At 42.3% G+C, this 71,233-nt stretch overlaps 3 protein-coding genes and 1 long non-coding RNA gene across 7 annotated transcripts in view; 3 read left to right on the forward strand and 1 right to left on the reverse strand.

The window, feature by feature from the left end:
- The window catches only part of ATP5MC1 (ATP synthase membrane subunit c locus 1), a 3,168-nt gene extending 515 nt beyond the window's left edge, over positions 1-2,653 (forward strand). For both annotated transcript variants that reach the window (XM_069064359.1, XM_069064358.1), the window contains exons 2-5: positions 574-625; positions 1,408-1,485; positions 1,834-2,012; positions 2,433-2,653. In XM_069064359.1, the coding sequence (XP_068920460.1) occupies positions 587-625; positions 1,408-1,485; positions 1,834-2,012; positions 2,433-2,547 (411 nt within the window). In that variant the 5' untranslated portion in view covers positions 574-586 and the 3' untranslated portion in view covers positions 2,548-2,653. The remainder of the gene's footprint in view (positions 1-573; positions 626-1,407; positions 1,486-1,833; positions 2,013-2,432) is intronic.
- Positions 2,654-28,671: 26,018 nt separating this feature from the next.
- Positions 28,672-43,187, forward strand: UBE2Z (ubiquitin conjugating enzyme E2 Z). The gene is made up of 7 exons (XM_069064341.1): positions 28,672-29,000; positions 30,661-30,733; positions 32,113-32,300; positions 34,423-34,534; positions 36,237-36,349; positions 38,050-38,140; positions 41,058-43,187. The coding sequence occupies exons 1-7, from the start codon at positions 28,687-28,689 to the stop codon at positions 41,226-41,228; spliced, it is 1,062 nt and encodes a 353-aa protein (XP_068920442.1). The 5' UTR covers positions 28,672-28,686; the 3' UTR covers positions 41,229-43,187.
- Positions 43,188-44,284: 1,097 nt separating this feature from the next.
- SNF8 (SNF8 subunit of ESCRT-II) lies at positions 44,285-52,482 on the reverse strand. Of its 3 annotated transcripts, none has more exons than XM_069064343.1 (8): positions 52,304-52,481; positions 52,006-52,056; positions 50,515-50,653; positions 49,818-49,922; positions 48,581-48,653; positions 47,512-47,653; positions 46,582-46,653; positions 44,285-44,506 (listed from the first exon to the last, which is right to left on the reverse strand). In XM_069064343.1, the coding sequence occupies exons 1-8, from the start codon at positions 52,355-52,357 to the stop codon at positions 44,369-44,371; spliced, it is 774 nt and encodes a 257-aa protein (XP_068920444.1). In that variant the 5' UTR covers positions 52,358-52,481; the 3' UTR covers positions 44,285-44,368. The 3 variants fall into 3 exon arrangements, with proteins under 3 accessions (XP_068920444.1, XP_068920443.1, XP_068920445.1); XM_069064342.1 differs by having other exon boundaries at positions 46,582-46,656; positions 52,304-52,480; XM_069064344.1 differs by lacking the exon at positions 48,581-48,653 and having other exon boundaries at positions 46,582-46,656; positions 47,512-47,684; positions 52,304-52,482.
- Positions 52,483-54,366: 1,884 nt separating this feature from the next.
- On the forward strand, positions 54,367-57,540 carry LOC138143084 (uncharacterized). The gene is made up of 3 exons (XR_011163599.1): positions 54,367-54,510; positions 55,758-55,909; positions 56,987-57,540. It is a non-coding gene; the product is annotated as an uncharacterized lncRNA (long non-coding RNA).
- Positions 57,541-71,233: the final 13,693 nt, after the last annotated feature.

Raw genomic sequence — 71,233 nt, forward strand, 5'->3', positions numbered from 1 at the left:
TGTGTGACCTTGGGCTCGACACAACCTCTCTGGTCTTCTCCAAAATGAGCAAATTGGATTAGTAGCCTAGGTGACCTCTAAGGCCCCCTCCGGCCAGGTCTAGATCCCAGGACTTAGGTTTTATTTTAATCTTGCTCCGCCGAGTGGGGGAGCAGTCCTCCCCCTACTCTGGGCCTCACTTTTCTCTTCTTTAAAGTGAGGGTCTTCCATTAGGTGGGCCTATGAAGCTTTTGGTCCTGTGAACAGCTCTAGCTCCATGGGACCTCCCAGTCTCTGGCTCAAGTCCCCTTGGGGTGGGGGTGGGGGGGTTGGTTTTCTTGCCACCCTCATTGACCTTCTTATCATGACTGTAGTAGGTGGGGAGGAGGGATGCGAGTTTGCCCCTCTGACCTCCAGTTCCCTGTCCTTTACCTTTCATATGGTGGAGGAAGGGCGAAAGGGCACTGGATAGAGGGCAGTGATACGGCAGTTTAGGGGACATGGGTGAAGGGAAAGAAGAAGCCTGCTTCTGAAGCTGGTGTATTGAAGACCAGTGTTCTTAAGTTTTGTGTTTTTTTTTCCCTTCCGCATTAGTATATAGAGCAGAATGCAGACCACGGGGACTCTCCTCATTTCTCCAGCCCTGGTAAGCATGGTCTCCTGGGAGTTTTGTACTAGCAAGGTGGCAGTGCCATTCATATAAAACTGACGAATTGAAGGGAGTGGATACCAGTGATCTGTATGAGATGCCCAGAAAGTACAGGTGGAGCATAGAAAAGCCAACCCTTGTGAATATTTGGGCAAGTGGAGGCAAGCAGTAGCTTGGGTGATTCAAAAAAACGGTTAATTTAAAGTAGATTTCTCTTTGGTCTTGGATGTGGTCAGAAGGTCTGTGACTTGGTATTCTTATTGGGAGCTTGGGGACCCTCCCCAGTGAATGAACAGAAGGAACCATGAAGTAGAGGTCACTCTCCTTAGACTCCTGTTTAAGGCCTCACTGGGTTGATGAGCCCCCCAGAATGACTATCCTCTGTTTTGGAAGTGGGACACTGAATCTTAGCAAGACTGGGTTCCTCCATTATTGGGACCTTTGAGATGACCTGAGTATTAATATCTTCTGTAACTTACTGGTCACTGGTATGGACTCTTTTTTCCACCTCAGAACACCAGACAAGTCTGTATCCATTAACCTGAGTGGCAAAGGGCATTATTGATATATAGGTTAAGGTCCCTAGGGTACAATGTGTCTTTCTAAGCTGGTTTTTAAGATAAAGTATTAGCTAGTGGGCAAGAGGATGAGCTAGTTGACTTTGTAGGCATTCTATGAATTGTACACACGTGAAAATCTCAACCTTGATTTAAGGGTTCTGTGATTGGCAAGTTTATTAATTGATTTTTTTTAACCATATATTTTTATGAATTTTGCAGATCCGCTGTTGTACCAGGGGTCTGGTCAGGCCTGTATCTGCATCTGTCCTGAATAGGTCAGAGATCCATTTTGAACAGGTAAGAACATAAGGGTCTTTGTCAGAACTGGAAATCAGTTGTTGAATTGATATTTCTGGTTTTGAGGGGGATAACAAGTCTAGTAGGAAAGGATCACTTGGACTCCATCCTACCTTTGTAACCCCAAGTTTTTCACATGACCTGGTACGACCTATGTATGTGAGCTATTGTTAAGAAAGGAGATGTCCTGTGTCCTGTAGTTCCCAGGATACTTTTTAAACTCTGAACATACCTTCCTGTGGGCCTTTAGAACAAATTCCCAACTAGGGCCCAGCTTTACACTCAGGTTGGGGGTATTTGCTGCCAAGCTTTATGTCTCACCAATTTATTGGTCTGTTCTCTTTTCAGCCCACTTCTAGCAGTACCCCACTCCAGCTAGCCCGTCGGGAGTTCCAGACTAGTGCTATTTCCCGGGACATTGACACAGCTGCCAAGTTCATTGGGGCTGGGGCTGCCACGGTTGGTGTGGCTGGCTCAGGAGCAGGTATCGGGACAGTGTTTGGCAGTTTAATCATCGGCTATGCCAGGTGGGTAGAATAGAAGTGGCACTGAAAATCTTAGTCTATAAAGTCTACACCATAATTCTGCTAGTCTTTCTTTAAGAAGGAAGACAGAAAAGATGGGTGCTCTCAGTAGCCTTCCTGTTAATTCCCAGTTTTCCCAATTATTTTTGATTGAGAATTTGTGGGAGAATTTCTAACCCATGCCACACAGCATCCTGCATTACTCAGCCTTGTTGAGTTAATATGCACTTGCTCTAATGAAATAGTCATGAAAGAAGTCATAAAATGACTTCTGATGGCTTGCTCTTCTCCCATCAGGATAAACTTGTCCAGGAAAGCTCCCTCTCACTTCCACACCTGACAGGAATCCATATTCCCCTAGTCTACAACCCTAGCTTTATTACCTGGGTGGCAACTGTTTTCTCTTTTCTCTGTTTCTTGCAGGAACCCGTCCCTCAAGCAGCAGCTCTTCTCCTATGCCATCCTTGGCTTTGCCCTGTCTGAAGCTATGGGGCTCTTCTGTTTGATGGTAGCCTTCCTGATCCTCTTCGCCATGTGAGGCTCTGTGGAGGGTTCCCTTCCTCCATCCTGCTGCTTTGACTCCAGCTCCAAGCCCCTTGCTGGAGTGTGCCGAGCTTTAACATTAAACACCACGTTTCTCTAAACTCACATGGCTAAGCCCCAATGCTTTGGGGAGCCTTGGTGGAAGAAAGAAAGGGAGGATGGGTGGAAATTTTGTTACGTTTCAATCGTGTCTGACTTCATGACCCCTTTTTGGGACATTCTTGGCAAAGATGCTGGAGTGATTTGTCATTTCTTTCTCCAGCTCATTTTACAAATGTGGAAATCAAGGCAAATAGGGTTAAGTGACTTACTCAGGGTCACACAGCTAGTAAGTATCTGAGGTCAGATCTGAACTCAGGTCTTTCTGATTGCTGGCTGGGCACTCTATCCTTTGTGCCATCTGAGTGGAGATGGCCCTACCCAAACAAGAGTGGTAGGCAATGGCATATAATGCTTGGCACCAAAGTGCCTCCAACTAAAGACACCATATTACTGTCTTTTTTATTTTTTAAAGCAATTGGGGTTAAGTAATTTGCTCAAGGTTACACAACCAGTTATTTTTTGTGTGGGTGCCAAGTGTCTGAGGCCAGAACCGATTCCCAGTCCCCCCAGACGCTGGGGCCGGTGCTCTTACTGTGCCACCTGGCTGCCCCTATGTTACTGCCTTCTTATAGTAAAAGGAATGGAAGAGCACAATGAATGAGAGCACAGGCTCTATTGTGGGTAGGCTTGAATCCCAGCTCTGACTTTGAGCACTTCAGCTCTCTGGGCTTCAGTTTCCCCATCTGTAAAATGAGAGTGATAGCCTCTGAGTGGTTGTTCTATCCATTTACTAATTTCAACCTCATAACAACCCAGGTATTATCCCTGTATTGCCTGTGGGGAAACTGTGATCCAAAAGGTTTTTACAAGTAGATTTTCATAGTTAGAGCTGGAACCAGGTCCTGGGTCTTGCTTAGAGCAAAAACCTATCTTTTGCCCTAGTAAACATAGTATTTCCTCCTTCCAGGTTGAGGTGAAGAACCAATTTGCCCTGGTCCTTTCTAAAAGCTTAGTCCCCCTAATTAGTGTAGCTACTTTTTTTTTTTTTAAGACTGGGCCTCCTCTTGCCTAGAACCTTTGACCTGTTTGTTTCTGACCTGAGCCCGTTTGCCCCTCCTTAGGCAACCTGGTGGTCCCTACTCTTGGGGACTCCATATTAATGCTGAACTTGGTGCCAATGGGCATAGCCCACTGCAGCCCAGAACTCTCAAGCTCAGGAGATTCCCCCAACTTCACCTCCCTTGTAGCTAGAATTACAGGAGTGAGCCCTTATGTGGCACCATAGATAGCCAGATGGGGCTTCAGAGACCACTTTGTCCAATCTCCTGCTTTTTACAAATAAGGAAACTAAGGCTAAAGAGAGGTTATGACTTACCCATGGTCTCAGAGCTAGGAGATTATGGGTGGAATTTGAGCCTTCATAAATTCAGTGCAGTATTCCCTGCACCATACTGCCTATTCTGTGGGGGTATATAATGAAGAGACAACCCTTGTCTTGCACTGTGTTATAGCAGAGGCAAGGTGGTTTTCAGAGTAGGCTGAAGACTACTAAACATTTTTTTGAGGCAGTTGTGGTATACGGTTCGGTTTCTCAGAAAGAGCCATTGGATTTGTCATCAGAGGATGTGGGTTCAAATTTAGGGTCTGCCACTGTGATTTTGGATAAGTCATCTCCCTTCTCTGGGCCTATTTGCCTAACAAGATCTTAAGGTCTTTGTAAGCTCTAAAAAGCTTGGATTGAAAGCTCTCCTTGCCCCTTTCCTCCTTAGCTAAACCGGGAGAGTGATGTCATGGAAGGGTGTGGAATTGGTAACTTAATCTGATCCTCTTAGCAGCTGTTGGTCTCTAAGACTTAATAAGTAATGGAGGGGTGGAGAAAAATCATAATCAATGGAGAGACTGGAAGAGACATTGGGAGGCAGGGAAAGGGGTTGAAGTATATGAAGCATAAGGGCCTCCTTTAGAGGATGGATTGACCAAGGTGTTTCCTACTATGAGAACCTGGTTATCACATTCTGGTCTTAGGGTAAGGTATAGCAGCTTGAATCCAAATTTGGAGTAAAAAGCATAGATTTGAGTCATAGATCTGGTACTTGGACTGTTCCTCTCAGATCTCATGATCTTTTAAAGAATAATTTGTTTTTTTACCAAAGATTTCTTTTAAAACAGAATCAGAGAATTTCAGTGAGAGTGGATCTTAAACTACTCCAAGGCCTTCATTTTACTGGTGAAATCCGTGAGAAGTGACTTGTCCAAGGTCACATCAATGGCAGAAATGGAAATAGAAACCATGTCACTTAAGTTAGTCGATAAACATTAAGTGTGTACTATGTGCCAATCACTGCCCAAAAAAGGCAGACCGTTTCTGCCTTCTGGGAGCTCACAGTCTAATGGAGACAACATGCAAACAAATACATAGAAAGCAAGCGCTATACAGGATAAATAGAAAATAATTAACCAAGGGAAGTCACTGGAATTGACAAGGGTTAGGGATGGCTTCCTGTAGAAGATGGGATTCTAGTTGGGCTTTAAAGGAAGCCAGTAGTCAGAATTGAGGAGAGAGAGCATTCTAGTTATGGGTGACAGCCAAAGAAAATGCCCAGGTTGGAGAGATGGATGGAGTGTCTTGTTTGAGGAATAGCCAAGGGACCAGTGTCACTAGAGCTGGATCGAAGGGTACATGATGAAGGTGAAGATGTAGGGAACCTTGTAAGGTAGGAGGGGGCTTGGTTATGAAGGGCTTTGAACAGCAGACAGGATATATTTGATTCTGGAGGTAGTAGGGAGCCATTGGAGTTTCTTGAGGGGAGGGGGGGAGCATCCAATGGTAAGACCTGTGCTTTAGGAAAATCACTTTGGTGGCTAAATGGAGGTTGAGTTGAAATGGGGAGAGACTTAAAGCAGGCAGACTGACAGCCCCCCAATCCCCAGCAGGCTATTGTAATGGTCCAGGTGTGAGGTGATGAGGGGACTACCCCCCTAATCTTTAACCCCACTTACCTATTCCTCTAATATGTTAAAAGTATTTGTTTTAGGTCCTTAATTACTTAATCTAGAGAGAAAAGGGGGTACAAGAGAAATTTAGCTGCTTAAGTGCAGGAACCATCAAATGAAGGTATTGGGAAAGAAGGTAATTAGAATGTAAATCACTGAGGGAAGCTTTGGTTTATGTGCAATTTTTAAAGCAGCCTATACAATTTACCAGAGTGAAGGTCATCTAATCTGATCCCCTCAATAAGACAAGAGGCCCAGAGAGTAGCCTCAAGTCCCTCCCCTTTCCCATCCTTCATACAGCTGACAAATTAATCTTTTTCCAATGCACAGGTTTGGTTGTGGTGCTCCCCTGATCAATATCCTTCAACAACTCTAGTGCCTTTGTTAGCTTAGCCCTCCACAGTTGTTTGCTCCAACCTGCTTGAGTCTTACCTCACATTACTCTCCTTCGTGTTCTCTACTTGTAATCAAATTGGACTTTTCACCATCACTCAGACTTGACATTCCATTTCAGTTGTTTGTCTGACTCTTTATGACCCTATTTGGGGCTTTTCTTGGTAAAGATACTGGAGTGGTTTGCCATTCCTCCTCTAGCTCATTTTACAGATGAGAAAACTGAGGCAAATGGGGTTGTGACTTGTCCAGGGTCACACAGCTAGTAAATATTTAAGAGCAAATTTGAATTCAGATCCTTCTGACTCTGGGGCCAGTGCTGTGTGCACTAGGTGTGCCACCTAGCTGCCCTATTCCATTTCCCAACCATGCACAGTTCTGCCTCTGGAAATGAGCCTCCCTATTTCTACTTTGATAAGGATCTTCCTTTGAAGCTGAGCTCAGTGGCTGTGCCCTCCTTGAAACCTTCCTTGGTCATCCCCCTCCCCCATCCCTCCCTTGACTGTTTTTTCATCTTCCCTTCAGTAATAGAATGTAGGCTCTTCTGATTCTCAGGGCTGCATTCTCTCTTCATGATGCCTTCCACACTAGCCACTCTGGGGTATGCAAAGATGTTGAAAACATCATGCCTGCCTTCAAGGTTATAGAACTGAATCTTCAATCTAGAGGTGATCCCTTATCTTTTTTTTTTTTTGATCCCTTATCTTATAGACAGGAAACTGAGACCAGCTGTTTGGAGATACACTGAAATTACCTCCAATCCTCCAATGGTTCTGTAGTCTTATGGATACAGATATTACTTTCAGTAGTTAAGGTCTTAACATATCCATTTCTGCCTAACTTTATGCAACTCTGTCCCATGTCCTTTCATAAAATCACCACAAAGCAGGTATATCCAATATACTGGGGCCTTCCTCACCATCTCTGGCATGGAGCATATGGATTGTCTATGGTCTCACTTTCTGAAGGGCCCATTTCCGTACACACCCCCATCCCCACCCACCCCTGACAACATCCTGGGTGAGTCTTCACTGTGTTACAGGTAAACCATTTCTGAGCTGAGGAAATTGACTTGGGGTTACAGAATAAATCCTCAGTAGATCCAGTACTGGGAACCAAGCTTCCTAAGTATAGGCTAAAATAGAACTTAGGGTAGAATGGGTAGCTCCCCTATTACCAAGGGAGCACCATGTTTCATCATAAACCATGTCTCCAATAAATGTGGATGGCCTTACTCTCAGACCTTACTTTTTTACATGTTATTCCCTGCCAAATACTCTTCCATCCAGTGACACTGGCCTCCTGGTTGTTCCATGAACAAAACCCTCTCTCTAGACTCCCAGGAATCTTTTTTGGTTGTCCTCCTTGCCTGGAATGCTCTCCCTCATCTCTACTTCCTGGCTTCCTTCAAGTCTCAACTAAAATTCCATCTATGGGAGGTCTTTCCCAACCACTCTTTTTGGGATCTTTTTCAGGAGGTGATCAGTGGGTTCTTTCAACCTCTATTTTGCCCTCTGTGTCTAAAACATTAGGGCAGTTTTCCTTGAGAATTTCTTGGAGAATGATTTCTAAGTTCTTTCTTTGATCATGGCTCCAACCACTCTTAATTCTAGTACCTTCCTTGTGTCAATTATTTCCTATTTATCTGGTATATAGCTTTTCTGTACATATTTGCTTGTTGTCTTCCCATTAGATTGTGAGCTCCTTGAGGGGAAGGACTGTCTTTTACCTCTTTTTGTATCCCTAGCACCTGGCACATAGTGTTTAATAAATACTTATTGACTGATGACATGACCAGTTTGGCTTGATGCCTGCAAACTCACTTTGGGTTTGGGGTCTGGGCTGCTTTCTCCCTGTTTCACTAGAACCCCTCCTTTCTGTTCTGGACCAACATTCATAAAGGAAAGGGACAAAAAAGACCAATCAAAGTTTTCCATCTTAAGAGAGCTAAATCCGTGTTATAATTCTAGACCAAGTGGGGCTCTGGAACCTGCCACCTCGAGACCACATGTAGCCCTCTAGTTCCTCAGGTGTGGCCCTTTGACTGAATCAAATAAAAAAATCCCCTTAACAGAAAGATTTGTTCTGTAAAACTTGGACTCAGTCAAAAGGTTGCACCCAAGTATATATAGAAGACCACATGTGGCCTTCAGGCCAAAGGTTCTTCACCCTTGGATGAGGCATCTGCAGATGAATAGAAGTCATTTCCCTCCCCTTCATGTGGGAAACCAACTGAACTGGGTGAAAACTGCCATAATCCCCTGAGTACATAAGACCATCCAACTTTGGAGTCTGGACAAAATTTTCTGTGTCTCTATACAGTGCCCACCAAATCCTCTAAGGGTTATTATACCATAGATGATCCCTTTAGAGACCCAGGAAAATTTTCTCTGGGTCTTTATTCCAAAAGACATCCAAAACATTCCACAATAGATCGCTGCCACTGTAATAATCACCCAAATGAAACTGCCAGTTACCCTGCCAGGACAAGAAGGGTTAGTGGGAAAAACAGCTAAACAAAAAGGGGGAAGGGGAAGAGGAAGCTCCAAAGATGGATGGCTCCCAAGAAAAGGAAGTAAGCTATATATTGCTCACTTGGAATTTCTAAGCCCACAGACAAAGTTTACCCGGTGAACTTGCAAGGCATTAAGATTCCACAGTAAGATAAGCTGTCAAGCTCTGTTTGACATTAAAAAAAATAAGGGAACTTTTCCCACTAGCATTCTGCTGATGCACACACCATATTTCTTATATTAGCCTCAAGGATTCAGTAATACAGTATCAGTATTTAAACATTTAACAAATCTTGAGAGTCTGCAAAATCGCCTAATTGAAACTTATTTGTTAGAGACACATACTGGAAAACTGACTACAATTACAGCTATTTTTTTCAACCCAATTTCTCTAGTATCCCACAGACTGGGTATCCAAAATTAAAAGTCCATAGAATATCTCAAGAAGGGGGCGGCTAGGTGGCGCAGTGAATAAAGCACCGGTCCCGGAGTCAGAAGGACCCGAGTTCGGTTCTGGCCTCAGACACTTAACACACACACACACAAACTAGCCGTGTAACCTTGGGCAAGTTACTTAACCCCAATTGCCCTCCAAAAAAAAAAAAAGAATATCTCAAGAAATCCCCACAAGTTTAAAGGTCCTGACCTTATCTTGGACAAGCCCCAATATGTAATATATATACTCTGACACTACTTTTTCAAAGCCAGCCTTCAGGGGTCCAGTGGGGTAACTTGAGGGGTTGGGGTATTATTTTTCTCTTGCCATTAGCTTAAGGCCCCACTGGCTGTGTTACCCCCTTTGTTAGGGTCCAGTGGTTAGCACTGAAATTCCATTTAACATTTAACACTGATTAGCTTTTACCAAGTAATATTTACTTTGAAGATACAGCAAGAATAAATATACAAACATTTTCCCCCTCCTCACCTTCCCCAAACCACACACACAAAAATGCCTGAGTCATACTGTCTTAGTCTCTCTTAGTCTCTATGGGAAGAGGAGACTGAAAATTTAGCCAAGATCTTACATAGCATTGTTCCCACCAAGTTCATGACCAGATGAGGCATGACTTCTGGATGAGCCCTCATTTCAGATTCTGCTGACCTGGGGACCCAAGTCATTTTCTGCTCTTTGGTACATCAGTGTTGTACTTGCTCCATAATCTAGATGCTAAAATTTTTGAATGCTAAGGTACCCTCTAGATCTTTCAAAAGCACAAGGTCTCAGAGGCTCTACTCTCTACACACAGAAAAGAACAAAAGAAAAGGCCAAAGGCCAAAGCATGTTTCTTGGGGCCACGTGACTTTTGCTAAAAAAACCCACCAAGAAGAAATTGAAAAAAGAAACCCCAAAGTAACTACAGAGTATATAAATGATATGGGAGTCTGTCTACAAAGATGTACTCAGGACTTACATGAAAACAATTACAAAACACATTACAGAAATAACAGAAGAAAAATAAATGGAGAGATATTAGTTTCTGATGATTGGGCCATGCCAATGTCATAAAAGTGGTAATATTGCTTAAATTAGTTTATAGATTTAGCACCATACCAATCAAACTAGCAAGGGGTTATTTAAAGACCTAGAAAAAATAATAAAATTTATCTGGCGGAACAAAAGTTCAAGAACTCCAAGGGAAATGATTGGGGAAAATGTAGTAATAAAGGGAGCCTAATAGTACTAGATCTCAAACTATACTATAAAGCAGTAATTATCTAAATTACTTGGTACTGGTTAAAAACAGAAAAGCTGGTCAATGGAACAGATTAAGAAAAAAGGCACAAAAGGAAGTGAACCTGGGACTCAATAAACCTGAGGACACCAAAACTAAGGACTTCCTTTTTGACAAAAACTGCAATGAAAACTGATAAGTAGTGTGGCAGAAATCATAATTGGCCCACCTTACAAGCATAATACAATAAGCTCTAAAAGGATTTGTGGCCTAAATATAAATGGTTATGCCACTTGAAAATTAGAGAACAAAGGGAGGAGATGCCATTGACACATATAGCTTAAAGAAGAATTATTATTTCTGCAAGAGATAGAGACAGAAAAGACAAAGTGAACACTTTTAGTTACAGCCAAGTCAACAAACATAATCAATAGATGGGAAGACATTTAGGAAGCCTGGGAAAAGCTTCTCATAGCTGGTAGGATTTTAGTGGGGACTTCAAGGAAGCCAAGAGAAGAAGAGGAAGGAAAGCATTCCAGGCATGGGGAACAGCCAATGAAAATACACTGAGTAAGGAGATGGAGTGTCTTGGGTGAGGAACAAGGAGGCCAGTGTCACTGTACTGTAAAATAAACAGTAAGGGGACAGCTTGGTGGCAAAGTGAATAGAGCACTGGCCCTGAAGTCAGGAGGACCTGAGTTCAAATCCAGCCTCTGACACATAACACTTACTAGCCGTGTGACCTTGGAAAAATCACTTAACCCCAATTTCCCTGCCCTCCCCCTTCAAAAAGCAAAAAACAAAAGCAAAAACAAAGACAAATGAGGTGTTAGAAGACTGGAGAGATAGGAAACAGTCAGATTATTAAAGGTTTTAAAAGCCAAAGAAAAGACTTTATGTTGAGCCTGAATAATAGGATAATTGATCTTGGATAAGGGAAAACCACTGGATTTTATTCCTTGGGGGTGTTGGAGGTATATGTGATGTGCCTTTATTTTATTTTATTATATTTTATTTAAGTCAATTAAAGTATAAATGGTTACAGAACCAGTTTAAGTAGCTGTATTTAATGTTCAATATTAAGTTTTATGCAAAACATTTTTTTAAGAGTTCAAGATTTAGCATCAGAAGACCTGGGTTCAAATCCAGCTTTGTCATTTACTCCCTGTGTGACCCTGGACAAATTAGCTCACCTTTCTAGGCCTCAGTTTCATAATCTGTAAAATGAAAGGGTTGGATTAAAGGCTCCAAAGAGCCTTAAAAGGTCCATTCCAACTCAAAGTCTATGATCATATGAGATAAAACTTCATATAATAATTACTCCAGCCTTTAGATTGGGTGCCTCATGCTAAGAAATGAAGATCCTAGTTTGACAAATATCAGCCTATAAGATATCCACCTACAGTACAGTATAATAACAGTTGGGGATATGGACAGGTAACTGGTTGCACCAACAGAAAATTCTTCCAATATTCCCTGTCAAGAGTGTCACAGAATGAAACAAGCTGGAAACACTGGCAAGCCAACTGAACAAGGAGGTTCTTAACCTTTTTAAAGCAAGAACTCCCAAAACTTCAAAGGTCTTTGACAAATTTCCACTTAGAGCATCAATGTTGTTGTTGGCTGGTTTCTCTGGGGACACCACTCAATTTGGCAGCTTCAAATACTTGGAAACATTAGAATTTAGATTAAATGTAGTAACCAGTGTTGACTCCTGAGGACCCATGATGATCATGATTTTCCTTCAGGTAGAGAGGTGGGGAACTACAGTTATGGAATATTGTATACATTGTTAGATTGGTCTGGGGACTGTTTTGCATAACTTTTTCCTTGTTATCAAGCAAGGGTTATTTGGTATGGGGAGGTGAATGAATGGAAAAGTTAATGAGAAGTGACAATGGTATGTGAAACAAACAAAAAATAATTTTGAAAATATCTTTGTCAGAGAAAGGAGGTGGCCAACTGAGATAAATCTTTGATTTTTATTTATTTAGTTTAAATTTGTCTTTGAAAAGTGTTCATGTCATTCCTTTTAGTCTTGTCTTTGGCAAGAAAATTTTTCTTTCTTTAAAAAAAACTTTATTTTTAATTTTCAACATTCTCTTTTATAAGATTTTGAGTTCTAAAATTTTTTCCCTTTCCCTCCCCTCTCCCTTCCCCAAAATGGCATGCAATATGATTAGGCTATACATGTACAATCATATTAAACATATTTCCACATTAGTCATGCTGTGGAAAAAGAATCAGAACAAAAGGGGAAAACCATGAGAAAGAAAAACAAAACAAAAAAAGAGATAATAGTATGCTTTGATCTGCATGCAGACTGTAATTCTTTCTCTGGATGTGGATAGCATTTTTCTATCATGAGTCTTTTGGATGAGATAAATATTTGTATCTAATAGTCTCTGACAAAAGTCTGATATTCAAGATATATAGGCAACTAATAGTAATATGTAAGATCTAAAGCCATTCTCCTATAGCTAAGTCATCAAAGGACATGAACAATTACCAAAAGAAGCATTACAAACTATTAACAGCCAAATGGAAGAGAATGCTCTAAATCACTAAGGGAACAGAGAGGTAGTAGTGGATAGTCAGCCTGAAAGCCAGGAAGTTAGGTTCAAATTTTGCTTATGTCACATACTAGCTTTGTGACCTTGTGCAAATCATTTAATCTCTTATTCCTCTAAGCAGCTCTCCAAGACTGTCACAGAGAAAGCAGCATTCTGCATCAATAGTTAAAGTTTCCTCACCCAGGAGCTCCCTATGCCAATGAAATCACTGGTCCTACCTGAATCCTATGGAATAATGCTCCAAATCACTAACAGTAAGAGTTAACAATAAATTGGAATGTTTCTGGGATTTTGTTCCACATTCCTCAAATGGACAAATATGACAAAAGACAGGAATTGTCAATGTTGAAGGAGTTGTGGAAGGACAGATGTATTAACAAATTGTTGGTGGAACTATGAATTGACTTAGTTCTGGAAAGCAACTTGGAATTATGTGAAGTGACTAAAATGTCTATACTTTTTGAACCAGGAATTAAAAAAAAAAAGTCCTTCTATGCACCAAGATATTTATGGCCGTTCTTTAAAAAAAAAAAAAAACACTTCGTTTAAATTTTTTTAACTAAAAAATTTTAATTGTGAATTTGTGCTTCTTGTCAATGTCTCTTTCTGAACTTTGACCTGTTTTTGTCTGAGTATTTTAAAATATTTTATTGCTACTTTTTTCCTTCTTTTTTTGGTATCACTATCACTACCTCCCTCTACTCCACACACAAAAGGCCGACTATTGTAACAACTATAGCCAAGAAAAACAAATCAATATATTGACCACGTTAAAAAATGTAACTTTCCTTTTCTACCTCTAGCCCACCACTTCTCTGCCAATAGGTGGGAAATACAATTCCTTGCCAGTCTTTGGGAATTAAGCTATGCTTGGTCATTGTATCAATCACAGTTTTTAAATCTTTCACAGTTATTCACTTTCACAATATTGTAGCAGTACTTTTTGTAGTAGCAAAGAATGGGAAACAATGTAGATGTCTATAGAAGGATGGCTAAGTAAACAGTGGGACACAAATGTAATTTAATGTAATAATACTGGATTGTAATAAACAATGAACATGAATACAGAGGAGCATGGGAAAATGTACATGAACTGAACACTGTGTAAAAAGACAAAAGACAATCCCTGCCCTTGAGGAGCTCAAAGTCTAATGTAAGGTAACATAGAAACAACTATGTACAAACAAGCTATATACAAAGTAAATTGGAAATAATCAGTAGGAGGAAGGCACTAGAATTAAGAAGGATGGGGAATGGCTTCCTATAGAAGGTGAAATTTTAGCTGGGACCTGAAGGAAGGATATGAGGGGAGATAGCATTCCAAGCATGGGAGACAGTCAGTGAAAATGCCCTGAGTGGAGAGATGGAGTATCTTGTTTGTGGAACATCAATGAGGTCAACGTCATTAGTTTCAAGAGTACATGGGGGAGGTACAGTGTGAGTCCCAAGAAGACTAAAAAGGCAAAAAGGGGCTGTAGCAGCAAGCACCCCAAGCGTCCTCAGGGTTTGCAGCTACCACAGGTTCTTGGATCTGCTTTGCTAAAGGAAAGCAACTCAAAATGGGTTAACAAGCTTACTTTAATCAGTCAGACATATATCGTTTACCTTATTCAGGAGAAAAGGTCAGCACCCTGAATCTCAAAGTATACAGGCATAATTATCAAGACAGAAACATCAAGTAGACAGATTTCCAAACTGCCCAACCATTACATCCATACCCAGTCAACATCTGGGTTTCCACATTCTGGGTTTTTCAAAGCCGGGGGACTCTCAACAACGGCTTCCCATAATTCAGATCAAATCACAGAATACTTCTCAAAGTGAGTCCCAAAACAAAGCTACACATCAGGGCTTATATAGCCTTCTCCTGGCTCAGAGAATGTAACAACCTTATTGACCCACTGGCCAATCAAAAAGTATCTACTGAAAAACAAGCCTCCCACCCCAGGCTCCAGGTGCACGTTAGCCTAGGGGCAGGGAAGATCTTTAAATCTGCATTTCCATTACTGGGGCCAGGTTATGAAGGACTTTGAATATCAAATAGAAGATTTTATATTTGATCCTGAAGGTGATAGAAAACCATCAGAGTTTTTTGATTAGGGTGGTGATATGGTCAGACCTTTGCTTTAGGGAGATCATTTTGACAGCTGAGTGATGGACTGGGGTGGGGAGATACTTGTGGCAGGGAGACCAATCAACAGGCTATGGAAATAATCTACATATATGGAGATGAGGACCTGAATCAGGGTGGTAGCAGTGTCAGTAGGGAGAGAAGGTGGTAGCAGTGTCAGAGTCATATGGAAGAAATGTTACAAAGGTAAAATCTATAAGCCATGGCAACAGATTGGATATGGGGGGGGGAGGGAGGCGTAAGGGAGTAGGAGGAGTTGAGGGTAACACCCAGGTTTAGAGCCTGGGTGACTAGGAGGATGGTAGTTCTCTCCACAGTAATAGAGAAGTTTTGAATGGGGCAGGGTTTAGGGTTGTGATAGTAATGGCAATTAAAGATTCCCCTGTATTGGCTTGGTTTTCAAATTGATTGTGTTAAAACCCAGAGTTTGTTAATCCCACCTGTGGGATGGGCTTGTTGATGTGAAAAGAAAGTCCTGAACTGGGAGGAGCTGGTGATGTAGATTTGGAGAGACACTAGAGAGAGGCGGAAGATCTTTTTGGAAGCAGCACCTCGTGGAGAGAGAGAGACTAAGAGAATTGTTGGTGGCCGCTTTGAATTGCCCTGGACTTTTGAGACCTGCCCCCTGAGCTGCCAAGGACTGAGGAGACATGGCTGTTTTGCTGGTACTTTGTCTGTCTGTTTTGATGTTGTTTTGCCAGATTTGTCCACTGGTGAAAGACAGTCCTTTTGTTGAAGAAGTCCTGGAACCTGGCTGTTCGCTAAGAAGCCCTGAGACTGTCCTGCAGACAGAGAGTGAATACTGTCCACTGGTGAGGGACAGTGCTGTTGTTGCAGGGGTCTGGAGACTGTCCTGCAGACAGAATGAATACTGTCCACTGGTGAAGGACAGTGCTGTTGTTGCAGGGGTCTGGGAGCCTTTCTGTTGGTTCAGAAGCCCTGAAGAAGGATTTTCTTGTTGTATGTTTACAGAAATCCTGGGAGAGGGCTTTGCTAATGTGTTCAGGGGTTCTAGGACTGTTCTACAGACAGAGGATAAATTCATGAAGGGACTGGCAATGTATCTTGTGGCTTTGCTAAGCCTTGTCTCCCCAGGAACTAAGATTGCTGAGAACTTGCCTCGTGTCAAGATGAAGAAAAGACCTCCATTTGGGTATTAAGAAACTTGATGTAACTCTGGGGTAGATTCAATTGTGATCCAGGGGTGGGGAACTTTTGACCTTATGTTTGGAAACTAATCTCCATTTGAGAAGAGGGGCTTTGTGGTGGACTTAATTAAGGTATAGCCTAGGGGTGGAGAAGTATTTAGAACAGAGACTTTGTAATTGATTGAATGATTGGAAGGTCTTGGGGTGGGGTAGTACTTGGAGATTATTTAATCACGCTTAGTAAATGCTGTATTTTGAATGATGTCATGTTTTGATCTTCTCTGTTCTTGGTTTGTCACTGAATAAAATAGAGAGCACCTATGCTGGTATTTTGAACCTGGGAAGTTGCCTTCTTTTGGCATTACATTACAAGGGTCAAAGATAATAAACATCAGTTTAAGATGTTTATAAATCATTCAGTTTGAGATGTGCAATAGGCAGTTGGAAATGTAAGTGGTCAGCAGAGAGGTTGAGGCTGGATAAGTAGATCTGAAAATTGTCAACCAGAAATAATTGAATCCAAGGGAAGTAATATAGAGGAAGAAGAGAAAAAGGCCCAGGACAGTGGGATAACCACAGTGAGTGTGAGCAAAGGGGATTGAGAAGAGCAGTCAGATAGGTAGGAGGAGGACTAGGAGAGAGTAGTATCATGAAAATCTAAGGAAAAAGAGTATTCAGGAGAAAAGGGCAAACAACAGTGTCAAAGGCTACAAGGGCTGGTGGTGGACAGTAAAAGGAATAAGTAATTTATACAGTGTCTGACTATTCAGCCACTGTGCTAAGCTCACTGTCTATCCCTTTTTTTATAATTGAGGAAACTGAAACAAATGAAGACTTAGGGGACTTGGGCTGGGTCAAGTCAAATCAGTCCAATGCTGGATTTGAACTCTGGTCTTCCTGAAAGCATTGTGACACTTAACTGTCTCTCAAAAAGGATAAAGACTGAGAAAAAGCCATTAGATCTGGCAATTAAGAGATCATTGATATTTGTGGAAGTTGAGTGAACAGTGACTCTCCATTTTGTGACTCAATTCTGGATCTAGCTCAGTTCCCTCTCTATTCAAGTATGGGTCTAGTTCAATTTCTCTCTTGTGAAAAAACTTTATTCAACTATGGGAATTGGAAGAAAATGTTATTGTATTGTTTGAACCTAGCCCTGCATGGCTGGAAAGCTGGACCACCTCTACCTGTAGAGACCCTTAACTAAGGACCTAGCTTTTGTTGACCAGAAACCCAGTCAGATTTGAAGATTAATGCAAGGAATTTTTTCACAATTAACCCATATGTCTTATCTGAAGACTGGCCCCATACCAGTCAATCAATTACCGTTTCCTTGTTTCTTTGATTGAATATAGACACTTGGTAGGGGGAGTGAGACACCTCTTTTTCTGATTTCAGGGAATTGTACCTGTTAGCTCTCCCTCTTCCACCAAATACAGAAAGCCCTTAATCTTTCCTCCAAATAGAAGTAAGATTACTTAATCTTGTATCTGGTTTATATCCTATTAATTATTTTCTTTTAATGAATAAAAATTTGTTTCCCCCTGTATTTGAGATTCAGTGCCAAGCTGAGGAGGTCTGGTCCTGTTTTTTGCAATTGGCATGCATTGCTTAAGTAGTCGACATGTTCAGAAGCTTAAACTTTATTTCCTCAGTTATTTCAGATTACACCTATCACATAACTTTGGAAAGAGTTAAAGGTTGAATGATGATATTGGAAGCCAGATTGTAGAGAGTTAAGAGAGTGAGAGGAGAAGTAGAGGCCTCTATTGCAGAAGGCCTTCTCCATGAATTTAGCTACTAAAGGCAGGAGGGATATAGGGCAATAGTGGATATGGATGGATCGAGTGAAAGTTTTTGGAGGATGAGGGGATGTTTGTAGGCAGAAGGGAAGGAGCCAGTAGATAGGGAGAGTTTGAAGATAAAATGAGAGAGTGAGGATGATAAAGGGGGCAATCTATTGGAGACAGGATGGAATAGGATCTCTTATGCATATAGAAGTATAAGCCTTGGCATGGAGAAGGGTTAGTTTTTCATGTGAAACAAGGGTAAAGGAGGAAATAGTGGCAGAAGGGTATCTGAGTGGTGTGAGATAGGGAGGAAGAGGAGGAGAGAAGTAGGAGCTTTTGGTCAATGTCCTCAATTTTTTTTTTCAGTAAAATATGAGGCAAGGTTTTCAGCCGAGAAAATTTAGGGAAGAAGAGCCATGGGAGACATGAGAAGAGATGAAAAGGTTTTGAAGAGCCACTGTGGTGAGGGGGATAGGGAGTTAATAAGGGAAGAGTAAAAGGATTGCCTTGCATCATCAAGGACCCAGTTGAGGTTATATAACAAATTTGTAGTGGACCTAGTCAGTATGGCATTGAGATTTTCTCCACCTTTGTTCAGCACCATATGTTTAAGAGTGGAGGTAGCACTTGGGAGAGAGCCAAATCTGAGTTCTGGCTGAGCCAAGACTGGTCCCTTGATAGGAGGGCAAGAAAAGAGGAAAACATAGAGTTGAACTGGTCCACCAAGGGGTCAAGATGTGTTGCGGGCGTTTGCCCTCGCAACAGATCTAGACGACTAGCCCCACGGCCCTCTTACTTACCCATCCCGGGTCTTCGGTCGTCACCGGCCCCTCTCGGGGAAAAACACCAGATAGAAGGCGGAGGAGTGAAGCGGGGTGGTTTATTCTTCAGCAGTTACATGGTGGAGAGAGAGAGAGAGAGCTCCCTCTCACACAAGAAAATATATAGCGAATCCGAGCCAATCACATCGCAGTTTTACATTTATGGCCTCATATGGTGATCACCTCATGGCCTTATATGGAGATCACCCCATCAAGCTTATACATATTCATTTAAGCAACCATGGCACTGCCCATAAACCCCTCCCCCTCCCCCATCAACTCCCCCTTTTTCTTTAAAGCAAACGAAAATTCTATATGCCAAAAGAATTGGCAGTGCAGGCTGCTAAGCTTCCCGCTACAGGCGACACAGGTGACCACGCTTCTTGCCCGAAAGACCACGGAAAAATCCCATTACCACTCAGGGGTCCTGTCCCAAGGACTCTGACGTGCGGTGCGGGGGCCTCTGGCTTAGGTCACCTCCGATTCACTCAAACCTTACCCGTCCTAGGACACCGACACCCTGGGTCCTGTCTTAGGCGGCCGAGGAGGGAGGAGTTGCCCGTCATGGAGTCACCCCCGTCTTACCCCAGGTGTCACACGTCCTCCATGGCCTGGAACCATACCTGAGGATCTCCCCCATCTTGGAGGGTAAAAAGGGCCTGTTGGGTCAGAAGCATGTAGCCATCCTGACGGTGCCGTAGCTTGCAAACACAATACAAAAGCAAAATAATTACAAGAACAAACACCACGGTGGAGGAGGTTAAGCCTCCCCACTGTGAGAACCAGGTTGTAACATCATGCAGCCACTTAGACAGTCCGGAGAGAACGGCAGGATCGACAGAGGTGGAATTCACCGATGCAATAGCCAGTCTTAATTGTCTTATCTTCTTGCTTGTAAAGTTGAGGCGGTCAGACCACACAGCCTCTTGAGGAAACAGCCCGACACATGGTGACAGTTCTGGATCGACTGTGGGTGTGATTTGAAAACATAACGTCCCATTAAGTGATATTGTCCTGTTACTTTCCACCGGCCTAGTGTCGTTGTTGAGGTGCAGAACAGGGAGCTTAAGGGTGTTGTTAACTGTAAATAAACGAGGAAAAACTTGTGCCGAAGAAGTCACAGGCATGGGTCTCGGGAAGGTGGAAAGCAGTCCCCAGCGTAATTCCGTCACGGCATTCTCAGCAAGGAGACCCAAGATGAGGAGGGTGAGTCGACAATCTGAAAGACAAGAAGAACAAGGACTCTCCTCACCCCCCAACCTGTCGAGGGTGGTGCCTTAATCAAGATCCCTAACTTTGTGAAGGGGCACCCATTGCTGTACCGCTGTTGGGTCATTATTTGGAAAAAAGGAAAGGTGGCCGGGCCTTCTTCCAACCACTTTTACAGGGCCGTGCCATTGGCCCTCCTTGTATTGATCCCTAATTGGCTCCAAAATCTGGGCGACATAGAACTGGCAGAGGGTAGGGCTATTAGCCATTTCTTGGGGCAGAACCTTAAACTGAAACCTCTTAGAGGGAGCCTGGAAATTTATAGAGGGTACAGAAAAGGCAAACTTCTCCCTGTCCCCAGGGTGCAGGGGAACGCTGTAAAAGCAGTCCTGGATATCAATGACTGCGATATGCCAATTTTGGGGGATAGCTACGGGCATAGGTAAGCCAGGCTGTAATGAGCCCATCGGGAGCAAACAGGCATTTATAGCTCTGAGGTCTACGAGCATCCTCCATTTTCCTGATTTCTTCTTAATGACAAAAACTGGGGAATTATATGGGCTAAAGGAGGGTTCAATCCTATCATCCTGCAAAAGGGAGCCAACAATTTTTTGTAAAGCAGTGAGCTTCTCGGCTTTAAGGGGCCACTGCTCAGCCCAGACCGGGCGGTTATTTGTCCAGGTCAGTTTCGGGGCGAAGCTCAAATCGAGAGTGGTCCCTATCCATTTCCCGGTAAGCAGTCCGGGGTTACTAAGGACAGTTGCATTTGCGCAAGGACATCCCGCCCCCACAGAGCATAAGGCAGCTCGGGGAGACACAAAGGAGTGAACCTGCCTGCATTATCATCCACCGACCACGAGAGGGCACGAGCCGATCTCTGAGCTTTCTTGTTCCCCCCCACTCCCTGGACCGGCGTGGATGCAACCATCAAGGGCCATTCTTTCCTCCACTGATCCAAATTAATGACTGAACAATCAGCCCCCGTATCAATGATCCCTAAGATCGGATAAGTCTCAACATGAATAATCAAAGTGGGACGGTTCAAAGTGATGGAACGAGCCCAATTCAATTGGCAAGGATGCTGGGATGAGGGGCCGAAGGGAAACGCCTTAGCAATGATCTGATCAGCCCGTATGGAGACGGGGGTGCAGTGTGGATTAAACAGGGTCAACATTGCCTCCATATCCTCTGCTACTTGGGTGGGGACCTCAAAGTCAGGAGAGCCTTCTAGGCCGGTCACTACAGCTGGGTGGAAAGGCAAATGGGCAGGGACTGTTATCGCCTCTCCAGGGGGAAGTGTAAAGACGGAGGGTTGTTTTCCAGGAGAGGCCCTGACTCTTACAAACTGAGGATAATTGCCGCTTAACGAGGATGGGGGAGGGGCCCTGCGGCTGGGCCCCTCCACCCGCCGTTTCCCTGCGGTTGAGATCCGGGGGAGACCCCGGTCTCCAAAGGGGCTTGTTCGCTGCCCTGTTTATTCTTGGCGCGACAAAACCGCGCTATGTGGCCAAGGCGTCCACAGTTAAAACACTTAGGAGGTGTTCCCCTGGAGGTGGCTTTGCACTGGGCCTTATAATGGCCATATTGACCACATTGAAAACAAGCCTGCTTGCCGGGACCTTTCTGGGCTGACGAGCTGAGTTGTTGTATAGCCGCCAAGAGGCTCTGTTCCCTCTCTGTATTTGAGACTGTCAATTTTTCCAGCGCCTGTACAAGCTGGCGGTCCCTATCCTGGGCAGTGCAAACCAACTGTGCAATAGGATTTTCCGGGGGCAGGTCCATTAACTTATCTATGACGTCCTCCAAGGGGGCCTCCGATGGCAGGGATGCCACCGCAGCTGCCTCCCTGGAGCGCAAGCCTTCCTTAACCAACTGCTTAATGAGTATGTCCATCCCAGGGCCGCTGCCTAGGGTCCTATGGACCGTCTCCTGAACTTGGTTAACAAAAGAAAGGGGGGTCTGATCAGGTCTTTGTTTCAGGCCAACTAATTTAGGGCCCCCTGTCATACCCTTGGCAGAAACCTTCTCCCAGGCCGCTATGTGTGCGGCCTTAACATCATCTAATTCTAACTGCCCATAGGCTGCCTGCACGGCCGGGTTGGAAAAATGGCCAGTGCCACAAATTAAGTGCTCAGTGTCTTGAGGGGCCCTGCCGGGTCTAAGTCGGGCCAAATGCCTGGCCTCCCTCTTCACTTGTGCCTGGAAGGCAAGATGCATAGCAGGGTCTAGACAGGACATAGCTAGCTCGTCAAAATCCCCCGGGGTCCAGGGGTGAGCGGTCACTAGGTTCATAAGTAGCCTCCTAACATAGGGTGAAGAAGGGCCATACTTAGTCACCGCCTCTTTGAACTCTTTCAGTGTCTTATATGGGATGGGAGAATGAGTACGCTGACCCGTAAGGGGATCAGTCAAAATGGGATAGACATCCCAAGAGGCGAAGTCCACCTCCGCGCCCGCCTCCGCCGCCACACGGAGGCTCCGCCTTATTAACCCCTCTCCCTCCCAAATATTCGCCTCTCGCCCTTTCTCATAATGAGGAGGCGGGGGCGGAGGGCAGGGAGGGGCGACATATGCGGAACTAGCAGCGAAAGACCGGGCAGGACAGTAATTGCCTGGCAAACAGGAGGTGCTTGGTGGCAAGGCGGAGGTAAAGGGCGCGGAAGCGGGGAGCACGCCCCCTGCATCCGTTTCCCCTTTGTTCTCCCGTCTCTCCCTCCTCTCCTTACGTGAGGGAGTGCCCTTCCGGGTCCTTCTTCTCTCCCTCGATCCCTGGGCGCCCTCTTGGCGCCCACTCCTTTTACCTTCATCTTCCCCTTCTGAACTGCTAGCGGAACTATCCGCCGCCTGATTCATTACCACAGCTCTTAAGTCCTCCCACGGATATTGACCGAAGCCCCCTGGGTCCTTCAATTCCTTATTCTTTCCTTTTTCTGACTCTGAATCTGACCCGGCTAATGAGGAGCCCACCTGTGTGGCCAAGGACCGGGAAGCGGCAATCGGGGAAGGATTCAATGCCGCGTCCACTATCTTAAAAACCGAAAAATCAGTGGGTGTCAGTGAACCAGGGCAGCCATTCTCAAAAGCTGCCATCTGCTGTCCCACAACTCTCCATCTATCGGCCTGTATGCCGACATGCCTGACCCAAGGGCATATGTCCCAGATCTTATCTATAAACTCCCTACAGGTCTTAATGGGGATTTTTGCCCCCCTTTTGGCGCAGAGCTTATAAAGTTGCGCCGCTATCACCGCCTTCTCCTCCGGCCTAAATACAGGGATACTATGCCCTGTTCCCATCCTGTCCTCTTCCCGAGGCTACAGTGGCCTCGAGGCTGCCTGGCGACTGGAGCAGACCAGCTGCATCCAGCAGACCGTCCGCCAGCTAGTCGTCCCGAAGGGTCAGCCTCACGTTGGGCGCCAAAATCTGTTGCGGGCGTTTGCCCTCACAACAGATCTAGACGACTAGCCCCACGGCCCTCTCACTTACCCATCCCGGGTCTTGGGTCGTCACCGGCCCCTCACGGGGAAAAAACACCAGACAGAAGGCGGAGGAGTGAAGCGGGGTGGTTTATTCTTCAGCAGTTACATGGCGGAGAGAGAGAGAGAGAGCTCCCTCTCACACAAGAAAATATATAGCGAATCCGAGCCAATCACATCGCAGTTTTACATTTATGGCCTCATATGGTGATCACCTCATGGCCTTATATGGAGATCACCCCATCAAGCTTATACATATTCATTTAAGCAACCATGGCACTGCCCATAAACCCCTCCCCCTCCCCCATCAAAGATGGGTAATGGAGGAGAGTGCAGAGCTAGTGCCAGGATGATGGCATGGAAGAGAATTAAGGATTGAAGGACTGGAGGTCACAGTGTAAAAGAAGATCTAGGAGAGAAGGTACTTTCCTGCCCCTTCTTGTAAGAGTAGAGGATTATGGATATGAATACTACAGCCCCTTTTGGTCAGCTTTACTGAAATTTTTTTTCCTATTTTTTATTTTAAAGATCATAGATTTAGAGCTTGAAGGGAACTTAAAGGTCATCTAATCCAACCTCCTTTTTTTTTTTTCCTGAAGCAATTGAGGTTAGATGACTTTCCCAAGGTCCCACAACTAGTAAGTATGTGATCAAGCCCAGGTTTTCCCAGATTTCAAGTTCAGAACTCTATCCAGTATACCAGGATACCTATCAAGGGAGGAGGAGAGCAATATTGGGAAAAATGAGGGTGATGTAAAAAAATATCAATACAATTTTATTTCCATTTTTATAAATAATTACATAAGGATACAAAATGTGCCTGATCAGGGACTAGGAGGGTACCCTTGAAGAAAGAGGGGTAGAGAGGCCTGAGAGGGGGTTACCTGAGTTTTGTCTTTTTAGAGGGCATGTTGGGAGTAGTGAATGGAAGATATTAGAAAGACCCTTGGGTTCCTGAACAGTGGCCTGGTTCTGGGTGCAGGGGCCCTAGCCAGGGATTTTTTTTTCAAGCTTTTTGGAGGGCATTTAGGGTTAAGTTGACTTGCCCAGGGTCACATGGCTAGTTTTTGTGTTAAGTGTCTGAGGCCAGATTTGAACTCAGGTCCTCCTGACTCCAGGGCCGGTGCTCTATTCACTTCACCACCTAGCCGCCCCTAGGAAATTTTTTTTTTTTAAGCAATAGGGGTTAAGTAACTTGCTCAAGGTTACACGACAAGTTATTTCTGGGTGTGGTGCTGAGTATCTGAGCCTGGATTTGATCCCCAGGTCATCCCAATACTGGAGCTGGTGCTCTTACTCGCTGAGCCACCTGGCCACCCCTAAGCAATTGGGGTTAAGTAACTTGTTCAAGGTTACACAGCCAGGTGTTTCTGGGTGGGTGCTAAGTGTCTAAGCCCAGATTCCATCCCCAGGTCATCCCAACACTGGAGCCAGTGCTCTTACTCGCTGTGCTACCTGGCCGCCCCATGGAATTTTGTTTTTTAACAACAGACAATGTTGGGGAGGCAAAACAAAAACAACAACACAACAGCAGACAATGTTTAAGTATCTGTGTCTAAGCTTGTGTCTTAGGATTTTCTCTGGTGTCATTCATATAGGCTGTGGTGTCATTTTCTGGCTCTAGGAAGAGGTAACCTTTTATATTTACCCGTTAGCCAGACTTCCAAGGAGGAGTTACAGTAGGCTGTACCTAAGAAAGGTCAGAAAAGGATTTAGCCCTCTGCTAAACTAATCCAGCTCTTAGTGAGCTGGACAGCTGCCTCAGAGGCTTGCCAGGAGCCCTGAAAGACCACACCCAGTGAAATAGCTGTCACCTCTGAATGGGTGTAGGCTTTTTCTTGGCAATTTCCTTGAGATCTTCAAGCCTCCTCATAGAAACCTCCTCCAGGGAGCCAGTCGGGATGGTAGGGAGAATGGATAGGCTTCTAAAAAGCTTGGATTCAAATTGCAGTGAAGACCCAAGGCCAAGGGGAAATCAAACTGGGACAGGATGCATGCTAGTGCACTTTCATTTAGCAGTTAAGAAACCATCCTTACTAAATGTCAATCCTACTTACCCTGGGCTATGGTATCTGGATAGACACTGAGTTTTTCTTCCAGGAATGGATGCGGAGGATTCCACTGAACCGTCCACCTGCCCTTACCTAGTCAGTCTTGTCACCAGTGGCATGCATTCAAGATACCTAGAGCTGGGAGCCTGTGGAATGAAAAAACACTGTTCCTGGAGTCAGAAGATTGGGATTCAAATCTGGAATCCCAGCCTATGAAACCAAGAACAAGTTATCTTCCAGCATCTTATTTCCTTAACTGAATCCCATTTTTAAAAAGAAGAATAGTGCTGGTCCTTTACTGGTCCTTTACCCTAGAGGGTGATAGTGAAAATGGCTAGTCCTTTGTATGCAAATATGGGGTATAATTTTTTTATTTTTTAAAATTTACTTGTTTATTTATTTTTAGTTTTCAACATTCATTTCCACAAGATTTTGAGCTACAATTTTTCTCTGTCTTTCCTCTGCCCCCACCCCAAAATAGCAAGCCTACTGAATACCCCTTCCCCCAATCTGTTATCTTTTATATCCTCCCCCAGTACCCTCCCAACTTTCTAGTAGGGCAAGATGGATTTCTATACTCCATTGCCTGTATATCTCATTTCCCCGTTCCATATAAAATAACAAAAAAAAAATTTAATATTTGTTTTTAGAACTTTGAGTTCCAGATTTCTTCCCTTCTTCCCTCCTCATCCACCCTCACTGGGAAGATAAGCAATTCAATATAGGTTTTACATGTGTAGTTAATGGGTATAATTTTTTAATTAATTAATTTATTTTTCATTTTCAACATTCATTTTCACAAATTTTTGAGTTACAGATTTTTCTCCGTCTTTCCCCTACCCCACCCCAAAACAGCAAGCCTACTGAATACCCCTTCCCCCAGTCTGTTCTCTCATATCCTCTCCCGTCACCCCCCCCCCCAACTTTCTAGTAGAGCAAGATGTATTTCTATACCAATGGGGTATAATTTTTTTTGAAATTAATTTATTCACTTTTATTTTTATTTTTAAAATTTATTTGTTTGTTTCCTTTTAGTTTACAAGATTCAATTCCACAATTCCTTGAGTTTCACATTTTGTCCCCCTCCCTCCCCTCCTCCCCCCATGTCGGCATATAGTCAAGTATAGGATCTGTAAATACTTTCATATTATACATTAGTCAGGTTATAAAGACAGATTGTATCAGCTGGAATGAAAAATGGTAAAGAGGACATAAAACCAAATAAGAGAAGGAAAAAGATCAGGTATTTTGCTTCCACCTGGATATAAACTCAGTTCTTTCTAGTTCTTTCTCTGGATGCACATATTTCTCTCCATCATGAGTCTTTTGGGATTGACTTATATCACTGCATTTCTGAGAAGAGTCCAGTCTATCAAAGTTGGTCATCACACATACGTTGTGTCTGTAATTGTGTACATATTTCTCCTGTTCTCAGCATCTTCTTCTCACTCAGCATCAGTTTGTATAAGCCTCTCCAGGTAAATATGAAGATCGTCTGCTCCTCGTTTCTTATAGCACAATAGTATTCCATAACATGCATATACCACAACTTGTTCAGCCATTCCCCAATTGATGGGCACCCCCTAATTTCCAATTCTTTGCTACCACAAAAAGAGCTGCTATAAACATTTTTGTACATATGGGTCTTTCTCCCATTTCTATGATCTCTTTGGGATATAGCCCTAGGAGTGGTATAGCTGGATCAAAGGGTATGAAAGTATTTATAGCCCTTTGGGCATAATTCCAGATTGCCCTCTAGAAAGGCTGGATCAGTTCACAACTCCACCAGCAATGCATTAGTGTTCCAATTTGCCCACATCCTCTCCAGCATTTGTCATTTTCCTGTTTTGTCATTTTAGTCAATCTGACTGGTGAGATGTGGTACCTCAGAGTTGTTTTGATTTGCATTTCTCTAATCAACAGTGAATTAGAGCATTTTTTCATGTGCTTATAGATATCTTTAATTTCTTTCTCTGAAAACTGCCTGTTCATATCCTTTGACCATTTATCAAATGGGGAATGACTTGTATTCTTATAAATTTGACTCAATTCTTTGTATATTTTAGAAATGAGTCCTTTGTCAGAGACATAGGTTGTAAAGATTCTTTCCCAATTTCCCACCTCCTTCTTAATCTTGGTTACATTGGCTTTGTTTGTACAGAAGCTTTTCAATTTCATGTAGTCAAAATTATCCATTTTACATTTTATAATGTTCTCTAATTCTTGTTTAGTCATAAAGTCTTTCCCTCTCCACAAGTCTGATAGGTAAACTATCCCTTGTTTTAAGAGACTGCTTACAGTATCAACCTTTATACCTAGATCATGCACCCATTTAGACTTGATTTTGGTATATGGTGTTAGATAATGGTCTATGCCCAGTTTCTGCCATACTATATTCCCAGCAGTTTTTGTCAAATAGTGAGCTCTTATCCCAAAAACCAGGGTCTGGGGGTTTATCAAACAATAGATTACTATGGTCATTGACTTGTGCCTAATCTATTTCTCAGCCAGTAATGGGGTATAATTTTTAAGAGTTCACACTGATATGCTAATGTGATGGAGGGAGGGTTACAAAGAGAAGAGGCACTGAACTAGCTCCCAGAAGGGCCCAAAGAAATCCCACCCCATAGTCCTAGACAACTAGATCTTTATCCTGCCACTATAGATAAGAATGTATCCCATTTAGAGATACAAAGAATAGGGTGTGTGTGGAGGGTGGGGTGAAATGGGATATAAAATTCTCATTCCTCCCCCATTCTCTCTTTCCACCACCACCATCAAAAATATCTTAGCATCATAAGATTATGACCATTAGATCATAAACATCATAAGAACTGAAAGGGGTCTTAGAGATAATTTGATCCAATCGTCCCATTTTGCAGATAGGGAAACAGGTCCAGAAGGGTACCAAAGACTGTGGGTTTTCTTTTGGTGAATGCTCTAAGACATGAAGGCTAGCTCTGGTCTGAAGGGTTTTTCCTTGACATATGGCACTTAAAATGGATCCAAAGGTGCTGATCCCTCCTTTCCCCTCCCAGGGACTTCAGACTTGAGTCTTAATCCCCGAAGAGCCAAAGGAATGCCTCCGCCCAGCTCGGAGTCCCCGGTCCCTCCGCCCCTCCCATCCTGGAGGACCTCAGGTGGACACTCTTGCCCGGTGCTTCTCGCTGGTTGGGGTTGGGCGGAGTCTGTGGGGCCCGGCCGGGAAAGCGGAGGGTGGGACACTCTGGCCCGGCTCTCGGTGGTGCGGGGGCGGAGGCGGAGGGAGCGGCCGCTCTGGCCGGCGGACTCGTTGGCGTGGAGTCCCGGAAGCGGAGCGGTGATGGCGGAGAGTCCGACTGAAGAGGCGGCGACTGCCGGGGCCGAGGCTGCGGGGACCCCGGGCCCGGGAGCGGGCGGCGGCGGCGGCAGCGGCGGCTTCGGGCCGCCGTTCCTACCCGACGTGTGGGCGGCGGCGGCGGCGGCGGGCGGTACTAGCGGGCCGGGCGGAGGCCTAGCCCCGCTGCCCGGGCTCCCGCCCTCGGCCGCTGCCCACGGGGCCGCGCTACTCAGTCACTCGGCCTTCTGGGACCCGACGCTGAGCTCGGACTGGGACAGCGAGCGCGCCGCGCCGCAGTGCCTGCTGCGGATCAAGCGGTGAGTGTGGCCGAGCGAGGGCCCGCCCGGCCCGGCCCGCCGCAGCCGCCGCTCCCCGCCGGCCCGGTCCCGGCCCCGGCCTGGGGGCCTCCCGAGCCCCTCTCCCAGGCTCCCCCATTTCCGATCTTACCTTTTTCTCCTTCCGCCCCTTCCACCTTCCCCATATGTGGGCAAAGAGACACCGCAAAGATTCGCAACCGCCGAGCCTTTTAAAAGGTCCCCCCCAGTTTTCCCGCTTCTGCCCTCCAACTCTTTCTCCAGTCCATACTTTCCCCTCAGCTCTTCTCCCCACATTCCCTCCTAATCTCCCTTTCTTTCCATCTAACTCCTCCCTCCCACCCAATTCGCGTTCCTCTCTTCCCTCCTGTCCTCTCCCCTCCTTTCTCCCATCATCTCTCCTTCCTTTCCCCTTATCTTCCCTCCCTTCCCCCCCTTTCTTCTCCCCAATGTCCCTCCATTGCCCCGTTCTCTTTTACCTTCCTTATACTTATTTCCTTTCGCCCCTCTTTCCCTTTAAGCCTTCTCTCCCCTCCTTTCTGTTCCTTAGCCATCCCCTACCCCATCCCACACTTTTCTTTTTTCCTGGATCTTCAGTTCTCTTACTGCAGGTATATACTATAGGAAGGGGCTACAGCGTTTCCCTCTGCTTTTGTTCCTGGAGGACAGCCTCCAGTCCTGCAACTTTTTGTCCTATTAAACTATTCCTTCTCCCTCCTTCTTTCCCTGGCCAGCTCTAGCCCTGTTATCCAGAGATCCCTAGGCTCAGTATCTTGTAAGTTGATGGCACATAAAGACTTTTTATTCTACCAATGGAACCCTCTCTCCCAACCTTAGAAATTAACTTCCCATTCTTTACCTTTGTAACTTCTTAATCAAACCTCCAGCTATCATTTATCTTTCTGCTCCCTAGGTTCCTATACTCTTTAGACCGAATCTTTATTTTAGTTCCTTCTCAATTAGGGGTGTTTCACCTGGGGTGTTTCATTTTGGCATTAACCTCAACTGCCCCTAGTTCTGGAATGAGGCCCAAGGAGCCACTTGTAGAAGTCCTCATATTTAATCTTCCTAGTGTATAAAAGCAATCCCCCCCCCAATATTTCTTCCTAAAGATAAATCTCTGTGTTTCATTGTTTCATTCCATTGGTCTGTTTCCTGAGCAGACTATGTCTAATCTCATCGCCCACCCTACCTCCTAAAAAGATTCTCTTCCCATACTCATTTTTGTTATAAAATGAGCATAGTAATTTAGTTGTATCTTTTGGAATTAATTGCTTTTCTTTACATTCAAATTTACTTTTTAGTTGGTAATATTTTATTTAAAATTTATCCTGAATTTTTTAGCATCTGGAAATTTTGGGGGGTGTGCAGTAAATGAATTGTCATTTTAATAGATGTTTTTCACACTGATTTCTGATACCATTGTAATCTCCCAATTTCCTTCCCCTTACCTCCCCCTGATGAAATAGTGCTCCTTTTGATAACACTTGGTTTTCTGCTTCCTTCCCATGTATCCAATCTGAGAATGCCTGGCCTGTGAGCCAATGCAAACACTTGTGGTACCACGCACTTAGTTCTGACTCCTCTTCCCATTGATATCAGCAGCTATTTTGCTCAAGGGCTTTCCCACCTTTACCCCTACTTCCCCTTTGTTGTTATACAGGGATATCATGTCCATTTATAAGGAGCCTCCACCCGGAATGTTTGTTGTGCCTGATCCCCTTGACATGACTAAGGTAGGTGATTCCTTTGGGGGGGATGAGTGCAGCCTTCTTTTCCCTTGACCTTCAGATAGATAAATATTGTTGTCTGTCAAATTCAGGGAGGATTGGAGGCCAGTCTCTGCCAAGATTATGGATATGTTTAGAGTCTTGACTAGGTTACCATTAATTATGCCTGGTTTTGTATACTCTCCTACAACATCAACATCAGTAAATATTTATTATTTTCCCTGCTGGATACAACATAATATACTAGGTATAGGGGGCTACAAAAGTTAAAACAGCCCATGTTCTGAAGAAAGGACCCTGAAACCTTAGTGAGTCTAACATCTAAGCCTAAAATCCCCAGGCATATACCCTTTGGCTCCTCTGCTTTTCCTAGCCCCACCCTGGGAAAGTAGATTCACACCTAAACCTTTGTCAGGCCAAAATGAGTTGCTTAAAGAGCACACTTTTGCTTTTATATTGCCTGAAGCAAAAATTCTGCCTGTAAATTGTTAGTATGGTCTTAGCTACTTTGAATAAGCTTGGCTTTTAAATTGATTTTTTTTTTTTTGTCTTTAATGTGGTTGAAAATGTTTTTACTGGCATACCTTGTTCCTAGTAAAATGCCAGAGATCTTAGCTACATAGCCCTTTAGGTCCCTGAATTTGTGCCCTGTTCACACCAGCAGAATTTGCTATTTAACATGATCCTAGGGGTGTGGTTTGGGGGAATCACTTGGGCAGTGTTTGGGTCCTATGGGCACTGTATTAAAGTTCTATGGGCACTGTGTTAAAGTATTCCTCCCCTTGATTTCCAAATTCTCAACAGATGCTTTTGAATGTTAGTAAGACATTTAATTATTTTAGTCATAACAGTATGTGAATCTGATATAAATTTGAATTCCCACATCTAGGGAAGGAGAAATTGGCCATTAATTATGACTAGATTATAGAAATCCCCATTTCTGAAATTGAAGGTCCTTTGAAGACCCATTTGTATAATGCTGCTGTATGGTCTTCCTCTTTACAACCCTAGCCCCTAACTCCCCCAATTTGATCAACAATAGAGGAAGCTGATGACTTAGCTATCTATCTCACCTTCACATCTATCACTGACCTTTTAAAGCATCCAACTCCTGTCTTCCATTGACACTGCCCTTTAGCTCAGGGAAATGAAGCAGAATTTTGTTAAAAGTTCTAGGTAGAATTTCTGCCTGTAAGGGAACTTTTCTATATTCCTGGGAAGTTTCATAAATGAGAACAGGGTACATGTACGATAGGATGGGGTTACAAGAATATAAGGGATCCTGCCCTTTGGCATGTGCAGTGGCATGGGCATGGGAGGGTTTGTGGTGGGGACACTGCCACACAGTTTTGAGATGGTGCGCAAGATGGGCTTTTGTTTTGCAGATTCATGCATTGATCACAGGCCCATTTGACACTCCTTATGAAGGGGGTTTCTTCTTGTTCGTGTTTCGCTGTCCTCCAGATTATCCTATCCACCCACCACGGGTCAAACTGATGACTACCGGCAATAACACAGTGAGGTTTAACCCCAACTTCTACCGAAATGGGAAAGTCTGCCTGAGTATTCTGGGGTAAGAAGAGACTTCCAATTAGCTGAGCTGGGAGCCAGAGACTTTTGCAGGCTATTTTAGGTTGTAGATATCTATTCTCTCTCTCAATAAATGGTTGTGATTTTTTTTTCTTTTATAGTTAGGTTAAAAGTTGCATCTGAAATTGGAACCATATCAGATCTCAACTAAGCACATAAAAGTTCTGGGCTCATCTTGTTGTTTGGGGACTGTCAGTCCCGATCTCATTTCTCAATGTTGAGTCCCCATCCTTGCCCTGAGAAGGTTAGATATCCAGAAAGATTGTATAAAAAAAAAATTCTGATGAGGACCTAGGTTCAAATCCTGCCTCTGATTGATGCTTACTGTCTGCATGTCTTGGGCTTTAGTTTTCCTCACCTGTAAAATGGACTAGATGACCTGAGGTTCCTCCCAGTTCTAGATCTTTTTACCTTTGTTGCAGATATAAAGAGTTTTGAAGGGTTCCTTTTTATTTGGGGAGTCAGGAGAGTGGGAAAATTGAAACTCCTTTGTCTCTTCCATCCCTTCCTGTGACTTGAAACCAGACCCACCGTCAGGCTTGTGTGGCAGTTGATCCTGGGAGCCACATAGTATTGAGCCAGTGGCAAGACCCATTTTTAAAAATCCTTCAGAGACTCAGAGTGGGTAATGCTAGTAGAGTCTGGAAGAGGAAGGACTTAAAGAGACCTATTATGACAAAATAACAAACCCCAAGGGAAAAAAACCTGTGCAAATGGAAAAGATAATCCATAATAGTGAGTAATCCAAAAATTGTTTCTTTTTTAAATCACTTTCCTGTAAGTGTAATATGGACATTACTTTCTGGTTACGTTTTGCTCTGGCCAATGCAAACATTCCATGAGCTGACACCAAATGATAGCAAAACCAGGGGAAGGAAAAGGATACAGGATGGTTAGAAATTGTTGGGTCTGGGGAGAGACCAGCCTGAGACTGGAAATTTGTTAAAGAGAATCCACAAATTCCCATTAAGTTCAGGAGTTAACTGTATTATTATAATAAACTTTTTTTCTGACTTTAACTTATTTATTGACCAGGGACATTTAATCATGGAAGAATCTACTTTGTTCCAGGGTCATGAGTTTCTTGGTATATAAAGACCAGGAATTGAGGATGGTTTTGAAATGGGATTGCCAAACTGAGAGTCTAGAAAGAGAGCAATGCTGGTGGAGGGGGGGCAGGGTGACTTTTGAAACCAGCAATTTTGATGAGGCTAATGGGAAGAATCAACTTATATTTTTTCTCATGAGTACGACTGAAAAAGGAAAGTGGTCATGAAGCTTGTGTTTATGCCCCAGCCTCAGCACCTTTCTTTGCTTTGTCAGGCTAAAACAAATATTTTTTCTGTCACTTCTTATTTCTGCTGTCATCTCTGCCCACTGGGCTGTAATCACACAGGTTTAGCTGGCCAGGCCCCTATGAAGGAAAGGGAAGTCTTTACTTGTTCTTCCCATCCAATTGGAAAATGCTCTTGTACATTACTATCTCTGTGAGTCTTGGAATCTCTCCCCTTAGTCTTTTCTCATTGCTTGCCATGGCTCTACAAACCTCAGAGAACCTGATACTCCCCAGGTTCCAAGTGTGGAACAGGAACCCAGATGTGCCTGTGTTTTTGGCTCCATCAACCTCTCTGCAGCCTCACCACTGCCAAGAGGTCTGTACACTTCTCCACTTCTCATTCCTCCCCCAAAAAAAAATCGACTCTTCATATGTGATTCTTTTCCAAAGTATTCTGAAGAGTATTTACTAACTTTGACGTTGATTACCCTTGGAGGCATTTTCTAATTGACCATATTTCCAAGTTAGTCTTTCCTTCTGTAGCTCCAGTTAAATCAGATTCTCTTGATCAGGTAAAAGCCCATTAGAGTTATCCTGTCTGGTTTCCCCTCTTTTTTTTCCTTTGACCTACTTTTTTGCCTTGAGATTGACTTAACTTCCTTTTGAATTGGGGTAAGATGGTGGCTGGGAGATTCTAGATTGCTAATAGTGAAAGAGAAAGATTGAGTCTTGCTTTCAGGCCCCTAGTATTTTTGTACTGGCTTGAAGGAACCATACCGGTCTTCCCCAGCTTCACCTTCTTCCCTTCCCCCTTTGCTGTGTTTTGCAGTACTTGGACTGGCCCTGCCTGGAGCCCAGCCCAGAGTATCTCCTCCGTGCTTATCTCCATCCAGTCACTAATGACTGAAAACCCTTACCACAATGAACCTGGCTTTGAGCAGGTAAGCCAGACTTCCAAGGGGGAGACATTGAGTACTTTTAATGAGCTTTATGGAATCTGAGACCTTAAGAGGGGAGGATCTTTTGTCTTGTTCTAGATGCATAATGTTGTCTGCTGCCTTCTGGGAGAGTAGGTCTAACTGCATTAGAAAAGGGGGCAGTTGACATGTTAGTAGATTTGGGTCTGGCGATATTTTTAGTTTTGGACACCTTAAATCTCCCAGTGAAGATACTGAGATATTCATTAGTAAGTGTGACAATAATGAGATCTGTGTAATGTGCTTTCAGTTAACTTACATAAATTCTAGATAGGAGTTTACTTAGTAAAGGCATTTGGAAGATTAGTTCAGAGTCTTTGGGGGATGATTGTCTATGCCCAATGGATTCATGTCTGTACTACTCCTGGCACAAGCTTGAGGTGTTCCCCAGGATTTATACTGAGTTAGGTCCTCTATTTTGGACCTTTGAAGCAACTTTATCTCCTACAGTTTATCTCCTGCAGAGTTTATCAGCAAGTTTATCTACTGCAGAGCCAAAAGGATCATTAACACGTGTGAGAGTGAGTGTGTCTACACTATGGACATGTGTTATTTATTACCACCAAAAATAAGGTCAGATAACATGCCTAAAAGATGCCAAACCAAATTAGATTATTTAAAGATTTGAATTAGCATCATCCAAATTAAAGGGGATTCCTAGACTATTGGCTATTTAAGAATGAAATAAATTCATTCCCTATCCTGAGGCAGAGAGGTATCACATTTCCTAAATAGCACCATTCTGCCCCAAATTACCCTGGCTTGTCCGATTTCAGAGGAAGAAAATTGTGGGATGGACCCTATTGTATTAGTTGTAGCTGTTTGGAGATTGGGGTATCTTTCCTACTTTAGGAAATGTGGCTTTGTAGCAAGGTTTGGGACATTTTATAGCACCTCTAAACCTATGTGACTGAGACTGGAGCTGTCCCAGTGGTTTTTGTTTTTTTCCCCCAGTCAGAAGTGGGTCCTCCTGTATGATAAAAGAATTATGGAAAAAAAAAAACTTCCCCACTCATGTCCACCCTGTAGCACTCTGGGCCTGTATTTGCCCAGACTTCCAGATGGATATTTCTGATAGGGTCCTCTTGGTAGATTTGCAGTAGTGTTATCTGTGGTTAGCTATTTGCCATTGACTTCCCTTCAATTTAAAAAAATAATAGGAATTAGAGACTAACTTGAATGGGCATCACTATCCATGTCCAGTAATAGATCCTGAAAATATGGAAGAGAGCTGGCAAGAAACTTCTTGCAGTTCCTGCCATTTTAGCCTCTGTGAGCTTAGGCCCTAGGGTTCTCTGTGTGTCCTTGGGCACCAGGACAGGGCAACAAAGTTGACCTGATTTGTTGACCCAAATTGCATTGAATTAAATCCCCCTCTAGCCTTTACCTGGCAGTCCTTCAGCCTGAGATGGGAGCCCAAGATGGCTAAAGAAGTTTTGTTGGGTTTATACCTAGCATGTGTTCCACTGTTAGGGAATTTAGTAACAATGGTACAGTACAGTGGAGAAGGCAATAGTTTTTATATGTAAAAATGCAACCTGCCTTGCATCTTCTGTCTTTACCTGTTCCTGACATGCAGTGCTTTCTTCCTTGTCCTCACTCCCTGAAACTTCTATTGTTTAATATGTATGCCTTGAGTATCAACGCCATTTGTTTTTCACCACAGGAGAGACACCCAGGAGACAGCAAAAATTACAATGAGTGTATCCGGCATGAGACCATCAGAGTGGCAGTCTGTGACATGCTGGAGGGAAAATGTCCCTGCCCTGAGCCCCTAAGGTACATGACAAAGAGAGTGACTGAAAGTAGAGGGGGTGGGGTTGGAGGACCTCAGTGATGGAATGAGAGTCATAGGTCCTCAATATGCAGAACATTCTTGTAGTGGGCATAGGAAAGGAAAATATAAGTCAACAAGCATTTATAAAGTACCTACCAATGCCTGGCATTGGGCAAATTGCTGAGGATACAAAAATAGCCCCTGTTCTTAAGGAGCTCACAGTGTAATGGGGGAGGTAACTTGCAAACAAGCAAGATAGATACAGATTACTTGGAGATAATCTCAGAGGGCAACTAGGTGGTACAGTGGGTAGAATGCTGGACCTGGAGTCAGGAAGATTCATTTTCCTGAGTTCAAATCTGGCCTTAGACACTTCCTAGCAGTATGACCCTGGGCAAATCACCTAACCCTGTTGGCCTCAGTTTCCTCATCTGTAAAATTATCTGGAGAAGGAAATGGCAAATCACTCTAATATTTTTGTCAAGAAAACCCCAAATGGGGTCACAAAGAGTCATATACGACTGAAGAACAACAATCTCAGAGGGAAGGTATTAACATTAAAGAAGATTGAGAAAGATCTCTTGCACAAAGTTAGATTTTTACCTAGGACTTGAAGCCAGGAGAGGGAAATGAGGAGGGAAAGCATTTCAGGCATGAGGGACAGCCAGTGTAAATTTAATCAGAGATGGGGAGTATCTTGTGTAAGCAGTAACAGCCACAGAGGTCAGCATCGTTGGATCGTAGAGTAAGGAAAGGGCCAGGTTATAAAGGGCTTTAAAAGCCAAACAGGATTTTATATTTAATCCTGCAGACAACAGAGGGAGCCACTAGAGTTTACTGAATAAGGGAATGATGTCACACTGTTGTTTTAGGGAGATCACTGTGATAGTTGGCCAACAGCCTATTGAGTAGTCCAGGTGTGAGGTGATGAAGGTGGGAACTAGATGGTGGTATTATAAAGGATATTTTTTTGTATCCCTGACACCTTGTGTGCATAGTAACTGGTGCTTAGTAAATACTTATTGAATTAGAATGGACAAAGAACTTATATTAATGAAAAACATTCAGGAACAGTTAAAAAGCATTATAAAAGTAGGTGAATAGCATGCAGGCTATTTGTAAATGTTGGGACAGTTTGGAAAAAAGTGTGATCCGAAACTAGGGACTAATCAAGAAAAACTTCGGGGGTGAGGGGTGGGGGACAGGGTCAGGAGGGATATTTGTGAAAGAAGAGGTAAGCTTTTTTTGCAGAAATGGGAAGATGATGAGTATGGAGCATTGTATATATTCTCATACTTGGTTGATATGTTGATGGTTTTGCAGAGTTGCTTTTTTTCTAAACTCCATGTTACAAGGAATAGCTTGCAGGGGAGGGAGAAGGGATATTTTCAGACATGAATATATTCATTTTTAAAAGCAGAGGTAGTAGTGAATAAGCTTGGGATGGGCAACAGAAAACAGATTGAGTTCAGGTTTCCTTGCTCTTCATGGTTGGAGTCATTCCAGTGACCACACTGCTTGGGAAGTTAAGATACTTACCGCGTATCTTGTCCCAGTGGCCCTTTTGCCAAGGGCTAAGGTAGAAAGTTAGAGTATATGTTGAATCTAGCTGTAAGTGAGGAAACAGGGCTAGTGTGGGCCTTGCAATCCCTTCTCTGTCATTCTGCAAGCCTGTGACCTTTTGTTCACCTTTGCCTTCCAGGGGTGTGATGGAGAAGTCCTTTATGGAGTATTATGACTTCTATGAGGTGGTGTGCAAAGACCGACTACACCTCCAAGGCCAGACAATGCAGGTAGAGCAGCATTTTGGGCGTGAGTGTGGGAATGAGATGTGAGAATGGGGCAGGATGGAGAGTGGGGCACAACTGAACGGGATGAGGAGGTATACTGACCAACTGGGGATGGCATCAGTCTCCTGGCTAACTGAAAAGGATGGAGAAGTAAAAGGACTTGGGAGAGAAGGCCTGGAGGGAGACACTGTATAACCCAATTCAGGTGTTTGAAGGAATGGTGGTTGGATGTTGTTCTCTGATGGGGAAGAAGCTGCTTAATGTAAAAGATTACACTAGATGAATAGAGGAACTCAGCAGTCCAAACCCAGGTGACTGAGAGGGCATTTGAAACACTTCATTGAAAAATCTCTCATCTCTGAAGTGTTTTGGTTGGTCTGAGGCTGAGGAATGGGATAGATTTGATGGCTTGTTAAGGCTTTTTTCTAACTCAAAAGAGTATTTTGCAACTGCTTGGGTAAGTTTCTTCCTTCCTTTTGTCCTCACCAGTGGAGAGATCAGGAGGATTGTGACAATTTGAAACACTCATGTATTAGAAATATCAGATGTTCTCTTGACCGAGGTGCAGCTCTTGGTGAATGTCTTTCACTTGCTCCAGGATTCAAGTGTCAGGGTATAGTTAGGACTATATTGCTTCCTGTTCCCATTTCTACTGCATCCTGAGAAGGGATATGTCCCCAGCATACTTTGCATTAGAAGCTGTAACCTTCATTACTCAGAAGTTCCAGTATCAGTCCTTGGAGGAAAAAACATTTTTTTTTTTACTAGACCTATGATTTCATTCCTTTACCTCTTCTGCAACTTTTTATAGGCTTAAAGAATTGCCTGGGGCACTGAGAAAATTATAAAGGGAGGGCCAGCACCTGGAGAGGTGAATTAGGTGGGAATGAAGCTGAAGTCTGAAGGAAGGAAAGTTTGGAAAATTGAACCGCCTCGAAGCAAGTAGAGAGGAGGCTTTCAGGATGTAACTGGGGAGTGAAAACCAGTTTGTAGTGCCTATAGAAAGCCATAATGGAAAGAGTGGGGGTGGGGTAGGGGTGTATGAGAGGAGCTGACAGAAGTGATTGGATAGCTTTTGGTATAATGTCAGCAGCAAGTCCCTAATTAGTCAGTTATGGAACCTGTCAGTTCCTGTGTGAGATACTTGCACTCTATCCTATTCCATTTCTTCTTTATGGGTGGTCAACTTTTGTCTACTGATTTGGTCCTCCTGCTTTCTCATCCTCTGGAGATTTGAAGCTTATATAAAATAGTTTGTGATTGCTGACTTCAGGTAATAAAGGCAGAATCAAGGATAGAAGGTACTTATATGAGGAAGAATCTTGGCAGGACTGGGTTGGTGGGTCTGCAAATAAGAGACAGGTTTTTTTATTTTCTCAGTGGCTAGGGACATAAGCTTTAAGCATTTTAATAACTAGATAAACTTGAAAAGGCCAGTTATTCTGACTTTCCCTAACTTCAGGAATAAAGGATAATCTTCATCTTTTCCTGGGTATGTTAGAAAAAGTCAACACTCCTGTGCTCTGCATGTGAATTATCTAAAATGATTATGCAACTCCAGTGCATTCTCCCTTTTAGTCCTTTTTCCCTGTTCTTTGCAGTATACATTTAGGAAAGTAAACTCATTTTAATATATGTCTCAGCCAGATATCCCTGGGAAGGTAAGGGGTGGAGGTAGGATGAGGGGGTTGGGTCTTTTTTTTTTTTTTCAAATGCTTTATTAACTTCTGGTTTACATCATTCATTTCTGCCAGATTTTGAGTTACAAATTTTCTCCCTGTTTTTCCTATCCACCGCACCAAAATAGCAGTCCCACAGGATATCTCCTCCTCCACTCTGCTCTCTCCCATATCATCTCCCATACATGCCCCTTCGACTTTTCCAGTAGGGCATGGTGGATCTCTATGCCCCAGTGCCTGTATATCTTATTTCCCAATTACATGTAAAATAGTATTAATAATAGTATATATATATTTTAAACATTTGATTTTAAAACTTTGAATTCCAGATTCATTCCCTTCCTCCTTTGTCACCCACCCTTACTGGGAAGATAAGCAATTCAATATAGGTTGTACATGTGTAGCTAATGCAAAACATTACCATAGTAGTTATATTGTAGAAGACTGACTATATTTCCCTCCCTCCTATCCCACCTCCCACTTGTTCTATTCTCTACTTTGATCCTGTCCCTTTTCAAAAGTGGGTGCTTCCAACTTCCCTCCCCCCCCAGCCTGCCCTCCCTTCCATCATCCCCCCTCTTATCCCCTTCCCCCCTACTCTGTAGGGTGAGATACCCTATTTTGTGTGTATGTCATTCTCTCCCTGAGCCAGATTCAATAAGAATAAGGTTGACCCATTCCCTTTTGCCTTCCTGTTCTTCCCCTCCATTGTAACCATTTTCCCTTGCCTCTTCTGTATGAGATAGTTTACCCCATTCTGTCTCTCCCCATCTCCTCTCATTATATTCCTCTCTCACCTCTTAATTTCACCTTTTAAGTATCATCCCTTCCTGTTAAATTGGCCCTGTGCTCTCTATCTATGTATACCTGTAAACATATATACACACATTCACATATTTATTTATACTCCTGTATACTCTCCAATATAGACATATATATATATTCCCTTCAACTGTTTTCATACTGAGAAAAGTTTCATCAGTTATAATTATCATTTTTCCATGTAGGAATATTAATAGTTCAACTTTGATAAGTTCCTTATGATTTCTTTTCCCTGTTTACCTTCTCAGAGAACACATTCTTAAACCCTAAAAGGAAAAGGTTTTTGTATTGCTTGTAGTTCTTTGTTCTCCTCAGGGAGAGAAGCTTCTGGAGAGCTATTCTGGCTTCCATGGGGTCCCACTATTGTCTCTGATATGAACAATTCAAATATGACTTTTTTCCTTTCTTGTTTCCCTCAGGATCCTTTTGGGGAGAAGCGAGGCCACTTTGACTATCAATCTCTCCTGACTCGCCTCGGGGCAATTCGTCTGAAGGTGCAGGAGAAACACCAGCAGGACAGTGCTGAAATAGACTCTGATAGCAGTTCATCTGAAACAGAGACAGATACGCAGGGGAGCTCAAGGGCCTAGAAGCCCCCCCAGCCCATCCCTGGGATGGAGTGGCACCACATCTCCCTCCAGCCCCAACAGCATCCTGCCTGAGGCAAGAACCAAGGATACTCAGACCCCAGGGTGGGAGTGGGCTGTTGTTTGCAACCTTCTTGGCATCCTGGTACCAAGGACCATTTTCATCCCATGCCTAGGGCCAATCCCAAGGTACTGATACAGGAGAGCCTGGAGCATGGTTCTCTGGCAAAAAACTGACGGACATTTCCACTGGGGCAGTTTGTTGGGGATAGAAGGCAAAGACTGCAACTCCTAGAGGGGGTTGCCCAGAATAGTCAATGGGGATACCAGGAGGGGAGGGCAGGGTCAAGGGAGTGGGGAGGGGGGAAGAAGGGAGGGTGTCACATGACCTGTCCAGGTGGTTGTCTGGGTGTGTCTTTCATTCTTGAAGCTGGGCCTTCCCCTTGCTTAACCCAGCCCAACCTAATGTAATCTCCTGGACCTCATTTCCTGTCTGCCACCATAATTTTGTTTTCCCTAATTTATAGTCACTGTTCTAGACAGACCAAAGAGAAGGAACAGTGGTGGAGTCTGGGCTACTGGTCAGAAAGCTTTACCTAGCACCCAAGCACCTTTCTCTCCTGCTTCTTCCCTTCTTCCCTTCTGCTACCATTAGATGGAGATTTGATTGAGACCAACAAAAGGTCTTTGCAAATCCAGCGCAGGCGCCATGGAAACTGAAAATACTGTTTGTTCCCACAATCACTGATTCTCATGGAAAAGTCCTCAACACTGGCAGCTGCTGTCCATTTGGGGTTAAAACCGTTACGAGTGAACGGTTTCTTCTGAATTCTCATCCAAACAAGGATATTCTTCCTTTGGAGTGACAAGGGGATTGACATTTTTTGAGGAGTGGATTGTCCAACTATTCTCCTTGGTGTTTGCACTCCAGTCTATGGTTCCCTCACAATTTCAAAGTACTTTGGGACCTGGGGAAAGCAGTGGTGGCCAGTAACAGAGAGGAAACAGGACTAAGACTGGAGGACTTTGTTCTGGGCTGTGCACGCTGCCAAACGTTGACCCTTGGCAGGAGAACATCAGAGGGGACTCATCTGCTGGCCGAGTTGGATGCTTGCAGGGCTAGTTCTCACTTTCCCTAGCTTTATTTTAGCTACAAGGATCCTTCTGGCTGGTTAACAGAGAAAGATGTTTTAAGCACTCACTGTAGTGTTGGGCATCTCTCCTCCTCCCTATATTTTGGCTCTGCCCCAGGCTTCCTACTGTATTATGTTTCCTCCAGGGCCATCATCCACACAACTGTCTAGCTAACCCTATGGCTTTTGTCAGCATCCCTAACTACCTGTGAAGGAGAATGACTGGATTCTGTGGAAGAGAGAGGTCAGAGTTTAAAGGGCCTCTGCCTCATGAGTCAGATAATATATACTTTAGATCTGAGGTTCTAGAATAACCTAGAACTATATTTAACCTAAACACTTACCATTGTAGGGGTGGAGCTTATTGGGCAACAGGGGGAGAATTCTTGGGAAGAGATGTAGGCAGGAAAAAAACAGGGTAAAATGGGCTTGGGGAGTAGGAAGAGAACCATAGGCAACCATTAGTCAAGATTGGTTGTTATTCCACTCAAAACAAGTTTCAAGGCTGCTAGTCTAACCAGATGCATAGGTCTGGGATGAGCACTAGACCTGGCCCCAAAACTCCCTTAGTTGAAGCAGGCACAGGGTTGTGGATGAATGTTCTTGGTCTATAGATGCAGTGTTGTCTTTCTGCCATTTAAGTGTTTCTACTTCCAAGCGACAATCCTCCCTGATCCTGCCGTGGGCAGAGCACCTCTGGCATCGTGGCCCAACTTTTATGCTCTAATCTTGAGTTGAGAACATATATGCACAGAAGTCACTCAGAGACATCTTTATATCTGACTGTACATAAATGATTTTTTGTGCAATAAAGTTTGTTTTGGCAGAAGGAGGTTGCTGTGGGTGTGGAAGGGGCCATTGGGACCACCTCAAACAAGTATGGTACCCAGCTGTTGGTACCATGGCATTGTCAGGCACCTGGATAGAGTTTGGAGAATAAAGCAGAACTGGAATGTTAGGCTACATGGGCAAGGGGGAATCTATCACCATAATAGAAGTTGCTTTCTTTGAAGATGATGCAGAAATCCATTAAATCGTTGGGGAGCTGTGGAGTATTGTTCTTGGGAGGACAGACTGGGGGGAGGGGCGGTGCCCGTGAGTGAACCAGTTAGCAGCTATTAGAATCTTCATCTGAGACTGGTTCTATTCCTTGAGGATATTCTTTAGTGGGATGAAGGCTGTCTCTGCTTCATTCGGGTCTGGAAAACTTACCCCAGGATGGAGAAAGCCAAATCTTCCATGGAAGGGATGGGAGGATAGTAAAGGAAATGGTTAATTGCCTGAATGACATTTCTGTCCCTTAGCTGTTCTGAACTAAGAGGAGCCCCTTTGTGGATAATCCAGAACCACTCTGGGGGTGATACTCTGGCATCATATTTTTATTATTTATTTGATAACTCCTGTACTGAATGAAGAAACAGTTTTGTGAAGACACCTGGGAAGCAAAAAGCCGTCCAGCTTCTCCCGGGCAAAATGCTAATCTTCAAGGTAAAGGAAGTAATAAAGCATTTGGGCTTCTCTGGCCTTTCTTAGTGACTCAGACTGCTGGTTCAATGTAGAGTTGTAAACGGGAAAAGAGGGAATTTGATTTGGTAAATCAATGAGTATTAAGTTAGTAGAAACCAGGGTTGTTTATGGTTTGTATTCCTATATGGAGTATTACAAAGTACTTAAAAGAATGGGCTGGGAGGCAGAACCAGATCTCTGTGCTCAACTCATCCATGAATTTACTAGAATTACCCTACACTTCGGGGCCTCAGTTTCCACTTTTGCCCTATCTCTTCCATAGTTACTGTTAGGATAATAGTATTTTGAAAAACAGAATATAAAATGCCAGAGCTGATAATGGTTACAAGAATGTTTCTCCATTAATGGGAAACCTTAGGTATTAAAAAATCCTTGAGGAAGAGTGGCAACTTGGGACCATTTTTTTTTACAAAAATGTTTATTGTTCAGGCTCCCTTAGTAGATCTTACTCCATTCTAACCACTGGTCTGCTTCTTTCTAGAATCAGGGGAGGGCCTCCCTGGCTTCCTCAGCTGTGATTTCCTGGGAGTATAGGTCTGTGAAGAGAGCTGGCAGCCAGTAGTGTGCTTCCCCTGGAGCCTGCAGGTCCAGCCAGGCCAGCCCCTCTTTCAGTAGGTGCTCCTGTGGATAGAATGGACAAGAATTTATATGAAAAAGATAGGTTTTAGAGGCTCTAGGACAGAGTAAGCAGAGACTGCATTATGAGAAACACAATCTAGACAAAGGGGGAGGAAAGCACACCCTGGTCAGAACACAGAATATAGTTTACATTGTAGGTACCAAATTTTATAAAAGACATTGAACACCTAGATCCTCTCTAGAGGAAGGCAATTGGGGGTGGGGGGTGGTGAGAGCGACTGGAGACTGTTGTAATAGACTTATATGAAGAACCTGGAGATGAGTGTTAAGAACCTGGAGAACAGAGAGGGAAAATGGACAAGACTGCTATCATCAAGAATTTGGAGAGCAGAGATGGAGGAAAATTAGATGCCTTGCTCGACCCCAAAGGCTAGAACTAGAAATACTGAATGGAGGTTGCAGAGAGGAAATTTCATTCTATATAATGACAAAACTTCTGAACAACTACATCTGTTCAAAAGTGGAACAAGTGTCCTTGGGTACAGGCAGTTCCTCGTTACTGCAGGCCTTTAGGTGATGGCTGCTTACTACTTGTCCAGGATGTTACAGTGGGGAGTGTTGTTCAGGTGTAGGCTGGACTTGATTCAGTCTGAGGTTCTTTGCAGTAACTGATTATAAGGGGAGTGAACTGGAGCAGTGTAGGAAGGAGCCACAGCCAAACTGAAACCTGCTCTTGCCTCAATGGGGTTTTCATCCTAAACAATGCAGATAAATGCCTTCACCACCCTCATCTGTACCTTCCACCTGCTTACTGAATGGTCTGGAATTACCTGTTTGGTTTTGTTCTTTAATCAAAGTGCAGAGAAAATTGTCTCTCATTTGCCTGAGGTGTAGGAGGGAAATGAGGACTGGTCTTAGCATGAGATATTGGAAAGATCATGAAGGGATGGGACAACATAAGCTGCCAGAGATAACTGAGCAAGTTAATCTTGTTTATCAGTAAAACTGAATAATCCCTGTCCTTACCACCTCACTTTATCCCCCTAGTCTTGCTGGGGGTGGGAATAGACCAGCTGCTATTTGTATTGTACTTGGAGATTTAAAATGGGCTTTCCTTACAACAATCTTGTGAAGTAGATATATAAGTATTATTGCCTTACCTAGATTACAGATGAGGAAACTAAAGCCTGAGGTGAAAAGACTTGCCAAGCTACATAAGAAGCAGCAGAAGCAGGATTTGAACCATCTCCTCTGATTTTAAACTCAATGCTCTACTATACCAAAAGATGTGTTAAAAGTGCTCTGAAGAGTTAAAAAGGGATATATAATTGCTTGTAGGGGGAAGAGAAGAGGGCAGGATCATAAATCCTAGAGTTGGGCCTTGAGATTATTTGATCTGGTCTCCTGCCTGCCAGTACTATCATCACCTGCATTTGTCAAAAATCAGCCAGCTAATTAGTGGTAGGGACTAAAACCTAGGGCATCGATATAAAATTTTATTACACATATAAACTAGCACCTATGCTGTGAAATATGTACTGTTAATTCCTTTCATTCTGAACTGTTCCAATACACACATATGAATACACATGCACACAGAGACATGAACATACACATAATACAAAATTTAGGTAATCTGAGTTATCCTAGGGTCAGGCTTCCCAAGGACCAAGATAGGTCCCCCAGTAGTAACCTGCCTTCCTGTACACACTGCAGGTTACATAGTAACTCTAGCCCAGGGAAGGTATAGTACCCATTTATTTTCTTGGAGCAACAGTTATTACCCTTTTTGTGTCATGCCCCTCTTTGTTAGTCTGGCAAAATCTACAGATCCTTTCTTAGAACGTTTTTTAAATACAAATATGTATTAAAAAAGAAAGCAATTGTATCAAAATATAAAAAAAAAATTGAGAATTCTGCCTTAGAGAAATATTAGTGTTATTAATCACCACTGGTGAAGACAGAATAAATGCTATAAGAAATGGGGCCAATGGACAATACACAAGGCTCAAGAACCTATTGCTACCCCTCCTCAAAATGAACTATAAGGATGAATTCTCTGCCTAGCATGGGTACTTCAGGGCCCCATCTCTCCTAACCATTCTAAGCATACTTACCAGCACTTGCCGAGCTCTCTCTGTCTCCCATTTGAGACTTGCTTTGATCTCACTGACTGTCACATAACCATTCTTCTAGAGGAAAGAACATAGACCAATCAGCAGGGACTGTTGGCCTCCCCTCAGGCCCCCCTCCCAAACTGGCACAATGGTTTCCCCCCCTATCCCAGGAAAAAGGACTTGGATTTGACTGGAGGTGAAGAAAATGATAACTGGGCATAGCCCAAGGAGCACATAGTGTGTTGATTTCATTCCAGAGTTAGGTCAAATCCCAGGAAGGGTAAGAGTAGGATGGTGGGCAAAATGTTGGCTAGTTTGTTCTGGGAGCTAGAATGGCCAGTTATACTTCTACTCGGATCAGTTTACTTTTTTAGGGAAAAATTGGGGAGGGGACTATTCTGGCTATGGTCTCAGCTATTACATTCTACCCACAAGAAATCTTTGCTAGTAGTTACAAATAATTTATCATAAAAAAAAACGTATTTAGAATCAGAAGGGGCCAAGTCATCCCCCATTTTACAGATAATGATGCTGAGGCCTAGGATTACACAATAATAAAAACCAAGTCTTGATGGCAAAGGTAGTGCTTTTCGCACTGTCCCTGGGGGCAGTTTGGTTTAGTGGCCTTGCTTCTTGAAAAAGACACTACAGCATATGTCATCCCAGCCAAATCACAACCTCTCTTGCTCTGAGTGGCTTCCCTAAGATAGAAGTTTCAGAGAAGGGATTGTGGAGGAAGTCTCCTCACCCAGGCAGAGGTCCAGGTCCAGATCCTATCCTTTAGGTACCTGTTACCTGACTAAATGACTCTTGATTAACAAACCTGATGAGTGTGGAAGGGAAGGGAATACAAGGAGAAATGGGCAATTGGGGATGTCTCCTTTGATCTCTGTGACCTTGCAGGAGCTGGGGTAGGGTGGGGTGGGGTACCTCTGCTAGCTGTAGCACCACAGTATGATCCATGTTGAGCTCAGCTGGAACCGACTGTACCAGGTAAGTGCCTCCCACAGGAATGATGCTGAAGCCAGTGCCCAGGGCCTTCAGTTTCTTGATGGCCCGGATGAGGTCATCTCTGAGGTGGGGGAGAAGTGATTCAAAGGCACCTGAATGAAAAGACCAGTCACTCCTACACCTTTAGTCCTGCCCCTGATTTGCTAGTGTGAAAGCAGGAAGGAAGGCACCCCAAATGGCCTAAGAGATTCCAGGTCTAGAGGTGTCAATCCTGTGACCCCACTAAGCAAGAATCTAAACTTCTATCTCCACTCCCTGTCCTGGCCTAGGAAGAAGGTATCTTTGACTAGTCATGGAGAAGGGAGGTTGGGGGTCTGCTGGCATGCTTATTCTAGTCCCTCAGGATTGCTGTTATGAGAGCTGCTTGAACCTCATCCATTCACACACTTCATTCATATTTGATGAACAATGGGTCTGAGTAGTACACATGGCTAGCCAATCCGTTTTTGTTTCCTTCTTTTCTGAAGATCTACTGCTCTACACTCTCATACTTGAGGGCTGGCTCCTTGGGAACCTACCATATATCACTATGTATAATAAGAATCCCTTAGGTCAAGGGGATCTTGAACTGGGGACCATAAGCTTGTGTTTAAAAAAATATTTTGTTAACTGGATTTTAATATAATCGGTCTCCTTTGTAATCCTATGTATTTTATTTTATTAATTTAAAAACACTATTCCAAGAAGGAGTCCATAGGCTTCACCAGAATGCCAAAGGGGAAACACAAAAAAGGTTAAAAATGCCTGTCTCGGGTCATCTAAGTCAATTTATATTCTTATGACATACTAATTTATCTTTCTTCCTTGTAACTATCCTGGTCTCATTTGCCAGAAATTATATGGATAGGAAGAGATGAAGTTATTCAGAAGTTAGCCAAGGTATTCTTCAACTTTTCTCTAGGTAAGACTGGACTTGAACCCGAAGTGCTTATATTTTATCTCTAAAGAATTCTACCTCATCCCCAAAGCAATGGAAGGAAATACCTACTGGCTGACATCCTGAGCAAACTTGCCCCTTCCTTTCAACACCTGCTGGTGTAGTTCTTCCAGAGTGATCAGACCTAAGGGGATGGGACAGTACAAATCAAATGGAGAGAATCCCTATGTGAGCAGTGGCCATTTACAGGAGTCACCCTAATTACTGAACTTGGGCCTAAAAATATCCCCTAAGTTACTGAATTCCTTTTGCCCTTCTCCCCACACAAATAACCAACCATCGGTAGATAATGGGAACCGTTAGGGCCAATAGGAACGAGGCATTTTTTTTTGAGGGTCACAAGACTTGAGAATAAAAAATTAAAGACAGTCTTTCCTCTAAAAAGTTAAAAATATTTTACTGACACTAAGGTCATATCCATTTATGGCCAACGGATATACAGGTATTTTGGCTATCTTAGCTTAGAGCTGGCCTTCAAGTCAGAAAGAGTCGAGTTTAAATTCTGACTGACATATCCTAACTGTGTGAACCTGTGCAAGTAACTGAACTTCTCTATGCTCTAGCCAGGGGTGGGGAATCTATAGCCTCTAGTGCAGCCTTTTGACTAAATCCAAATTCCACACAACAAATCCCCTTAATAAAAGGATTTGTTCTGTAAAACTTGGACTCAGTCAAAAGGCCCCACCTGGCCTCAAAACTGCAGGTTCACCATCCCTGCTCTAGGCAGTACCCCTACGATTACAAGCTGCAGAGGTGGTAGAGGTATTTATACCCAGGTCCAAGTCCAAATTCCTATCCTAACCAACTTATGCAATTAATCCAATGTTGTCAACAAAATGGCAAACACCTGGGGACTTTTTGGAAGCCCCTGTTCCCTTTAGCAATTTTTGAATGCACTATTTTGTCATATGGCTGATAGCTTGACAGCTAATCCAGCATGGCAGGACTGGCAGTCCTTCTTTTATTATCAACTGGGAAGTTTGCCTAGAAAGATTAAGTGACTTTTTTCTAGGTTATATAGCATGTCATACAACAAGCCTGACCTATATCCTAGGCCTCTTCCCCTCAACAACTAGAATGTCAAAATACCATGAAGAGCAAAAGATGTTATCCCCTATCCTTGGATGTGGAGACTTGTCATGGATTTAGTTAAAATGGATTGACTTAGCCTTCAGAAGAGTTTCTTGTAGGAACTGATGAGCAGAGATGTGGATGAGATGAACCTGAGAGGCAAAGTAGCCTAAGTATTCATGGTTTGTCCACCTCTTCTTCCCCATGAAGTCCTCACCTCCATTCCGATGCTTCAGTGCCAGACACACCTCAATAATTTGAACACCCAGCTCATAATAAAAGTCTCCAACGCCCAGCATCTCAGACCAAAATCCTTTTCCAGCTAAAGGAAGGAAGCAGAAAAGTCAAGTTTATTCTGCCACTCTACAACCCTCTCCTCAAAATTCCTCTCTTGTAAGAAGCCTTTAACTCTTACTTACTCCTTTACTCAATTACCCTTCAACATTTATATGGTGGTCCCCACTACTAGATCAGCAAAGTGGCATAGATAATTTAAAAAATCATTTCTTCTTGGCTTGGAATGTACTACATGAACACAGAAGATGTCCCTTCCTAATTCTATGACTTAGACACATGTGAAAATGACTTTGCCTTCTGTGAGCATTCAAAGACAGATTGATATGTGACCTGGAAGATGGTGAAGAAAAGTAATGAAGGGATATTAAAAAATCTGATGATAATCCATAAATAGTAATGACGAGCAACCTACCTAGTCTACACCACAATATATTTTTTCTCTATTAAACTAACAATTTCTTCAGGCCAGGAACTGTCTCTTCCTCATCTGTGGAAGAGCTCTTTAAGGGAGAGCCTTTGGTTCTCCCCCTAATAGTTATTCTGTTAATAATGACCCCTGATACCTTACTCTCCTGAAATTCTGAGGTATAGTGGAACCCCCGGGAGTAATGCCTTACAGGCCAAAGGGTCAACCCCAATGGTGGCACACATGTCTTGAAACTGCAACCGGAACTGAGGATTCTTTCGGATTTCTTGCTTGTGTTTACTGGCAAATTCTTCCAAGTTGGTCTTGAACATGTCCAGCTGCTTTGACATCTGTGGAAGGGACACAGGAATGTGAAGGGCAGCCCAGTTAAAAAGGCAGGTGTGAGCATTTGGACCCCTGGCCCAGAGACTAAGGGAAGGCTGAAAGTACCTAGAAGTATCCGTCTTCTCTTCCTCTTACCTGTCTTCTTCCTCCTCTTCTTTACTACTATCTAACTGCCATGGGAAGAAATGAGCCGCTGGCTTATTATAAGAAATGAGATTCAATTGGTAAAAAATATTTTAGATACATGGAGTTTCCACTATTGATAAGAAAAGAGGAGCACTAAATTTAGGCATGAGCTAAGGGTAAGGCTGTTTTTGACTGCTTTCTAAAGCCACATAAAACAATTTGGGAACTATATGTTGTTTTTATTATACATACTTCTTTTCCTGTACTTTTCACTCTGCCAGAAGAAATCACTGGTTTATTCCCCAAGCTGACCTCCCCCCAAAGTAAATTAGTATGATCTTATCTTAACCATGATGTTTAGTAATTTACTTGATTTACATCTGTCATATCCTTTATAAAAGTCAGAATTTCATAGTAGCAAAGAGTAACATGTTAAGAGCTTTGCAAATCTTAAAATTAATATGTAAATAACTTATGAAGATGATTAGAAATGGCTTTTGTTTCATATACATGTTACAGTATCTCTGGCCTGCAAAGTTAATGATACTTTTGTGAGTAATACTGTGTGTGTGTAATTGTTTATATGAGTGATAGATGTCTATCATTTTAATGTTTTCACATATTAGGAAATGTACAAATTCTTCTCATCCCCATATTATCTCCTTCCTTCCCCATAACTTTATAATCCTCATAATGAGATAATGAATGACAATTAATGATAATAAAACAGATTTGCCCAAGTCTTTTTTGAACCTGGATATTCTGTCACTGCCTCTACGATTTTAAAGACTGAGCTCCAGGAAAAGTAGTGACAGTATGTAAAGAGAGTCCCCCACTTGAGGGGGATTGGGGAGGAGGCATTAGGGATTAAGTGACTTGCCCAGGGTCACACGGGCTAGTTAATGTCGGAGGCAGGATTTGAACTGAGGTCCTCCTAACTCCAAGGGCGGTGCTCTATCCACTGAGCCTCCTAGCTGCCCCAAGAGTCAGTCTGCTTTTGGAAAGTCTGATGACAGCAAAAGCCTGGCCCCTGGAAATCTCCAACTTCTAGCTTGTAACTGAACAAGCTAAACCGGCCTCCTCCCCTGCTGTAATGGAAAGAGCCCAGAGTTCAAAGTCGGAGGACTTGGATTAAGAACCGGGTCCTCATCTGTAGAAAGGCCTTGGACTAAACGGTCTCCAAATTCCCTTCCAGCGTCAAATTCTGTAATCTTGATCCCAACCAGCTCACCTGGGCCAGCTGGTCCTCGGCCAGGACAGTGCCTCGTTCCTTATATTTGGCCTGTGGGAGAACAACATTAGGATGAGCCTGGGAATGGGGAGTTTGGGGTTCGGGTTCCCCTCCAAGCCTGGGGGTAACCGGCACCGGAATCGCGAAAAGTGAGGGGACAGAGGCCTGATTTGGGGATCGCCGGAACCGGGAATGAATGGGGTCCAGACTGGGAAGATGGGGTGGGACGGGGGTGCCTGGCTTCGGGGACGGGAGCATGAATGGGGGGCTCAGCTCCCGGGAGGCCCTGGGGAGTCACCTCAGCCAGCTTCTTCTTGGCGATGGCGCCTGCACCCACCCCGCGGCGGTGCATAACGCCAGCCAGCCGGCCCCCGGCTGTCCCCCGGCAGTCCCCGTTCAGGGGCTCCGCCGTGTGCTGCTCAACCAGGAAGTGCAAGCTGAGCGCGTCATCTCCTCGCGCCGGAAGAGAGGATGCGTAACTTCCGGCAGTCGATTGCGCCGCGCACCCCGGCTCGCTCGTTGTGCTTGATAATCTGTCCCTCGGCTTAATCACGCGGGCGGTGTTCTTAACTCTTCCTGTGCACACAATGAGCCCCTATTTGTTCTTTTACTCTTTCACTGATTAATTTGTTGGTTCTTTCGTTCGTTCCTTTCTTCATTCATTAAACAATATGGAGGTCGTGAACTGTTCTAGTTGGAAGGGATCGTAGACGTCATCTGGTCCCGCCTCCTTATTTTACGGATGAGGAAACTGAGATCCATAGAAATTAAATGATTTGTCTAGGCCTAGAATTGTGTAAGTGGCAGAATTGGCATTTGAATCCAGATTCTCTAACACCCAAATTAGAGAATTACTGTTGCAAGACCCTAAGGATACAGGGCGGGGCAGCTAGATGATGCAGTTGACAGAGCTCCTGGTCTGGAGTTAAGGAACACCTGAGACACTAGCTGTGACCGTGGGCAAATCACTCAACCTTGTTTGCCTCAGTTTCCTTATCTGTAAGATGTGCTGGAAATGGAAAACCATTCCAGTATCTTTACCAAGAAAACCCCAAATGGGGTCGGACACGACTGGGGGGAAGATGACTAGAAAGGATACAAAGAAAAAACTGCTAGCAAGAAACTCACTATGGAATGCAAGGAAAGATAAATACTATCTGGTGGTAACTGTGTTATCAGGGAGGAGGCATAAGAAAGGCCCTGGTGAAGGGGCTGTGAGAAATCTGAGAAGGGAGAAGGCTTACATATCTGAGTAGGTGGGTGGGAGTGTCAGGGAAAGACTTAGGGAAGGAGAGATGCTTGATTTGGGGGAATTCAAATATGGTGGAAGTCTTGCAAAAGGCAGAATTAGAAGAAGGCCCAGTTGGATAAAAGACAAAATAACTTAGGTTTGGTTGAAACACTATCTGACAAGCAATATTATGAAAGGAGATTTGAACCAAATTGTAGCCGACCTCGATGCTTGCCTACTAAAGTATACTCTTCTTCAGCCTAGCATTCAAGAAACTCTGTAATATGAAAAATAACAGTAACAAATTTAAATCGCATTTTAAAATTTGTAAGGCACTATCTCATTTGATCCTCACAACAACAAAGGTACTATTATTATCCCATTTTACAAATGAGAAAACCAGTCATTAAGTAACTTTCAGAGGGTCACATAGCTTGTAATTATCCAAGGTTGAATTCAAACCCCTACCTTGTAAACTTCAAATTTTAGCACTTTTTTGAGGAGTGATTTGAGGAAGATTGGATTGTAAAAGGTATAGACTGCTCACCAGTGGGCACAATGTCTGTGGGGAAGAGTGGACAAACCCTTACAAAAACCTAGCTATGAGGCACATGTGCCTGGAGTAACTCATAACTGGACCACAGGCCTGAATTCTACTCTGTAACATGTTCTCTGCTTCTCTTTTGAGCCATCCTATTATAATTTTCTGCTAGACTTCTCTGTTCTTCTTGGCCACCAAAGCTGTGCCAAACTCTAATAGTAATAGTAATACCCTCTTTCACTGAAATGTTAGCCCTAACGCCAGGACCTATAATGCTCAGTACTGAATGTATTTCAGGGATTAGCCAGAGAACTGAAAAGTTCCTGTTTTGAAGCGATGTTTTGAAGAATTATCTGTCTTTCAGATAGTAGAAAACCATAGAGGTTACCATAGTCAAGCCCCTCAGAGGTTTGCCCTTTCTAGTCTGTAGATGGTGCTAGAGGGCAATTAGCCCAGCCAGGTCTTCACAGGAGGGAAGGATTTTGTTGTCCACCAATCAGCTCCCAGAACATCAACCTCAGAGGGGCTTTTCTGCCCTCAGAAAACTCTTGAGCTCTAGATGGGGCTAAAGAGCAGCAAACTCAGTCAGCTCTTCACGTGGCAGCAGAGTTCTGCTTCTCCAATGGGATTCCAGCAGCAGCAGAGCCTGCTGGCCCTTAGTTCTCTCAACTGACTCAGCATGAAGCAGATGCCCTTATCATCTGATTCTTCTCTGGTTTGTTTCTCTCTTCAGGTGACTATTGTATCTTCTCATTCTTCTGATCTCTGGCTTCTTATCTTCTAATCTCCTTTATTCTCCTGCTGCTTCTAATGCTTCATCTTTGTGCCTTATGATTAGTGACATCTCTACCTTAGGTTGATAAATCCAGAGTCCACATCTTTATCAGTTATAATACAATCAGTCAGTCAATAAACAGTTATTAAGTGTCTACTATGTGCCAGACCTCATTCTAACTGTTGGGGATATAAAGGTAAAAGACACTTCCTACTATTGAGGAGCTCACAATCTAATAAGGAGACAACATGCAAACAATTATTTATAAACAAACTGCACATAGAATAAATTGGAAATCATCAACAGAGGGAAGGCACCAGAATTAAGGGGGATTGGGAAAGGCTTCTTGTAGAAGATGGGATTTTTACGTGAGAGTTGAACGAATTTAGGGAAAGCAGAGGGCAGAGATGAGAAGGGAGAGCATAAGAAGCATGAGAGACAGCCAGTGAGATTGCTCAGTTTTGGAAGATGGAATATCTTGTTTAACAAAAAGAGAATATACAATTTTCCCATAGTGTTTCATCCTAAAATTTAACCTGAACAGGGTATGCTCTTCAGGCTCACACCTAACAGTGCCCAAACAATTCTCTGCTTTATAATTTCTCAAATATATACTTCAAAACTCTGTGGCACATTGAATAGAAGGCCAGACTTGGAGTCAGGAAGACTCTTCTTCCTGAGTTCAAATTTGGCCTCACACACTTACTAGTTGTGTGATCCTAGGTAAGTTGCTTAACTCTGCCTCCATTTCCCCATCTGTAAAATGAGCTGGAGAAGGAAATGGCAAATCACTCCAGTATCTTTGCCAAAAAACAAAACAAAATCCAAAAGGGGTCATGAAGAGTCAGACATGACTGAAAAAATGACTAAACAACCACAATAAAATTAATTGGTGGACACTAATGTATCATGGCTATCCCTACCTCTAGTCAGTACTTTTGCCTTGAAGCTACTTTCAGACAGTTTCTCGCAGTGCATTTATCTGAAGGACAGTTTTCTCTTAGAACTTGGCAATCTATTTCTTGCCTCTGTCTCTTTATAGACTATCCTACACACCTGGTAGGCACCTCCACCAGGAAGCCTTTTCTCAGCTTCCTGTTCTTTCTTTCCTCAGATTTTCTAGTATAAACTTATCTTTTAAATGTAATATCCTCCTTGATGGCAAGACCTATTTTTCATTTTTGTCTTTGTATCCCAATACCTAGAACAATGCCTTTTGTGTCATAAATGTTTAATAAAGCCTGGGTGGATGATATTGGAGGGAGATTAAGGAAGAAAGTCAAAGACAGTTCCCAAGATGACACTGGGTAATGATACTGAAGACAATGGTGACATCCACAAAAATTAAGAAAGTAAGGTAAGAATGAGGTTTGGGAATGAAGATGAGTTTAGTTTTGGATATGTTGAGTTTTGGTTTTGGCAGGTCATCTAGGTAGAAAGGCAATTGGAAATAAAGGTATAGAGATGGTGGTGGTGGTGATGATGGTGATGGTGATGATGATGATGATTGTGTGTGTGTGTGTATGTGAAGGTTGGGTAGATATAGATCTGGGAGTCATCTGTAGAGTGCCACAGGAGTGTTTGATATGATCAAAGGAGAGAGTACAGAGATTTTTTTAAAGGAGCAATGAGAGAACATTAGGTGATACCCAATTTTAAAGAGTGAGGCAGAAGTTGAGGAGAAAGGTATATATAGGCACACCCATACATATTGACTACCCCCACACACACATGCAAACACATACATAGTAACCACCTGAAATACACATTCTGAGCACATTAGAGAGACATACTGACTTCTCATACAGCCCCTCTTGACAGACATCACAAATTGCATCATATAGATACATATACTGACCCTCTCATCATGAATACCATGTACTTACATTGACTTATACACTGAACACCATCAATGGACAAATAAGACAGACGCCTTTACTTACTGATCCACCAGAAAAATATATACCAATACCTTCAGGAAGATACACACACACACACACACACACACACACACACACACACACTCCTTTACAGCACCTACAGCCGTATCAAGATTTTTGGACTTTTAGGAGGTTTTTTTATCCCAACTCTCACTTACACTGATGAATCAGATTCCCAGGAAGCTAAATAGCTACATCTTTGCTTTGTGATTTTAGGGGTAACCTGGAGTGTAAGTTATGTAATTATCTTTATAATTTTACTAGCTTAAGCTTCCAATTTCACTGTATTCTCTCCCATATCAATCTACTAGCTTTCTCTTCAATATCATGTGAGTTCTGCCAGTTAGTAACTACCCTAAAATACTGATTGATCTAGTGATTGGCATTCCATTATCAATTTAACCAATTAAAATAAATTAACTTTTACAAAAAGATATTTAATGAAAAGATATTGCAAGAACCAAAAATTACAAAGCATTTCTCCTATTTGTAAGGGTTATGGGATTTAAAGATCTTCCATGCCCCGTTGGACTTGCTGACGTAGCAGGAAGGGGTGGAGCAAGAGGAAGCGGAAGCCAAACTAGCGTTCCTGCGGTGGCTGGCTGGTGGTGGCGACTGCGGCAGCAGCAGCAGAGGCAGCGGCAGTGCGAAGCCCTTTTGGAGTTAGCCAGAATTTCTGCTAAGGACTCCTGCTGAGGACTGCCAGGGGCCGGAGCTGCTGGGAGCATGCTTCCCGGACGCTGGGTGGTTGCTGTGAGTGGGGAGAGGAGGACCTTTGCCTGAGGTAGCCTGTTCTGTTTTAAAGGCTTGAAAATGTGGGTGCTTTCTACTTTATCTACCTGTGCCAATGTCATAACTACTCTGATGGCTTTCACTTTCTGGTTTTGGGACTCAGTCTTTTGGTATCTTAATAAATTTTCTAGTTCATTCCCCCATATGGCAAGCATGATGTATTTTGTGATGGATAATTATATCAGCATATCTGTAATCTCCATAGGCATTGTGAATATGGCATTGCTGATACACTATTATTGGGAATCGCTCTCCCCTTTACCACTTCTAAACCTGGGGAGAATGGGCTATGCTACAAAGTATCTGCCACACTATGCTAATTTCCTTTTTAAAATTAAAAAATTTAAAATTTAAAAATTAATTTTCTCTTCTTTCTACTCCACCTAACCTGTCAAGTGGAAGACATCCATTTAACAAATAGGTGTACTCAAGCAAAATAAATTCCCACATTGACCATATCCAAAAATGTATGGCTCATTCTACAATGAGAGTTTATTACCTTGGTCAGGAGGTAGGTAGTAGCATGATTCATTATTGTGCCTCTGGAATGGTTGCTCATTGCACTGATCAGAGTTCTTAAGTCTTTCAGAGTTACTTGTTTTTACCGTGTTGTTATTCTATAAACTGTCCTCCTGTTTCTGCTCACTTTGCATCAGTTTCTACAAGTCTTCCCAGTTTTCTCTAAAATCATCCCTTTTATTATTTCTTATGGCAAAGAGTATTTCATTGAATTCCTATACCATGATTTCTTTAGCCAACCTCCAACTGATGAGGACCCCCTTAATTTCCAGTTCTTTGCTACCACAAAAAGCACTGCCATATATATTTGTGTACATAAATTTTTTTCCTCTTTCTTTGAACTCTTTGGGCTATAGCACTGGTAATGTTATCACTAGGCCAAAGGGCATACACAGTTTAGTAACTTTTTAAACAAAATTCCAAATTGCTTTCCAGAATATTCATACCAATTCACAGCTTCACTAGAAATGCATTAATACACCCATTATCCCCAAGCCCCTCTAACATTTGTCATTTTTCTTGTCAACTTTGCTAATCTGATGGGTGTGAAATGGAACCTAAAGTGTTCACTTCCAAAAGTGGCATAGCCAATGGAGAGAGTCAATCCATTGCCTGCAATAATTCAGTGTCTTGACTACACCGTGGGTTCACTGCTGTGCTGTGTCAAGCAGGTTAATCCTCAGGAATGTGTTGGTGCCTCACTGGGCTCAGATGCTGGCAAACTCTGGTACAGAATCCAGTTCCTGGATCCCTGGCGGATCTTTAGAGATTTTGAAGCTCAGAAGATCATTGCTGTCTTCCATACTTCTTCATCTACGAACAGGAAAGCACACATAGATATATTGAACATTTATTCATCATTCACTGTATACCAGGGCACTATACAAAGAAACAAAGAATAGAGGCCCATGTATTCATGATGGCATATCAGTCAGCCTAACTGAGAAGGGCTTAAGGCATGCCTTACAGGTTGAGTCTCCATAAGGTTGTTTCCCTAGGGGATGACTGTGGAGCTAGACTGGAAGCAGTGTTCATGGCCTTGGGGGTGATGCTATTCCTGGGGCTTTTGTGATCCCAGGATCCTAGGAAGCCTGCCTGGCACATGTTGCCTCCTTTTTTTCTCATGGCAAATAATTACCTCAGCTAGCACGGCTTGCCTACAGTTGGCAGGGGTAGACTAGAAGCAGGGCACTATAGTGGGGAAATGACATTATTTCTGTGGCTCTTGGGCTTACTCCTCAGTTGGTGACAGTTGGTTAGCATTTAGTTGCACATAGTAAATGCTTTACAAACACCTTTTAATTCATTTAATTCATATGTAATTTATTTACATGTATCTAACGTGTTTGTTCAGATGACAAGATTCAATCTCTTATTTTTCTGATGCAGTTATATATACATATATGTATGCACATATATGTATATGTGTGTATGTATATGTCTGAAAGAGGTCAGTGTGATTATCTTAGGTCATCAGTATATATTAGCCTGTCCAAAGGGTTTATTATATTCGTAGTTGTCCATCTGAATAAGAATTATTGTCTGAGGTAGTCAGTGTATGTATGCAAACATACTGCTCCCTCTAGACATACAGCATAACACACACTGCATCATGTAGACTAATATACAGCCCCTAAGCACACTGACCCCTCAGGCAGATGCTATATACTGGTCCCCTCATATACAGGAATCTCCTGTAAAAATACAATAATTCCCCCAGACACAAATTCACTAATTCTCTTTATATAGACATACTCTTATTCCTTCATATAAATATGCATTGACCCTCCTAAAACAAATATATAATGAACCCACTAGACAAACTCACATACACTGTTTTGCCTGTTATGTGGCATATATGAACACACAGTGCCCTCACATATAGACAGACATGCATGCATATTAGAGCCCTTCCTACAAATGTCCAATGATCCTACCCCTTCATCCCTCTATAGACACATCTATACACACACACACACACACACACACACACATACACAGATACTATCTAACATACACACACTTACCACCTGGAGTGCAAACATACTGATGACATTGAATGGAAGCCAACACATAGTAAACACCTTAGAGAAACATATACAGACCATCTCGGGCAGAAATGCACATGGTGATATATACTGACATCCTTACATGCACACACAAAACCTACCTGAAACATACACACACTTTAACTTGCTTATATAGACCCATTGACTCCCTTAGGTACTGATATCATAAGATAGACAATGGTCCCCTTACACAAACATTCATATAGTGAACCCTTCAGTTAAACACAAACTGACTGCCCCATAGACACACATAGACCCATTCAGGTTGACACACATATCCCCTTTCATTCACAAAAACACTGACCTTCTCATCCAGACAAAGACACTGAATCCTTCATATACAACATTAGGTGCTTCCTGTTTGGACTCTGCTGTGCTAGGCATTGGGAGAGCAATGAAGTTTAGACAAGAACTGGACCTTTTCCTCCTAGACCTAGATTCAGGAGGAAGATGAGGCACTAACACTAATAGTGTTATATAACACTATAAAATACATGCTAAATATATCAGATAATTAGAAAACAAGGTGTTATGTAGGGCTTGGGCATTGGGGAAGTTATTACTATTACTGGTTAGGTTGATCAGTGAAACCTTTCTGGATTTAGGTTTTAAATGATAGGTGGACATTTAGTGGAATTGGAGGAGGGTAAGGGGGAAGTTATTCTAGACATAAGTAATAATTCAGAAAAAGGTTCAGTTTGTATAATTCATGTATCTGCTAGGTAGAGTATTCTAATTCAGTTAGTATACAAGGATAGGCATATTAGATAAGGTTAGAAATACAGGCTAATGTGAGTTCATGGAAAGCCTTTAATGCTAAGCAGAGCTATTTAAACTTGGCTTTGAAATGACCTTCATATTAGACCTGTACTATACCCCTCCCCCAAATTAATTACTTTGTATATATTTTGGTTTTCTTTATATATCTGTAGCCCCACCTTAGGGGATATGTATACGTTAGGTCTCCATATACCTGCTATCTCAGGTTCTAGCGGTGCTCTAAGGTTGGTTATAACTGCTAATATAATTCATATATATATATATATATATATATATATATATATTCACACATATAAGTTACTAAATACACAAATATTTTTATATATCATTATATTTTACCTATAATATATCATATAAGAATATATTATAATAAATAACATAAAATTATACAATATAAATAATATAATAATACTAATAAAATACTTGTGTTTCTCATTAAGTCAGTCAGTAGACACAGTTAACTTTTAGCAAGGACATTTGCTAAGATGGCATAGAAAGAACAGTAATTATAAAACATCCTCCCCTTAAATATAGAGCATACTCTGCCACAAATGCATATGTGTCTATGGGGAATGTGAGCTCAAATTTAGAGTGAAATGATGAGGTATGCATGTAAAATACTATGAGTGACACTGAGGGCAAAGGCATACTGCTAGATACATATGGGACCTTATGTTATACTCACATAACTTCCCTCCTAGCCAGGCTGCTTAGCTGGATTCCTAGGGTTTGCTCCTTTCTATATCTTGACTCTTAGTCGCCAAGACTAGCTGTCTCTTGAGTCCATACTTCAGATGAGTTCATATTTATATGAAGCCTTTTGTGATTTCCTCCCTAACTACTTTCCATTAAATGACTTTGTGTTTTTTCTTTTGATCTTTTATCTGAATAAACTTATATATGTACTTTTCTTCCCAGATAGAATGTAAGCTCCTTGAGAGTAGGGATGTTTTATTCTTTTTAACCTCAGCATTTAACACTGTGCCTAGTACATAGCCAGAGATTATTAAAGTCTTATTGATTAGTTTATTGGTGAAAGGAGAGAGACTGGAGAAAGGGAAACCAAAAAGGAAGTTATTTTGATAGTGTAGACAGGAGGTGATTAAAGTGAATTAGAGTGGTGTCCAAGTGAGTTAAAAAAAAAAAAGGTAGATATGATCCTATAAATAGGATCTATAGGACTTGAGAAATGTTTAAATACTGGGACAAAAATGTGGAAGGAGTGAAAGAAAATTATAGTGATGAACCTGAGGTATTATGAGGGCTGTGATACCCTCAATGGAATTAGGGAGAGTTTAGACAGACTTTAGGGGTAAAAATCATGAGTTTTGTTTTGGATGTGTTGAATTTGAGGTCAACAGATTCAACAGAAGTTGGAGATGTGCTCATACACTCATGTATTATGTAAATGTATATAAACATGTATTTCTGTCTATGCAAATATAATATATCATATGATAATAATTAGCACTTAAATAGTACTCTAAGGTTTGCAAAGCACTTTAAAAGTATCATCTCAAATCTGCACAATTACCCTAGGGAGTAGATGTTATTATTATCCTCATTTTACAGCTGAGGAAATTAGAGATTAAGTGATTTACCAAAGGTCATACAGCTAGTAAGTATCTGAGGGTAGATTTGAACTCAGGGTTTCCTGATTCTGGGTCCAGTATCCACTGTGCCACCTAATTGCCTCTCTATTTATATGTATGTACATATATGTGTGAATACATACATACATACATACATACATATATATACACACACATATACAGGGCCCCAGAAATCTTGGTGCAGTGTGTATACATGTATATATATATGCATTATGTGAATTGTGGCATGTGTGTGTATGTATTTTGAGAGTCATCTGCAGAGAAATAATCAAACCTATGGAAATAGATAAGATCATTAAGAGAGACAGAGGACATAGAGAACAGAGAATAAAAGAGACAGGATAGAACCTTACAGTGCACCTTTGCTTAGAAAGGAGAGGAGCGGGGAGGGAGCAATGAAAGGAAGGAGGAAGGAAGGGAGGAAAGAAGAGGGGGAGTAAAAGAGAAGGGAGGAAGAGAGAGGGAGGGAGGGAAGGATGGACAGGGAGGGAAACAGGGAAGTTGAGGGAGAAAGTGAGAGAGGGAGAGAGAGAAAGAAAGAGAGAGAAAGAGAGAAGGAGAGAGAAGTGTTACAGAAGCTAAAGAAAAAGGGAGAAGATTTGATCAATGGTATAAAAAGCCATAGTACAATGAAGCCTGAAGGAAAGGTCATTGAATTTAGCAGCTGAGAGATCATTGGTAACTAAGGAAGTAGAAGGCATGAATGTAGATGACTTTGGAAGTTTATACAATAATTGGAGGAAAAATATTCTGTGATAGTATGAGAGGAAGTCAGAGTCACATGAAAAAAAATTTTTTTAATGGGCAGAATGTTTTTTTTATTTTAAAAAATCTTTTATTTATTTATTTTTAGCTTTTAACATTCATTTCCACAAGATTTTGAGTTACAAATTTTCTCCCTGTCTCTCCCCCACCCCCACAAAAAATTTTTTTTCTAATAAGGAAGATGGGAGCTTGTTTTTGAAAGGTCATAATAGATAGGAGGAGGTTGAAGATTCAATTAAAAAACCCCACGATATAATAAATACTTAAGTGCTTACTATGTGTTAGCTGGAGATACAAAGAAAAAAAATGAAACATTACATTGTAGGGAGATGCAACATTGTACACATTCAGGTAGCTAAATACAAGGCAAGTTGTAGAGGAAGAACACTAATAATGGGTGCTCAGAAAAAAGCCTTTCCATCAGAAGTGGGACTTGAGCTAAACCCTGAAGGAAGCTAAAGATTCTAAGTGGAACTTGGGAGCCTCTGAAGTCTAAGCAGGGGAGAGCTTGAGAAAAGAGCCAGAAGTGTGAGAAGGAATATGGAGTCTGCAGAACAGTTAGTGACTGATTTGGCTAGAATGTTGAGAGTATGAGGAGGAGTAATATGAAATAAGTCTAAAAAAGTAGCCTGGAGTCAGTTTGTGGATGACACTGCATACCAGGCTGAGGAGTTTGCATTTTATTCTTGTGGCAATAGAGAAATACTGAAGATTTTTGGGTAGGAAAACTGACATGGTCAGACCCAAGACTATTTCAATCACTAAGGGGAGGATGGATTGGGAAGGCAAGAGAATGGAAGCTGGGAGACCAGTGGGAGGCTATTACATTAGTCTGAATGAGAAATGATTAGATTAAACTAGAGTAGTGGCCACGTAAGCATTGAAAAGGGAATGAATGGGAGAAATATTGTGGAAGCAATTGCTAGGCAACCAGTCAGATGTAGGAGTCTAGAGATAGGGAAGAATCAAACATGACTTTGAAGTGGCAGACCTTTGCAATCAGAAGGCTGGTTATACTCTCAGCAAAACTAGGGAAATCTGGAGAAAGGCCTAGAAGATAATTAGTTCTCTTTCTTACACACTGCATTTCAGATTCAGACTGGACATCCAGGTGGAGCAGAATTGCAGACAGTTGGCCCCACTCCAAGGCTTTAGCCCCAGGGTGGGCCTGACCAGCCACCAGCTGGAGGGACTCCAAATCAGCAGCAGCTGTGGCCATTTCCAGATTTATCAGTACATAGATGCAAAGGACAAAGTGAGAGATAAGGACATGGAGGCTCAGAAAGGGTTCTTACAATCTCAGAGTTAAAAATAAATTCATAGGGGCTGAGCCAAGATGGCGGAGTAGAAGCACAACCTCTACCGGGCTCCTGCTTCCACCTTCCCCAATCCATGTAAAAGGGCACTCTTAACAAACTTTGGAGCTGCAGAACCACAAAATGACACAGAGAAGCTAACCTCCTGCTGAGGACAGCCCAGCAGGAATCGCAGCACAGCACTCTGGGAGCCAAGCCCAGCCCCATGCCTAGGCTTTAGCCCCAGGGTGGGCCTGACCATCCACCAGCTAGAGGGACACCAGATCAGCAGCAGCTGTGGCTGTTTCCAGATTTACCAATACATACATGCGAAGGGCAAAGTGAGAGGTCAGTGCAGTCTGGACTTTGGGACCCAGTAAGTGGGAGTGCGTGGCTTTTGCCCCCAGGGCGAGAAGCTGCCGAGACACCTGCACAGCTAGCCAGCACCACATGGCAGCTTCAGCTCCTGGCCTGCAGAGTGTAGGGGGACCAAGCACCAGTCTGAGGTGTAATTGCTCTTGCTTTAACCTTCTTGGATCTGGATTTCAGTCTAGGGTGGAGGTCCTAGGGAGTGTGTCGAGCTTGCCAGAGCATGTGGAGACCTCAGAGAGGGCACCCATCTAATACCTCTGGCAGCTAAGAAAACCCCAGCGTTTGGGACAAAAGCTCCCCTGTCTGGTGTTAGAGTCCTACTGTGGCAAAAAGCACAAGGGTCAAGTGACTGAGGGGCGACATGACCAGGCAAAGGAAACAAAGCAAACAGAAGATTCCAACATTAGACTCCTATTTTGGGGACAAAAAGGAGCAAAGCATGGAACGGGAGAAAGACAGTGAAGTCAGAACTCCTGCACCAAAAGCTTCAAAGGAAAATACAAGCTGGTTATAGGCCATAGAGGATCTTAAGAAGCAGATAAGAGAAGTGGAGGAAAAATTGGGAAGAGAAATGAGAACAATGCAAAAAAATTATGAAATGAGAGTCAACAGCCTGACTGAAGAAAATAACGCCTTAAAAAACAGACTAACTTAAATGGCAAAAGAGGCTCAAAAAGGCAATGAGGTGAAGAATGCCTTAAAAAGTCGAATTTGCCAGATGGAAAAAGAGTCTCAAAAGCTCACTGAGCAGAATCATTGCTGCAGAATTAGATTGGAGCAAATGGAAGCTAATGACTTTATGAGAAATCAAGATGCTGTTAAACAGATCCAAACAAATGAAAGAATAGAAGGCAATGTGAAATATCTCATGGGAAAAACCACTGACCTGGAAAATAGATCCAGGAGAGATAATTTAAAAATTATTGGACTACCTGAAAGCCATGACCAAAGTAAGAACCTAGAAATCATCCTCCAGGAAGTTCTCAAAGAAAACTGCTCTGATGTTTCAGTACCAGAGGGCAAAATAGAAGTTGAAAGAACCCACCAATCACCTCCTGAAAAAGATCCCCAAAAGAAAACTCCTAGGAATATTATAGCCAGGTTCTGGAATTCCCAGATTAAGGAGAGAATATTACAAGCAGCCAGGAATAAACAATTTGAATATTGTGGAAACACAATCAGGATAACTCAGGATCTGGCAGCTTCTACACTGAGGGATTGAAGGGCTTGGAATATGATATTCCAGAGGTCAAAGGAGCTGGGATTAAAACCAAGAGTCACCTACCCAGCAAAACTGAATATCATGTTTTAGGGGAAAATATGATCATTCAGTGGAATAGAGGACTTTTAAGCATTCTTGCTGAAAAAAAGCAGAGTTGAATAGAAAATTTGACATTCAGGTGCAAGAAGGAAGAGAAGCATAAGAAGGTAAACGTAAAAGAAATCAGAAGGAACTTATCAAAGTTGAACTATTAACATTCCTACATGGAAAAACAATAATTGTAACTTATGAAACTTTTCTCAGTAGTTGAAAGGAATATATATATATAAGGGTATATGGGCATATGAATACATATGTGAATGTGTGTATATATGTTTACAGGTATACATAGATAGAGCGCACAGGACCAATTTAACAGGAAGGGATGATACTTAAAAGGTGAAATTAAGAGGCGAGAGAGGAATATAATGAGAGGAGATGGGGAGACACAGATTGGGGTAAACTATCTCATATAGAAGAGGCAAGGGAAAATGATTACAATGGAGGGGAAGAATAGGAAGGCAAAAGGAAATGGGTCAACCTTATTCCCATTGAATTTGGCTTGAGGAGGGAATGAAATACACACTAAATAGGGTATCTCAACCTACAGGAGAGTAGGGGGGGAAGGGGATGAGAGGGGGCATTATGGAAGGGAGGGCAGGCTGGGGGGGAGGGAAGTTAGAAGCACCCACTTTTGAAAAGGGATGGGATCAAAGTAGAGAATAGAACAAGTGGGAGGTGGGATAGGAGGGAGGGAAATATAGTGAGTCTTTTACAATATATCTATGTTATTGTTTTGCATTAGCCACACATGTACAACCTATTCCGAACTGCTTATCTTCCCAGTAAGGGTGGGTGACAAGGAAGGAAGGGAATGAATATGGAATTCAAAGTTTTAAAATTAAATATTCAAATATATATATGTATATATGTGTGTATATATATACATATATATGTATATACTATTATTAATACTATTTTACATGTAATTGGGAAATAAGATATACAGGCACTGGGGCATAGAGATCCACTGGAAAAGTCAAAAGGGTATGGGAGAAAATATGGGAGAGAGCAGATTGGAGGAGGGGATATCCTGTGGGACTGCTATTTTGGGGTGGTGAGTAGGGGAAAAATGGGGAGAAAAATTGTAACTCAAAATCTGGTGGAAATGAATGATGTAAATCGGAAGTTAATAAAGCATTTGGAAAAAAAAATTGCAGACAGTTGGCTAAGGACTGAAGTTCAGTAAAAAGATTAGGGTTGGATATCTTGTTTCATTTTATTTGCTATTATTTACGTTTCTACTACCAAACCTTCCTGCACATTTCCAAAGCTTTAAGAGCAATATTCATTCAGTACTGTGCAAACAGAATTCTTATGGTTTTACTGTAAACTCATAATTTTCCTTTTCCATAGGAATTTTCCAATGTCCTAGGACCATGTGATTATATATACAAACTTCCATATATCTCTATTTACTATCTATATAATATAATATTGCATTTATTATAAATATACACATTTCCTTGTGTTCCTAATAAATGGATTTTGGGGGCTTCTGAAGTGAGTCCACTTTTACTTTCAATATCAGAAACCTGAATAAGTTATTTTCATAGGTTCACAGAATTATAGATGAAGAAACTGAGGCCTGGAGAGGTTAATTGACTTGCCCAAGGTCATCTCTATTTCCAGTGCACCATGGCATCTAAACTATGCATTTATTGATTTTGCTTGACCATACTTATTTGTTACAAAGGAAAGGCATCTATGGGGGAGGATAAGTTAGTGGGTAGAGATAGAGATGTTAGAAAAAAGTGAAGAAAGAAAGGAAAGAAAGAAGGGAAAGAGTAAGGAAGCAATGATAGGGCTTGGGGTTGGGGTAGAAAAGCATTATTTATTACAATCATATACTGACAGACAGCAGTATAGTGGCTAAAACTAGACTCAGACTCAGGATGACCTGGATTCAAGGTCTACCTCTGACATCCTAGGAAGGTCATTCAATCTCTCAATGTTACCAACTGGGGGAAGAACTGAAGAAATTTTGTTATATGAATATAATCAAATTTTATTGTACTCAAACAATGAATATGATAAATTCAGAGGAATTTGAGAATTCTTGAATGAACTGTTTAAGAATAAAACTAAGAGAATAGTTTATATTATAATAATGTAAGGAAAATAACTTTAAAAGATATCAGAGATCTGATCAATGTTATGATTATTTACCATATAGAGGATGAATTAGAGGTTGCTGATAGAGACATAATAGTACAAATAGAAGGAAAAGAAAATTAATAAAACATTTTATGATATCTAGAAGAAAACAAAAGACATTCAGAAGGGGCACAGACAAACCAGAAAACTTTGTTACTATTTTGTTAAATTTAATACATGCTTTTAAAAAACAAACTATATGTGACAATTCATTTCTTCTGAAATTATCTTTTGTTCTTTTTGTTCTAAAATGTATGTGTTTGTTAATGATTTTTAAGTTCATTATAAAAATAATTTTAAAAAATGAATTAATGTAGTGATGGGAAGCCAGAGCAGGGTTGATGGACTAGGAGAACTGAGTGGGTGAAAATGGGATAAACTCACCCACAAAACAAAAGAGGAAAGCCAATTGTATTAGAAAAAAGAATCCAAAAATGTTGTTTACTAGAAACACACTTGAAAAAAGATTCACATAGAGTTAAAATGATTATGAAGAGAAAAATCTTCAGCTACACTAAAAAATCAGTGTAGCAATCAATAATTTCATGTAAGTCTACAAAAAATATGGAAAATATAAAAAAAGAAAATTGAGTAGATAGATGGAAAAACAGGAGGATATGCTGAAAATGAAAACTAGGTTTAGTAGGATAGAGGGAGAGGACAAGAGGTTGTGATCAGAGAGAGGAGTTGCAGTTTAAGATAATGGAGTTGCTACAATTTCTAGTGATGATGAAGTCTAAGGTGACTGAGATAAAATAGAAATAATGGTTATGGCAGTTGAAGAGAATGATGAACTGGGAGGCCAGGATGTTCTAAGGAATTTAAATATGAGTAATTAAGAAAGGCAGGTGAGACAAGGGTGGTGGTATGTGCCTATAATCTCTGTTACTAGGGGAAGCTGAGACCACTGGACCACTTGACTTTATGAGTTCTAAACTACAGTAGGGCTTAAGTTGATCAGATGTTCAAACTAAGTCTGGCATTGATATGGTAAGTGCCCAGGAATAGAAGGTTACCAGACTGCCTAAAGAGTAGTGACCATGCCCAGGTTGGAAAAATGAAGGTTATAGTTTCTATATTAATCAGCATCGTATTAGGCCTATGAGTGGCAATTGCACTTCCAACCTGGTTGAACTAGAGACCCAGTCTCAAAAAATAAAATAATATAAAGAGAGTAAAGGATCAGGTAGGGGACAACAAGAAAGATCTAGACTCCTACCCAATTATGTGTTGACATAAGGTGGCATCACTGACACCAGTCTCTCCCTAGTGATTGTATCACCCATGGGTGATGAGGTTGGTCATTGGAAGGTCTGATTAGGTGTTAAGTTCACAGTTGGTGCTGGCAGACTAGGTACCAACCAATATCAACTAGGTACTAACAAATGTAACTCTAAGTGTCCTCCTCTCTCCTTGAAGGCAGTGCTCCACCTTATGATTGCTTTTTTTCCTCTTCCACAGTTAATATTGCTGAAGAAATTCCTCAATTAAGCTGATTTCTCCCACTAAAAAAAATTGTGATAACCTTATCTGAATCCTTATTGCTGCTTTATAATCCTTTCATCTGACTCTTACATTCTCATTCCTCATATTGATTGTTTCCATTTTTTTCTTCCTTCTTACATTCAATCAGTGCTCTATACTCCACTCAGCATTTGTAGTAGGGTGAGTCAATCTGATATAAGACCCTTCAGCATTCCCTCTGCTATTACATAAAACTTCTTAATATCACTTCTCAACTTTTTAGCATTATCACCTACTCTCTTCTTCCCTCAGGTCACAGAAGAGGAAATGTCACTATTTTCCAGCACAGGCAATCCCTTTTCTAATGCCTTTGACTCCCGTTCTTCAAGACTCAACTTTGCTCTTTCCTCCTCCACTGGCCTCCTTTACATCTTAATTACATGGGCAGTTCTGTCCAGTTCTTAAAGAGCTTTCTTCCCCACCTGGCTATTGTTCTTTTTCTTTTTCTGAACTGGTAAATTTCTTAAAAATAAGTTTTTATTGGTGTCTTTTTTATATCACTGTAATTTCCCCCAGTATTCCTCTTTCTTGCCACCCAGAACTATCCCATAAAACAAAAAGAATTCTTTAAGAGAAAGACAAGGAAATAAAATCCTTCTCTGAAAAGAGGTAGAATGGAAGTATCTTCTCATATTTCTTCTTTTCAGCCATGTTTGTTCTCCATAATTTTCTAATATCCAATTTTGATTTTTTTATGGTTGTTCTTTCCATTTACATTGTTGTAGTCAATGTGTATATTATTTTCTTGATTCTGCTTGTTTCATTCTGCATTAGTTCATGTAGGTCTTTTCATATTTTTCTGTATTCATCATATTCACAATTTCTTACATCACAGTAATATACAACAGTTACATACTATAATTTATTTAGCTATTCTCCCAATTGATAAGCATCTACTTTATTTCTGATTCTTTGTGATTAGAAAAAAAGTGCTACTATAAATATTTTGGTGTATTTTTATTATTTTTCTCCTTATTTTTTCCTACCCTAGTAGTGAAATCTCTGGAACAAAAGGTATGAACATTTTAGTCACTTTCTGTGCATATTGCTTTCAAAAATGGTTATACTGATTCTAGAACTGTGGTTCTACCTACTATGCACTAGTTTGCTTATCTTCCCATAAGCCCTCCAATATGTACAATTCCCATATTTTGTCATCTTTGTCAATTTTTAGAGTATGAGTTGAAACTTTAGAGTTACTTTGTTGTGCATTTCCTTTTTTTTTTTTTTTTGAGAGGCACACAATAATTTATTAAGGCCCCCTTGGGAGAATCCTCGGTCTTCAGCTTCCAGTCCAGTCCCTAAGAAGCTATTTCATCCAAAGCTATTGTTCAGTGATATCTCTAAAATAGACAAGGGAAGGCAGCTTGGGATCTAGATTTAAAGCAACCAAGGAAAACAGTAAACTCTGCAAGTGTGAGACAGAGAAATGAGCACACAGCCAGGATATAGTTTCTTTGGTCAACAGACCAGTTTAGGGGTTGAGGGGATAGGTTGGGTAGGAAAGCCTTTTTAGAACTGGGAGACAAAAAAA

This window comes from Petaurus breviceps, unplaced genomic scaffold, assembly GCF_028583685.1.
Source record: "Petaurus breviceps papuanus isolate PSGF00001 unplaced genomic scaffold, PetGlider_PUasm1.0 90630, whole genome shotgun sequence".
NCBI classification, from domain to species: domain Eukaryota; kingdom Metazoa; phylum Chordata; class Mammalia; order Diprotodontia; family Petauridae; genus Petaurus; species Petaurus breviceps.

Coding starts and splice junctions, on each gene's coding strand:
- SNF8 (XM_069064342.1), bottom strand. CDS start 52,357: ATGCACCGCCGCGGGGTGGGTGCAGGCGCCATCGCCAAGAAGAAGCTG. Junction 50,654..52,005: donor CCGAGGACCAGCTGGCCCAG/GTGAGCTGGTTG, acceptor TCCCTTCCACAG/ATGTCAAAGCAGCTGGACAT. Junction 48,654..49,817: donor ACTGAAGCATCGGAATGGAG/GTGAGGACTTCA, acceptor CCATCCCCTTAG/GTCTGATCACTCTGGAAGAA.
- UBE2Z (XM_069064341.1), top strand. CDS start 28,687: ATGGCGGAGAGTCCGACTGAAGAGGCGGCGACTGCCGGGGCCGAGGCT. Junction 36,350..38,049: donor CCCTGCCCTGAGCCCCTAAG/GTACATGACAAA, acceptor TTTGCCTTCCAG/GGGTGTGATGGAGAAGTCCT. Junction 38,141..41,057: donor TCCAAGGCCAGACAATGCAG/GTAGAGCAGCAT, acceptor TGTTTCCCTCAG/GATCCTTTTGGGGAGAAGCG.